Source organism: Ptychodera flava, chromosome 2, assembly GCF_041260155.1.
Source record: "Ptychodera flava strain L36383 chromosome 2, AS_Pfla_20210202, whole genome shotgun sequence".
NCBI classification, from domain to species: domain Eukaryota; kingdom Metazoa; phylum Hemichordata; class Enteropneusta; family Ptychoderidae; genus Ptychodera; species Ptychodera flava.
Genome location: NC_091929.1, coordinates 31,982,336 through 32,036,578, shown reverse-complemented (window position 1 = coordinate 32,036,578; position 54,243 = coordinate 31,982,336). Strand labels below are relative to the sequence as shown.

General features: G+C 37.7%; 2 protein-coding genes across 5 annotated transcripts; both read left to right on the top strand.

The window, feature by feature from the left end:
- Window positions 1–8,681: 8,681 nt before the first annotated feature.
- LOC139119243 (zinc finger protein 84-like) lies at window positions 8,682–44,018 on the top strand. 4 transcript variants are annotated; one of them, XM_070682950.1, is made up of 3 exons: window positions 8,682–8,973; window positions 41,156–41,278; window positions 41,690–44,018. In XM_070682950.1, exon 3 carries the CDS (start codon window positions 42,089–42,091, stop codon window positions 43,724–43,726), a length of 1,638 nt encoding a protein of 545 aa, XP_070539051.1. In that variant the 5' UTR covers window positions 8,682–8,973; window positions 41,156–41,278; window positions 41,690–42,088; the 3' UTR covers window positions 43,727–44,018. The 4 variants fall into 4 exon arrangements, with proteins under 4 accessions (XP_070539051.1, XP_070539068.1, XP_070539042.1 ...); XM_070682967.1 differs by lacking the exons at window positions 41,156–41,278; window positions 41,690–44,018 and adding exons at window positions 9,912–10,034; window positions 10,456–10,960; XM_070682941.1 differs by lacking the exon at window positions 8,682–8,973 and adding an exon at window positions 39,493–39,747.
- On the top strand, window positions 10,957–11,829 carry LOC139149828 (gastrula zinc finger protein XlCGF57.1-like). Its single transcript, XM_070721826.1, has one exon. The coding sequence runs from the start codon at window positions 10,957–10,959 to the stop codon at window positions 11,827–11,829; it is 873 nt and encodes a 290-aa protein (XP_070577927.1).
- Window positions 44,019–54,243: the final 10,225 nt, after the last annotated feature.

The following is a 54,243-nucleotide window of genomic DNA, read 5'->3' as shown; positions in this document are numbered from 1 at the left end:
CTCAAATATGGCTACTATACTCAAATCACATAATAAGAGAGTAATCACTGAAGACCAACGTCAAGATCGACAAGCTGATTGTAATTGCCGGGACAAGTGTACATGCCCCTTGAAGGGTAACTGTCAAGTCAAAGGTGTGGTTAACAAGGCCAAGGTATCAATGGGGGACAACACAGAGAAGGTCTACATCGGACTCACTAATAACACCTTCAAGACACGCTTCGCTAATCGCATGCAATAGTTCCGTAACAAAAGATATCAACTCTCGACTGAGCTGTCCAAGTACATCTGGACCTTGAAACAAAAGAATCAGGTCTTTGACATTTGTGGTCAATTATTGACAAAGCATCAAGTTACTCTAACATAAGGAGCGTTCAGTTTTTACGGCTGGGGGGGGGGCGGCAAAATCTTGTCGCCGGTGTTCAAAAAAATATAGACCCCCCTGCATTTTTTGTGAAAAAAAGATGACCCCCCCCCTTTGTCAGACGAAAAAAATTGATGAACCCCCCCCCCCTGAAAAATAACCAAAACCCATATGTCAAATTTACCCGCATGGTTTGGATTTGAACTCCGGTACGCGGCGCACTTTATTCGTGTAGCAGAGATGCCAGTGCACAAACTTCTCAGCCACATCCATTGAAACATCTGTTAATTAGGATGACTGTAAGGCAATTTTTAACTTCATTTCCATAGACAACTCATGTCCATGGACATTGTATAAAGTAAACTTTTATTGGAGTGGTTCGCCAAAGGCAGCCCTCCGGTTAAGAGGGTCATGGGCCAAGTCACGGGCCAAGTCAACTTTATTCTAGTGGGCCACCAAAGGTGGCACGCCGGTAAAGAGGGTCGATCATGGCTATTGCATAAAGTAGACTTTACTGGACAGGGCCGCTGAAGGCGCGCAGCCATTACCATTATTCAGTGCGTGATCCCAGGGGTCCCTCAAAAATGTTTCTAATAGAAGCCGCGGCTTCAATTGGGAATTTTATGGTAAGATTGCCGTGGGGTATTATTGTAGTGGGCCGCCACAGGCGGCCCGCCGGTAAAGAGGGTCAATCATGGCCATTGCATGAAGTAAACCTAATTTGAGTGGGCCGCCAAAGGCGTCTGCCCGTTAACAGGGTCATGGGTAATACATAATGTATATTTATTGTAGTGGGCCGCCGAAGGCGGCCCGCTGGTAAAGAGGGTCGATCATGGCCATGGTATAAAGTAAACTTTATTGTTGGTCTTATGTTTTTGAAAATGTGGTGACCCCCCCCCCTTTCCTACCAGTGAAAAAGCGATGACGCCCCCCCTTTGCGGATTCCAAAATTACGATGACCCCCCCCCTGGATTTTGCCGCCCCCCCCCCCCCGGCCGTAAAAACTGAACGGTCCCTAAGCAAGCAATGTAATCTTTGTATATCAGAAAAACTGCACATTATCAATGCTGACAAATCTACGCTGTTAAACAAATGCTCGGAGTTGGTTTCAAAATGTTGCCCACAAAAAAAATATTATCTATCAAATTTAAACACCACCTATAAATAGAATGGTACGTCCCGACCATATAGATATAAGAGTGTTGAGCTGCTATTACTTTCACTTCACCTATCTGATGATTACAGGATGCATGAAACTTAAGTAAGCTTAACCGATACCATTACTTTGTAGCCTACTTGAAGTAATTTTGTTATTATATTTTATCATATACCCTAGCTGCAGTACAGTAAGTAGCTCGAGGTTTTGCCTGGGTACTTGGGTCGGACGGCAAAACCAGGTTTTGCCGTCCGACCCAAATACCCAGGCAAACCTCGAGCTACTGTACTGCAGCTACATATACCCATACCCATATTGCTACACCCTAGTAACGTTCACCGTAAAATATCAGCCGCGATATTTCACGGTAAACGTCGAAATATGCACGATGAACGTCATCAGTTTTAGAGTTTTCCCGAACTACATTAGCAGTTTGTTGGTAAACAACGTAAACAACAAAATGGCTGCCACTCCCCGCCTGCGAAGCGATATCGCCGACGTAAAAAATTGAAGGGCTTCGAGGAACACGGGTATTTCTGGTTGCAAAATACGGAAATATCATGTTGACTCTTGAAATGTTTTCCCATGGTATTTTTTTTGGTCAAGTTCTAGCAAAAATTCTGCCGTTCGCACGGCGCCGGCACTGTGCACGGTCTCCCCCGAACAGGTAGTGAGCGCGTGGCGTGACAGCGATGTCGCGCGCGCGACAACTGTTGATATGGCAACTCTAAGGGTAAACTAACAAAATGGCGTCCTCTCCGCGCGAGCTCCGTGCCGTACGACGATCGAAATCTGGATAGATTTTTAGCTGAGCACGTTTTGATCAGTTACAGTTGTAATGGCATATTGCACCTTAAAATGTCCCTTTTGTATGACGATTTCATTCATTCATTCATTCATTCATTCATTCATTCTTTATTTGTCACGTAATAGTTACACGAAATTTTGTATCCCGGTGTCTTTCTTCTTGGGTTTCATTGAGATATGGACGACTTGCAGCTATGTCGCGCGTGATGTTGACATCTTCGTCGTATACTTTATGAATGAAGCCTGTTCACACAAACATTTTGATATTTATGCACGAGGCGTAATAAAGTAAAGCCTCAAAATTTAAGGTTTTTTGTTCTATTGGTAAAAATTCCCTAAAATTGTGGGCATGGGTATATGAAGTGTCATGTCTGACGCAGCACAAATGACACTCATGCTGATACGACACAGGAACAGGCGATATTGGGTAATAACCTCTAATTATATATATACAGGGATTATATATATATATATATATATATATATATATATATATATATATATATATATATATATATATATATATATATATATATATATATCAGGGCTCGAAATTAGCAGTAGTCCCGCGTCCACAGACTACCAACTTTTTCCTGGGGCTACCAAAATCCATGAAATGGTAGCCCAGACGGACTACAAAAGCTCGGGACATGAAATTCAGTCAAGTACTTGGCGTGACTTGTCCGGTCCGTCATTTTGGGATGAGCTAAATGCAGTCAATGCAGTTGGACACAGAAATGCTAGACTATGACTTTGTTATACAAATTACAAAGACGGTCGTGCGGTGGAACTTTTATGAAACAAAGTTTCAAAATCTCAACTGATGTACTTGGATGACTAGCACGGGAAATGATGGCCAATGAGAACGCATTTTCATTGCATTTTGATCATGTATCAATCAAGGACATTATGCCTCCTCCGTATAGAAAGCTCATGGTCTATTTTAGCCCTGCTACAGTATGTCTCACCATGGATATACAAAAAAACCTGGTCTCTCACATGCTGGTCTCACATGCTGAGAATGTTGTGGTCGTTGTCATGACGACTATCAAAATTTGCAAACTGGTTGTCAATAGGTCACGAAACTTTTGAGTATCACTGTTGTCTTTTATACCTGTTTCCTTTGGGTATTGGGTGTACAAGTATACACATCAAATAACTAGAAAATTCACTTCATGCGCAGAATCTTGAAAAATAGCTTTTTCCTGTCAACTTAATGAAAAATATCCCTAAACTAAAATATGCATGGGCTACCAGCCATTGTCACTGGGCTACCAACTTCAGAAAATGGTAGCCCAAGTGGACTACCAGGGAAAAAAGTTAATTTCGAGCCCTGTGTGTGTATATATATATATATATATATATATATATATATATATATTGATATATATATTGATATATGTGTATATATGCATAGATACATATATACACATACACACATATATGTTTATATATATATATATATATTGTGTGTGTGTGTGTGTGTGTGTATCTCGATATGTGTGCAAATCAGTGCTTTGATTTAAATAGGGACATCCAGGGAGTTAGCAGGCCTGTGAACAATGTACTGATTGGTTTCTATGGTTACTTGGTCCAGTGAAGCCCTTCGACCTTTTCAACTTCAAAGTAGACGCTTAATGCTAGATGTAAAATATCCATGCTCGCTGCTATTTTGACTTTCGTTGAAATCTGTTTCGTGCTGGTCTATAGTGGCAAAATTGTTTAAAAATGCCCTGCATGTAACTTAATTATTTCTGAAGAAGCATGTAATAAAAATATTATTGCCTGAATACATTGGTTTATGTGCCCTTGCAGCAGGACGAAAAATTTGCCATCCTGGTGTCAGGCAAATTGTCACCTGTTCTAGGGCATATACAACCATGTATTCAGGAATATATATATATATATATATATATATATATATATATATATATATATATATATATATATATATATATATATATATATATATATATATATATTGTGTGTGTGTGTGTGTGTTGGATTATAATTGTATTAGAGTCCAGCCTGAAAGTGATTGTTAATGATACGAATGCACAGTACACAGACAGGCTGTGCTGGCAAGCTAAACACTGGACAGTTCAACATGCTGTATAGGGAGTAGAACAAGCAATAATATAAACTGAACAAATATTTCCCTTTATATCTTTGTTTCTTGTTCTATCCCCCAAGCAGCAAAGCATGTTAGAATAAAAAATATTCTGTTTGGAAAAGTACTCTGTATATGTATATTGATCGTAATTATTGTGGTTGAAGACAAATTTATTGTAGTCCGGATTTGAATTCAATTTTGAACAATAATTATGCTGACTGTACACATATGGCTGTGCTACACTTCTCACAGGGCTTCAGGGAGTAGAACAAGAAACTGCAGTAGATACACCAAACAAAACCACAACAAAATCAACCCAAAGTTACAGCTCCTCTTGGGGTAAAGTCACACTCAGGTCATATTGCCAATCCTCACCCATAAATATGAGTTATTATTCAAAAGCTAGATTGTGTATGCTGTTCCACTTGTGTCCTATTAAAGGTGACCCTGTGTGACTTCTACTGTGCAGTACGGTTTGACAGCTGCCTATTTAGTCTTGCAAATTTGAGCTGTGACGTTTTGGTTTCAAGTCCCTGCTATAGAATGCTGTAATGATTGTGGGTGAGATGTTTCACAAATCCTAAATATTGTAAATAAATGTAAGCGACCCACTGTAATCTTTGTACTCCTATATAAACACAAAATTAATGTTTCCTTGACACATGGAACTAATAGGCATGAACAGTTCCTGGGCCATGTGATCTGGTTGATGCACATGGATGTGAGAAAGTGCCTGTGTGTTTGTTTAGGCATTCTCAGCAATTAATACCAAACAGAGAATGTGTTGACTATGGAAGACCGGTCACGACATGCAACATGCGAGTTTTTAAAACTGCGATCTGTGGTTAGGATTACGGGTGGACCATTTGATATCCCGGGGGGGGGGGAGCTTGGAAGATTGGTGGAGAGCCATTATTTTTTTCCCACCTGCTTCACCATGAATTTTTTTTTCTACAGGGCATATGCTGGCAACCTTTTTTTTTCACTTTCCTTTTTCGAGATATATTTTTTTGTTTACCAAATTTCGGTGCAATGTTTGTTTGCTTGGTTTTTCACACCCAGTAACAAGATGCTGTTCTATCGCACAGACTATATTCAAGAAACTAAATAAAGATATGTAAATACTTGTACATTTTTGATTCACTTTACAAAAATATCAGTTTATAGATCTTATTTATACCATGGGTAACACACTGAAGATACAAATCAAACAACCTGATTACCGAGTTCTACATTAAGCATTAACAAACTTACAGTGAAAACTTCCATAGTTGCCCGTATATACACTCACTGTTTTCAAAATATCAACGGCTTTATTTATTAAAGGGAAGAAGGAACCAATTTTGCATTTTGATTACAAAAACGGTATTCATAGAGACACCAGATGGTTAGTTGAGCGAGATTTGGCAAATGATTGTAAGTATGAAATTTTATAATCCGCATGTCACGTCTCCCGTCCCGTTTCCAGGTTGCCTATGAATACAGCCTGTAAGTTTTGATGATTTTTTCACAAATGTTGTCTTAATGGCGACTACAGTAACTTTTTCTACTCTCTAAAGGGTAATGAGATGTCATCTCAGCCTATGCATGTGAAGACTATTAACGAGTGAATTCTGTTCAAACGTTATCAATAACAATGCATTCTACATGTACAAAGTCACTTTGTAAAGAAACTATGTATGCTTTCAACCTATTTTGGGGAATAGAACAAGAGATTACGGTTGATATATAATAAATGACTCTTAGTACAGGGTGTAGGAGACGATATCGTCAAACCACAGTCGCTCGAGAGCTATTCAGCTCTGGGACTATTCGCCCCATAGACGAGTATACAGAAGCGAGAAATACCCCAAGTCAGGAAACAGAATGGCTATAAAAACCGCGCCATGTAACATTCCGTGTCCGATTTCACTGTGGAAATTAGCAAGTTCATCTATCATGCAACCGTCGATCGTTCCCTATCATTCTAAAAATTCATACCTGATACTTTATCTGATTCAAAAACGCTTGTTTCGTGTAATTTTCGGCCGAATTCGACGGAAACCTCGCCAAAACCTGGGGGTGAGCAACATTCCGGTCACCTCTTGGGTACCTCCACTTTACTGACGTTGGCGCCGCCTACCCATGAGGGATGACTGGAATGTTGCTCACGCTTATGGTTTGGCCAGGTGTCTCTCGAACTCAGCCGAAAATCACAGGAATGAGCATTTTGTAAGCAGATGAAGTATCAGGTATGAATTTTCGTGTGATTTTCGGCCCAGTTCAGAAGACACGTCGCCAAAACATAAGGCATGAACAACCTTCCAGTCACCCCTCATGGGTACGCGGCGCTAACGTCAGTAAAGTGGAGGTGCCCAATGTCCACTGTAAGGTGACCGGAATGTGCTCACGCTTATGTTTAGCGACGTGTCCGTCGAATTCGGCCGAAAATCACACGAAACGAGCGTTTGTGAAGCAAATCAAGTACCAGGTCTGAATTTTGAGAATGATAGGGAACGGTCGACGGTTACATGATAGATGAACTTGTACTTTTCACGGTAAAATCGAACGTCGAAGATGACATGGTGGCACAATCCCTGTACGAAATAGCCATTTCATTTCCTGACTTGGGGTATTTCTCGCTTCTGTATACTCGTCTATGGGGCGAATAGTCCCAGAGCTGAATAGCTCTCGAGCGACTGTGGTCAAACTCTTCTCCCACATCGCAGTAGTTCAAAGTGGCGCACACAAGACTGGAAACTTAGTTAGGGAGCTTTCATCTACTTATGGACGGACCGGAATTTGGACAGGCTCACATTCAGAAAACCTGCCAGGGAATCAAATTTGTAAATGTATTTTTAAAGGGAACACAAATGCTCAATATCCACGTTCACCGGGACAGGAACACGTTGAATGAAATAAGAGCTGCCAATAAAATGTAAACATTTAATACGGCTTGGAAATTTATTACAAAAATATTACTTGAAGTTGTTAGTATTCTTTGTCTCAAAATTATGTGCATCAATGGAATACTTATATATGATAAAGTTTAGAGGGAAATGGGATTAAAGATTAAAAATATTCTGTGAAAGGTCATACAAATGAGATATTATTGATATTGACTGTGACCCGCCTGTGAAAGGTCACTGTCTTTTGTGCATGACCGTTTTCAGAGAATCGCTTATTTTATTGCAAACACTTTTGAAAGTCCCTACATAAAATCAGGCCAACAGTGAGGATGTCAGAGAAGCAGTGTCTCTGGTAAAGCGCCCCCAACGGATGGTGTGTACGTCGTGTTTGAAGCTACAGGATAACAATAATGGACAATGTGATATCAACACAGTATATCAATGCTTTAAGATAAGCAATAACTTTTCAAGTCAATTAGGGTCTAACCTGGTGTTCATAGGACAGCTTATATCAACCTTTACTTTTCACCGCACCTAAATTATCTCCCAACATAATAAATCATAATCTAATATCTCATGGTAGAGAGCTGGGCAACATGTCGCACTCTTGCGTTTGATTATTAAGGGGGCTTTATTAAAATATGCGTAGTTTCTTGCAAGCACGCACACTGGCTATAACACTGCTAATGCTATACAGAAAGTAATTCTACGTATTTGTTGACAAATTAATTATTAAGACATATCTTCTACACAAGAGATTTTTTCTACCCGTTAAAGGCAATACTGTACAAAGTATTCACTTCCACCATTTATAACACAAACAGTAACTATAATATATGAACACATAAACGACTGAATTGCATGCAGTAGGCCTACAGACTAGTAATGACTGTACAGATTTTTTACAGGCCGAAAAATACTTGATTTTACAGCGTATAGGCCTAATGCAAATATGAAAATCTTTTAGATGTATGATGATGTTTTTTTCTAAAATCATGTTGAAATTCAACAAGCCTGAGTAAGATTATGCGGAGTTCTCGTACAAATTTGATTAAATTCTCGACCGCGGAGTGACGTCAGTAGGTGAAACGCATAAGCTTACGAGCGCGGTGAATGAGAGATCAGACGCCGGGATCAGACGATACAGAAGAGCGAATGACACAGTTGTGTAGAAAAAAGCAGCACTGAAAGTTGTGTCATTTAGGTATATTGAAACTTTGAATATTGTTTTGATGGTTGAAAAATCCGAACCCCTTCACGATGCTGTGACGCAAAAATGACGTAAAAAACCGCAAGTACCCGGATGACCCGCGGTCGCCGGGATGTTTCAATGTTCAGTTGAGGGGTCAAAGGTCATATTATATCACCCAAAGCTTGGCGAGTGCCAACACTGGCTGGAGCCGCCGTTTTTCTCGAATGACAGGGCCTTTTACGGAATCAGAGTTTTGAATTTTACATCCTTCTAAAATATTTGTCCAGCAACATAATATTCGTACTCTAAAGATGAAATCGGCGGAAATAATGAACAACAAGGACTGTCCTCTTTCGGATTTGGAGCCCAGTTTTGACAGAACGAACTGCAATGGCGGCAGTGGCACTGGAAGTGCATTCAATAACAACTGTGGCGTTCCACAAGCCTGTCAAGGTAGGCCTATGATCCATGTGAAGAGGAGGTGAAACACTCGTATATACGGTGTAGTGCACAGGTTGTGGTCTGTACACGGTGGGCGGCCCCTGTGACCCAGTGAAAGGTATTTTTTTCAGGGTCATAAGGTTTCGTTCGCTGTGTACCTCAGAACACGACCGGACAAGTAAGATGGACGGGTTTACCGATGGACCTGCCCCGTGTAGACACATGCGGATCTGTAATATTACAGCGCGGCAGCCAGTGTAAACTATTACCCCCGACTGTAGTCACCTCGAACGATACGGGGCAAATGGGGGGTTGTGCGGGTAGACCGCGTCTGCCATGAAACTATGCCCGAGCGTCAATTTCCTCATATCGACCCCCCTTGTCACTGTATGGACAAGCGCAGCTTTTTAATGTCTGGGCCATTGGGGCGGGGAAATAATGGGGATTTACTTGCTTTAGGTGGGGATTTTCCAGAGGTGGAAATTTCCTAAGACTAATTTCCACACATCCCCACTATGCCCCGAGTTGGGGGTGGGGGTCTACATTGATTAACCCTGCCACTCCCTGATTGTTTATATGGATTAAAAAACAAACAAACAAACAGTCAGGGAGTGGCACTGGCTCTGCTGAAGAAAATCATGAGCAAATGTGATCTCAATCCAGCGTGCAATTATTGTTCAATATTCAGCAGATATTTAACTTAGATTAATTGACCTTTTATCGCGTGTTACATTTGGTTAGTTGGTATACTTGTGACAGATCAGACGCCATTTTAACAAGCGGCAATATCGCAAACATTACAATCAACCCGTAACATGTGCGGCGTTCTTGGATTTGTTTACAACAGAGGGGGACCCCCTCAGGAGGATGCGCAGCGCGACGACCACTGCGCTTTAATGTTACTCCATGGCTTCTAACTCTAACATAGAAACATTTTGTATTTCTTTCAGAGTGTTGTGCAATGTTCAAGTCTCTAAAACGTTTCGACAATGTGCATGAGCTAGTGAAACCATTAGAGACACTGACTGAAAAGCTGTGTCAACGTTATCAAGACAATACATTATCAATGGAAGGTACAGTTTTGCTTTACAGTGATGATGTTGAGTTTTGTTTGGTATGGTATGTATGTCATTGTGTGTGTGTGTGTGTGTGTGTGTGTGTGTGTGTGTCTGTATGACTTATGTGTGTACTTTGTTCATAGTCTGTGCCTTGCTGTGCTGTGCTGCCTTTACGTTGTGTTCAGTAACTTTATATGTGACCATTAACATGAATTTTTTGGATAAAGATTGGCAGATTGCTATGATGGCCAATCAGCTGTGCTCTTAACTAGTCCAATAAAATCCATGAAAATGTCTCCGTTTTGTAAAATAGTACATGAAGTCATTAGTAACACCAAAAGCCTACGTCTCTCTCTGTCCCAAGACTTCTTTATGGAGCCTTGTCCTCACTACCATACTCTACTGAACTGTTCTACATTAATCTTTCTACTTACAGATGCATCAATAATTGTACAGAGCATTATGCAATATTACTGTATAACATGGGAATATGGTATGTCCAACCAAGAGAACAGCATCAAAGACCTGAATCCATGGTATGAGGGCAATCATATTGAACACCAATCTACATTACACAAAGATCCCTTCCGTTTGGTGGAGTGCCATTCTCATAATGGGGACAGCTATGATAGTGAAATCAGCACTGACTGTGGTAAAAATTATGTGAAAAACAGCAATGATGGAGCACATAACTTGAACTCAAGGGCACACGAAATGAATGTGGAGAAAGTGTTGAGACCTTCAGAGACAACATGTATCTCAAGAGGCTTGCAGTAATCAATTCTGATCTCCCGCCATTCAAACACAGTGAGTGCAGTGAAAGATTAATTCAGAATGACAATCGTGAGACACATGTGTTGACCAACTCAAATATCAGACATATAAATGCAAGGAGTGTGATAAAACGTTTACAAAGAAGGGCAATCTTAAAAGTCATATGCAGAGCCATTCAGAGATCATATCCAATAAATGCAGAGAGTGTGGAAAATCATTCCAAAGGAAGGCCAATGTACTCAACCATATGTTGATCCATTCTGGTGTCAGACCACATGAATGTGCAGAGTGTGGTAAAACATTCACACAGAAGGGCAGTCTGAACAGCCATATGTTGACCCATACCGGTACCAGACCATATAAATGTTCAGAGTGTGGTAAGACATTTGCACGGAAGAGCAATCTTAACAGCCATATGTTGACCCATACCGGTACCAGACCATATACATGTTCAGAGTGTGGTCAAAAGTTCGCACATAAGGGCAGTCTTAAAAGTCATATGTTAATCCATTCTGGTGTCAGACCACATGAATGTTCAGAGTGTGGTAAGACATTTGCACGGAAGAGCAATCTTAACAGCCATATGTTGACCCATACCGGTACCAGACCATATAAATGTTCAGAGTGTGGTAAGACATTTGCACGGAAGAGCAATCTTAAAATTCATATGTTGACCCATACCGGTACCAGACAGTATGCATGTACAAAGTGTGGTCAAAAGTTCGCACATAAGGGCAGTCTTAAAAGTCATATGTTAATCCATTCTGGTGTCAGACCACATGAATGTTCAGAGTGTGGTAAGTCATTCACAGAGAGGGGCACCCTTAAAAGGCACTTGCTGACTCATTCAGAGATCAGACCTCATAAATGCGGAGAGTGTGGTAAAACATATAAAAGGAAGGACCAGGTACTCAACCATATGTTAATCCACTCTGGTGTCAGACCACACGAATGTAAAGAATGTGGTAAAACATTCACACACAAGAGCAGTCTTAAAAACCATTATGTTGATCCATTCTTGTGTCTGACAGCATGAATGTGATGAGTGTGGTCAAACATTCATAAAGAAGGGCAGTCTTAGAAGGCGCATGCGGACCAATTAAAAGATCAGAACCCGGAAATGCAGAGACGAGAGGTAAAACATTTAAAAGGAAGGAAAAAGGTATTCAACCATACATTAATCCATTCTTGTGTCACTGACTGTCAGACCATATGAATGTACAGAGTTTGGTAAAACTTTCACACAGAATCACTGACCTATAATGCGTGTGTTGACCCGTACTGGTACCAGCCAGCGTAAATGTATAGAGTGTGGTCACAAACATTAATATGCTGATCCATTCAGAGATCAGACCACATCAATGCAGAGAGTGTGGTAAACATTTAAAAGGAAGGACCATGTACTCAAGCATATGCAGGGCTCCCGCTACCTATTCGCCAATTCGCCAAATGCGAAAGAAAGTTAAAAATGGCTACAAAAATTCCTGTTTGGCTAATGTAGTGGCTATTGAATATCGAATTCTTAGACGACCTCAACAGAAAACCACGCGTAACAATAACTTGTAAGATGTTGAAACAGTTTACCCTCCTTCCTACAAAGTTGCAATGTATTGAAACAGTTTAATCTCCTTTCTACAAAGTTACAAATTCCCTGGTACGTAAAACAAACACTGTTGCCGTTCGATACTACAATACATCATGAACGTAACGTCCATGAATACACTGAGGCCTGCTTTGCCTCTGAGAGTCCTGGGTCGTCCTTGAGTCTATCAAAAGTTTTACCTACTTTGCTGTATCAAAATTTGGCCTGCAACTACTCAGTTTGATAGTAAAAACCATATTCAAAGGAAACTTTCACAAACTGAGTCATAATACAAAGGAAAAGGAGAAAAACTGAGGTTATCTGAAAGGTCAAATCTAGGTCATCTCATCATGTGATTTCATGCATGAAGACCCCCTAATTACACAATTATGGTTCACAAGAAACCACCTAGGGTGGTCCAATAGGTGAAAGGTAATTTTGCTGCCTTCCAATTTAAATGGCATTCAGCTTGACTGACTCCCATTCGGCCTACTTTCAAACTGCTATAACTTATACAAGAAATTATGTGATTCTGAATGATTTTAATATTTTTGTAGATTCCACCAGTTTAGTGATCTAGAAGTGAACATCACCAGACATTTCTTGATGATATCAAAATATCAAATGAAAAATTATCTAGGCAAAAATGTTATCATAATCATTAAAACAATGAATGCCCTCAAACAGTGAGTAATTTAAATGAATATATATCGTTGTGTCTTGTTTTACAAGAGTTTTGTTTGGCCTAGCCCTTTTTGTCTCAAGAAAAGTACTTATATTCAAGATGCTATTTCAGCCTGCTTGATCACAACTATGACATACAAGTAAAACCAGGGCCTTAAATACCACAATAATTGTATCTACACTGCCATTGTGCTGTACCATAAATGCTGTCTTCTGCATGGAAAATTGTTTTACTTGTTGGCTCAAACATTTAGGTTATGGAAGACTGCATAAATTTGCCACATGAGAAGCCTGTAACTTATGACAAGCTATTATACTGTGAATACTAACTGAATGTGGCAGAAATATTCAATCTGTACCTCTTGTAATATACACTTAACATTGCTACCAGATATTTAGAATTCAATTGCTACCTAATTTTATTTCTGGAGTTTAAAGTTTACCACCAAAAATGAAAAAGGATTTCTATCCCTGAAATGTCATAAAAACACAGATTATAAATGCAAAAACTAAACACATATTTCTTTAATGTAAAAACCATCATGAACATCATACAAAACAACTTGATTTGTAAAATTAGGGACTCCTGAATGACGAGAAAGCTGTTGCCACACTTGAGATCATAAACTGGCTAAAAGTTACTCAAAATGGCTAAAAGATTTTTGATTTGGCTAATGAGTTGGCTAATCATTTTGGTGACTTAGGGGTAGCCCTGCATATGTTTATCCATTCTGTTGTCAAACCACATGAATGTAGAGAATGTGGTCAAACATTCAAATACAAGGGCAATTTTAAAAGTCATATCAATGCAGAGTGTGCGGTAAAACATTTAAAAGGAAGGACTAGGTACTCAACCATATGTTGATCCTCTCTGTTGTCAGACATGTACAGAGTGTGGTAAAACATTCAAACACAAGGGCCATCTTAAAAGCCATATGCTGACCCATTCAGATGTCAGACAACATGAGGGTAAAAGAGTGTGGTCACAGACTTTTATTTTTATAAGGCATGTGCAAACCCACTCAAAGATTACATGAACACAGCGGCTCAAATATCGGACTGTATAAACACAAACGGCATGGTGAAAGTTTACCTAAAAAGATTCTTTAAAAAGATTCAGATCATACCATTGCAAAAGTGTCATACAACATTCAAACATGAGGGCGGTCTTAAGATACATATGTTGACCATTCAAATGTAAGACCTCATGAATGCAAAAGAATGGTGTACGTGTAAGGCACGCATACAAAAGTTTCACATCTAAAAATGTCGATGTATTAAAGCAGGTAAAAACAAAAATTATCAGAGAACAATCTTAGGGCAAGTTAATCAATAGCATAACATATCAGGCCTTACGAATGCAAAGGGTGTGTGACTGAAGAGAGATAAGTTACATTAAAGGGGAAGTTCACCAAGGATGATTTTTTACATATGTGCTAGCTTTGTGGTCACTTACCCTGGAAAAACTATTTTCGCCATTTTAACTCGCGCAAATTTTTACACAAGCCAATAAAAATTGTACAGGAAGTTACCAATGTAATTTGCATCATGGGGAAAAGCTCCAGGCTTGGAGCTGGCATCATGTATAAACACAAACATTTTATGAGGGATGTGTCATCATGGTGGTTACACTCATAAAAATAATGTGAGACTTCTTTTTGATGTATAAATACTTTCATAAGTTTTTAGCTCCCATAGCCATATGTATATATGGCAATGGAAGCTATTCTTATAGGCTAGGGAAATGTCTGTATGTCTGTATGTCTGTCCGTCAACATCAAAAACTCCAAAACCGCTGTACATTTCATCTTGATATTTGGTGTGTACATGGATGATGGGCTGTAGATGAGATTTTGTTCAAATGAAGTTGTCATTGCCAAAAATATGCAAATTAAGTGAAAAAATGTAAAAACAGTCAAAATTGAAAAAACTCAATAACCACTGAGCAGATTACATTTAAAATTGGCATGTATGTACTTTGGGCTGACATGAAATGATTGTGCACATCTTGGGTCAGTATCTTGGACTTGCTATTTTTCATGAATTTTTTTGTAATTTTCTCCCCTTTTTGGTCAAAAAATCTTCTTCTCTGAAACCACAAGTCCAATTGATTTGAAACTTGGTATGGAAGTGCATAGGATGACCTTTGCCAAATTTGGGCAAATCGTGGTGAAATTTGCATATTTTTAGTTTACACGTCCATAGACTCCCATGTATTAGGCAGATCTCCATAGACTCCCATGTATAAGGCCACGAAAATAAAAATTTAGTTTCTCATCGTATTCATATTGCAAAGAGGATGCAGTGACACAATTTTTAGTCCCCATGGATGAAGTCCAGTGGGCAGCTTATAGATGGGCTTATAGATTGGGTCATGTCCGTCTGTTCGTCCATCCGTGAGTCCATCCGTTCATGCAGAATCTCGGATATTTGACAAAATGTCATGTGACCTTGATGACCTTTGATCTCAAATATACATATTTGTCCATAACTCAGTAACCACAAGTGCTACCACCCTTCATATATGGTATGATGGGACACCTTTATGACGCCACATATTGTACCTCATTAATTATGCACATATCTAATTTTGAGCGAGCCAATAGAGCTAGAGGTCTGATTTTTGGTATATAGGGATAACTTAGCAATACAATTTTTTTGACAAAATGTCACGTGACCTCGGTGACCTTTGACCTCAAATATACATATTTGTCCATAACTCAGTAACCACAAGTGCTACAGCCTTCATGTATGGTATGATGGGACACCTTATGACGCCACATATTGTACCTCATTAATTATGCACATATCTAATTTTGAGCGAGCCAATAGAGCTAGAGGTCTGATTTTTGGTATATAGGGATAACTTAGCAATACAATTTTTTTGACAAAATGTCACATGACATCGGTGACCTTTGACCTCAGATATACATATTTGTCCATAACTCAGTAACCACAAGTGCTACACCCTTCATGTATTGTATGATTGGACACCTTATGACGCCACATATTGTACCTCATTAATTATGTGCATATCTAATTTTGAGCGAGCCAATAGAGCTAGAGGTCTGATTTTTGGTATATAGGGATAACTTAGCAATACAATTTTTTTGACAAAATGTCACGTGACCTCGGTGACCATTGACCTCAAATATACATATTTGTCCATAACTCAGTAACCACAAGTGCTACACCCTTCATATTTGGTATGATTGGACACCGTATGACACCACATACTGTACCTCAACAATTATGCACATATCTCATTCTGAGCAAGCCAATAGAGCTGGATGTCTGATTTTTGGTATATAGGGATAACTATAGGAGAGAAATATTTTGACAAAATGTCATGTGACCTCGATGACCTTTTACCTAAAATATATGTTTATGTCAATAAATAAGTAACCACAAGTGCTATGTCCTTTGTATTCAGTAGGATGGGAGACCTTATGACAACACACGCTTTACCTCATTAATTATGTACACATCTAATTCTGGGCAAGCCAATAGAGCTAGAGATCTTATTTTTGGCATATAGGGATAAATTAGCAATATAATTTTTTTTTTCAAAATGTCATGTGACCTCGATGACCTTTGACCTTGATTATACATATATATGCATATCTCAGTAACCACAAGTTCTATACCCTCCAATTTTGATAGGATATTAGACCTTAAGATGTCACATCTTGTACCTCATTTATAATGCGCATATGTATTTCTTGGCTGGCCAATACTGCTAGAGGTCTAATCTTTTTTCCCGATTTAGAACCATAACTTAGACATGCCTCATGTGTTTCAAATTGGGAACAACGACATAGACCTATGTGCCCATAGATCTCAACATATACACTCCAGTGATACTTCTTAATGACCACATTTTCCTGCCCCATCAAGACTAATACTCCTATTACAAGTGGGGACTATGTCATTGTAAATGACTTGTTGAGTTAATTGTTGTATCACAGTATTCGATATATCTAATTCTGTATTTTTTCCATTTTATATTCTGAATAAATACATTAAACATATTTCACTGTCTCCAGTACATTACATTTAAGTATTTTCACTTCATGCACTTTATCCCTTTCACACATGTTCAAATATCTGACCAGAGAACAAACACTAAATAGTCCAGGATGGGAGCTACAGTGTCATTGACGCTATTTTTTTATAGAATATGGCTGACAATACCTAGCTTCATCTCAATGAAATAACACCAACGTTTTATAATAATCTGGCTCCCCGGTATTCTTTTATAACACTGCAATGAATGATAATTTTGTATGCTGGTGTCAATATTGCCAATAAAATCAGAGTCGCCCTGATGGGGCGCTGTTAGAATAAATTGCTTGAAAAATATTTTGTCTAGTATTTCCATGTGAGCAGTAATCATCGTATGGTTGATGTTTCATCACTGTTACGAGTAATTTTGCTGATTGTAAGCAGTCCATGAACATGATATATGTATATTCAAACCATTAAAATATACTTTCAGATTATTTTTCTAGTGTTATGTGAAATCGAGGTCAAAGGTCATCCATGTCACATGACATTTTAAAGGAAAAGCTTTGCTCCCATAACATTTAAATAACGTTTTAATGTAATCCAATTGTTCTAATGTAAGTAATAATTTAACAAAATCTAGTACCATTTTGTCACATTTCATGACATACCTCAAAAAAATCTCAACATGGATGATTTTTCGTAAAAATGCAAACAAGTAGGTATTAAAGGGGCAGAATATGCAGCTGTTGATACATTTTTCAATATTTTTGTGCAATATATCAAATACAATTTCTATATATATATATATATATATATATATATATATATATATATATAATATATATATATATACACGTGTGTGTGTGTGTGTGTGTGTGTGTGTGTGTGTGTGTTGGCAAGCTGAACATTGACATTGGACAGTTCAACATGCTGCAGGGAGTAGAACAAGAGTGCAGTTTTATAATTTTAACAAAAATATTGTCAGAATATTCAGAGTTCATACAGCTACTGCCTTGCTACAGTGTGCTCTTCAGTTGGATTAACTCAAGTCGCCTTAGACTGATAAAAATAAAAAAATCCACTGATGCATTTAAAAATTAATCACTTTATGAACTTATAGAAATATGGCCCTACAAACTGCTAATAACAGGTAGTGTCGCACATCTGCAAGTAGAACTGCCAAATACATGTTTGTTTTTCTTTACGTGCATCCCTAGACCTAAAAAAAATATTTTAATCACAATTCGTACAGCCCCCACCCCACCCACCCCAACCATTATTAATTTTGTGGATGCAGGCTAAGATTTAGTTAACACATTTCTATTAGTCAATAGCCCTACGGGTACGTCGTGAGTGTTGGGTACCTGGAGGCTATCTTTGGAGCTGGTAAAGCATATAGCTATTCACTCCTGACTTACATGGGGCTATTACTTAATGATTCTTATGTCGCTTGTATTTTAGCATTTTATCACTACCCAAATTCACACAGACGTGATCTTTGGCCGCCAAGGAGTGCTTAGGGTTTAAATTTGATTGAAAGTGGGCACTGATGGATTCTAAGGGGAGAACCATTGCTTTCCGGGCGGGGGCTCCTCCTTCATAGAATACTACTTGTTATTTTCAGATGTGCAATTGTTAACCACTGACATGTAATTAAGTCAAAACCGCATATTAAAGAGGCACTCCCACTTTGCAACATTTTTAAAACACATTTTCGTAATGCCAACGGTCGATATTTGACGTAGCGACTGCGCACAGATCGCGAGATATCGATAAAAAATGTCTTTCCTGAGCGTATTTTTCACATCCCGAAGTTTTACGATTGTTTCTGATTATGACCCGATATCCCTGAAGGTTTTGTTGTGCTGATTGACGATATTCTAGGGAGTCCATAATAAGTTCGAACCACGCAATTTTACCTCCAACTGCCAAGACTTTTTAGCTACTATAGACTATAGTCTATAGAAGCTATTGGGATGGGTATCCGTCCGGCGTCCGTCGTCAGTCTGTATGTATGTATGTATGTATGTATGTATGTATGTATGTATGTATGTATGTATGTATGTATGTATGTATGTATGTATGTATGTATGTATGTATGTATGTATGTATGTATGTATGTATGTCCGTTTGTGAGGCGTCCGTCCACTCAAATATCTTGAGAACCGCAGTACTTACTGATTTGATATTGGTGTGTAGATGAAAAATATGATTTTGAGAAACCATTTTTTTTAGTTTTTTGATATTGTTGAAAATAGGCAAATTAATGCCAAAAAAGGGTGTTTTGGTAAAAAATCTTCTTCATAACCGCTGGTCAGACAGCTTTGTTATTTGGTATACAGGTCCCTAGGGATAACCCACTTAGATTTGTTCAAATTGTGATGAAATATGCAAATGTGTATTTTTAAGGAATTTTTTTGTCATTTTTGGTCAAAGTTTGACTTACATTGTATGTAATTCTTGTACTGTATAAACCCTATCAATTCACCCAGAAAAAAATAATTAATATGATTTTAAATAATTGAATTAATTAGGAAATCATCAAAGCCAAAATAATTTTAGTGTGGAATTATCAGAAAGTACAACTTTTTTTTGACAGTTCATAGTGAATTGAGGATTAAAACATGTAAAGGCAACTTTCCTGAATCCCAACTTTGATATATTCTGAACCACCATTTATGTTATCTAAAAGCAATTGCTCATAATAGTTTGTCATGATAGTGTGGTCAAATAAACAGAGATAGAGAAAGTTCTAATTCCATTTATGGTTGACTTGGTAAGGATAAAATAAGATTACCTTTTGAGGAAAAAAATAGAGTGGTCAATTAAAAGAGTGGTCAAAGTGATAGGGTTTTTATGGTAAAGCTGGGCTGTAAGATTCCTCATGTGCTATTTATAGCATTATGCAATCTGTGCAAACAGTTCATTGAAAGTGTAACATGATTCCTTATAATGCTTTTGATGACCTTGAACTTCTTAAGTTTCAAACATTTGTCTCTTCAGTGTGCTTTCTCTGAGTACGTACAGTCTCAACTTATTCAACAGAACTTACTTACAATGTTAATTTGAAAGTTATAGTGTGCTTGGTTAATAGGATGAAAATACTGATACTAAAAGATAATCAGCTCTTCTCTGAGTACGTACATTCTCAACTTATTCAACAGAACTTACTTACAATGTTAATTTGAAAGTTATAGTGTGCTTGTTAATAGGATGAAAATACTGATATTAAAAGATAATCAGCTCAAGATTCTTTATAACCTGACAGATATGCTGTTTTTTATGACGTAAATCTTGATTGAAGCAAGTCTTGTTTACTTTAATGAGAATGTAATTAACTCTCGTTTATTTGCTATTATAGACTAATATAGTCTGATGAAATATGCAAATCTGTATTTTTACAGATATTTTTTCCATTTTTGGTCAGGCCATCCTGAAATGAGCTATCAAAGATATCCACCTTCTTCATCAATACATGTGTCACAAAAGGTTATTCTCTACATAACACAGCAGAGCTCTGTCAACTGTTGAGTCGCTTGTTAGCTACTATAGACTATAGTCTATAGAAGCTATTGGGATGGGTATCCGTCCGGCGTCCGTCGTCAGTCTGTATGTATGTATGTATGTATGTATGTATGTCCGTTTGTGAGGCGTCCGTCCACTCAAATATCTTGAGAACCGCAGTACTTACTGATTTGATATTTGGTGTGTAGATGAAAAATATCAAATATGACATACCTCAAAAAAATCTCAACATGGATGATTTTCGTAAAAATGCAAACAAGTAGGTATTAAAGGGGCAGAATATGCAGCTGTTGATACATTTTTCAATATTTTTGTGCAATATATCAAATACAATATATATATATATATATATATATATATATATATATTATATATATATATACGAAGTATGCGGTTCGACTTGTCCGATACAAAGTGCTCAATACAAAAGTAGAGCGAGATATATAAGGGATGCTGGAGAATTGATTTTACAATGTCATCTCTACAACGTTGTTTCGTGAGTCGCGAAACTCACTCATCAGGAGACTAGACTGGAGTCTAGTCTCCTGATGAGTGAGTTTCGCGACTCACGAAACAACGTTGTAGAGATGACATTGTAAAATCAATTCTCCAGCATCCCTTATATATATATATATATATATATATATATATAATATATATATATACACGTGTGTGTGTGTTGGCAAGCTGAACATTGACATTGGACAGTTCAACATGCTGCAGGGAGTAGAACAAGAGTGCAGTTTTATAATTTTAACAAAAATATTGTCAGAATATTCAGAGTTCATACAGCTACTGCCTTGCTACAGTGTGCTCTTCAGTTGGATTAACTCAAGTCGCCTTAGACTTATAAAAATAAAAAATCCACTGATGCATTTAAAAATTAATCACTTTATGAACTTATAGAAATATGGCCCTACAAACTGCTAATAACAGGTAGTGTCGCACATCTGCAAGTAGAACTGCCAAATACATGTTTGTTTTTTCTTTACGTGCATCCCTAGACCTAAAAAAAATATTTTAATCACATTTCGTACAGCCCCCACCCCCACCCACCCCAACCATTATTAATTTTGTGGATGCAGGCTAAGATTTAGTTAACACATTTCTATTAGTCAATAGCCCTACGGGTACGTCGTGAGTGTTGGGTACCTGGAGGCTATCTTTGGAGCTGGTAAAGCATATAGCTATTCACTCCTGACTTACATGGGGCTATTACTTAACGATTCTTATGTCGCTTGTATTTTAGCATTTTATCACTACCCAAATTCACACAGACGTGATCTTTGGCCGCCAAGGAGTGCTTAGGGTTTAAATTTGATTGAAAGTGGGCACTGATGGATTCTAAGGGGAGAACCATTTGCTTTCCGGGCGGGGGCTCCTCCTTCATACAATACTACTCGTTATTTTCAGATGTGCAATTGTTAACCACTGACATGTAATTAAGTCAAAACCGCATATTAAAGAGGCACTCCCCCTTTGCAACATTTGTAAAACACATTTTCGTAATGCCAACGGTCGATATTTGACGTAGCGACTGCGCACAGATCGCGAGATATCGATAAAAAAATGTCATTTCCTGAGCGTATTTTTCACATCCCGAAGTTTTACGATTGTTTTGATTATGACCCGATATCCCTGAAGGTTTGTTGTTGTGCTGATTGACGATATTCTAGGGAGTCCATAATAAGTTCGAACCACGCAATTTTACCTCCAACTGCCAAGACTTTTTAGCTACTATAGACTATAGTCTATAGAAGCTATTGGGATGGGTATCCGTCCGGCGTCCGTCGTCAGTCTGTATGTATGTATGTATGTATGTATGTATGTATGTATGTATGTATGTATGTATGTATGTCCGTTTGTGAGGCGTCCGTCCACTCAAATATCTTGAGAACCGCAGTACTTACTGATTTGATATTTGGTGTGTAGATTAAAAATATGATTTGAGAAACTATTTTTTTTAGTTTTTTGATATTGTTGAAAATAGGCAAATTAATGCCAAAAAAGGTGTTTTTGGTAAAAAATCTTCTTCATAACCGCTGGTCAGACAGCTTTGTTATTTGGTATACAGGTCCCTAGGGATAACACAACTTAGATTTGTTCAAATTGTGATGAAATATGCAAATGTGTATTTTTAAGGAATTTTTTGTCATTTTTGGTCAAAGTTTGACTTACATTGTATGTAATTCTTGTACTGTATAAACCTATCAATTCACCCAGAAAAAAATTATTAATATGATTTTAAATAATTGAATTAATTAGGAAATCATCAAAGCCAAAATAATTTTAGTGTGGAATTATCAGAAAGTACAACTTTTTTTTGACAGTTCATAGTGAATTGAGGATTAAAACATGTAAAGGCAACTTTCCTGAATCCCAACTTTGATATATTCTGAACCACCATTTATGTTATCTAAAAGAAATTGCTCATAATAGTTTGTCATGATAGGGTGGTCAAATAAATAGAGATAGAGAAAGTTCTAATTCCATTTATGGTTGACTTGGTAAGGATAAAATAAGATTACCTTTTGAGGAAAAAAATAGAGTGGTCAATTAAAAGAGTGGTCAAAGTGATAGGGTTTTTATGGTAAAGCTGGGCTGTAAGATTCCTCATGTGCTATTTATAGCAATTATGCAATCTGTGCAAACAGTTCATTGAAAGTGTAACATGATTCCTTATAATGCTTTTGATGACCTTGAACTTCTTAAGTTTCAAACATTTGTCTCTTCAGTGTGCTTTCTCTGAGTACGTACAGTCTCAACTTATTCAACAGAACTTACTTACAATGTTAATTTGAAAGTTATAGTGTGCTTGGTTAATAGGATGAAAATACTGATACTAAAAGATAATCAGCTCTTCTCTGAGTACGTACATTCTCAACTTATTCAACAGAACTTACTTACAATGTTAATTTGAAAGTTATAGTGTGCTTGGTTAATAGGATGAAAATACTGATATTAAAAGATAATCAGCTCAAGATTCTTTATAACCTGACAGATATGCTGTTTTTTTATGACGTAAATCTTGATTGAAGCAAGTCTTGTTTACTTTAATGAGAATGTAATTAACTCTCGTTTATTTGCTATTATAGACTAATATAGTCTGATGAAATATGCAAATCTGTATTTTTACAGAATTTTTTTCCATTTTTGGTCAGGCCATCCTGAAATGAGCTATCAAAGATATCCACCTTCTTCATCAATACATGTGTCACAAAAGGTATTCTCTACATAATACAGCAGAGCTCAGTCAACTGTTGAGTCGCTTGTTAGCTACTATAGACTGTAGTCTATAGAAGCTATTGGGATGGGTATCCGTCCGGCGTCCGCGTCAGTCTGTATGTATGTATGTATGTATGTATGTCCGTTTGTGAGGCGTCCGTCCACTCAAATATCTTGAGAACCGCAGTACTTACTGATTTGATATTTGGTGTGTAGATGAAAAATATCAAATATGACATACCTCAAAAAAATCTCAACATGGATGATTTTTCGTAAAAATGCAAACAAGTAGGTATTAAAGGGGCAGAATATGCAGCTGTTGATACATTTTTCAATATTTTGTGCAATATATCAAATACAATATATATATATATATATATACGAAGTATGCGGTTCGACTTGTCCGATACAAAGTGCTCAATACAAAAGTAGAGCGAGATATATAAGGGATGCTGGAGAATTGATTTTACAATGTCATCTCTACAACGTTGTTTCGTGAGTCGCGAAACTCACTCATCAGGAGACTAGACTGGAGTCTAGTCTCCTGATGAGTGAGTTTCGCGACTCACGAAACAACGTTGTAGAGATGACATTGTAAAATCAATTCTCCAGCATCCCTTATATATATATATATATATATATATATATATATATATATATATATATATATATATATATATATATATATATATATATATATATACACGTGTGTGTGTGTGTTGGCAAGCTGAACATTGACATTGGACAGTTCAACATGCTGCAGGGAGTAGAACAAGAGTGCAGTTTTATAATTTTAACAAAAATATTGTCAGAATATTCAGAGTTCATACAGCTACTGCCTTGCTACAGTGTGCTCTTCAGTTGGATTAACTCAAGTCGCCTTAGACTTATAAAAATAAAAAAATCCACTGATGCATTTAAAAATTAATCACTTTATGAACTTATAGAAATATGGCCCTACAAACTGCTAATAACAGGTAGTGTCGCACATCTGCAAGTAGAACTGCCAAATACATGTTTGTTTTTTCTTTACGTGCATCCCTAGACCTAAAAAAATATTTTAATCACAATTCGTACAGCCCCCACCCCCACCCACCCCAACCATTATTAATTTTGTGGATGCAGGCTAAGATTTAGTTAACACATTTCTATTAGTCAATAGCCCTACGGGTACGTCGTGAGTGTTGGGTACCTGGAGGCTATCTTTGGAGCTGGTAAGCATATAGCTATTCACTCCTGACTTACATGGGGCTATTACTTAATGATTCTTATGTCGCTTGTATTTTAGCATTTTATCACTACCCAAATTCACACAGACGTGATCTTTGGCCGCCAAGGAGTGCTTAGGGTTTAAATTTGATTGAAAGTGGGCACTGATGGATTCTAAGGGGAGAACCATTTGCTTTCCGGGCGGGGACTCCTCCTTCATAGAATACTACTCGTTATTTCAGATGTGCAATTGTTAACCACTGACATGTAATTAAGTCAAAACCGCATATTAAAGAGGCACTCCCCCTTTGCAACATTTTTAAAACACATTTTCGTAATGCCAACGGTCGATATTTGACATAGCGACTGCGCACAGATCGCGAGATATCGATAAAAACATGTCATTTCCTGAGCGTATTTTTCACATCCCGAAGTTTTACGATTGTTTCTGATTATGACCCGATATCCCCTGAAGGTTTGTTGTTGTGCTGATTGACGATATTCTAGAGAGTCCATAATAAGTTCGAACCACGCAATTTTACCTCCAACTGCCAAGACTTTTTAGCTACTATAGACTATAGTCTATAGAAGCTATTGGGATGGGTATCCGTCCGGCGTCCGTCGTCAGTCTGTATGTATGTATGTATGTATGTATGTATGTATGTATGTATGTATGTATGTCCGTTTGTGAGGCGTCCGTCCACTCAAATATCTTGAGAACCGCAGTACTTACTGATTTGATATTTGTTGTGTAGATGAAAAATATGATTTTGAGAAACTATTTTTTTTAGTTTTTTGATATTGTTGAAAATAGGCAAATTAATGCCAAAAAAGGTGTTTTTGATAAAAAATCTTCTTCATAACCGCTGGTCAGACAGCTTTGTTATTTGGTATACAGGTCCCTAGGGATAACCCAACTTAGATTTGTTCAATTGTGATGAAATATGCAAATGTGTATTTTTAAGGAATTTTTTTGTCATTTTGGTCAAAGTTTGACTTACATTGTATGTAATTCTTGTACTGTATAAACCCTATCAATTCACCCAGAAAAAAATAATTAATATGATTTTAAATAATTGAATTAATTAGGAAATCATCAAAGCCAAAATAATTTTAGTGTGGAATTATCAGAAAGTACAACTTTTTTTTGACAGTTCATAGTGAATTGAGGATTAAAACATGTAAAGGCAACTTTCCTGAATCCCAACTTTGATATATTCTGAACCACCATTTATGTTATCTAAAAGAAATTGCTCATAATAGTTTGTCATGATAGGGTGGTCAAATAAATAGAGATAGAGAAAGTTCTAATTCCATTTATGGTTGACTTGGTAAGGATAAAATAAGATTACCTTTTGAGGAAAAAAATAGAGTGGTCAATTAAAAGAGTGGTCAAAGTGATAGGGTTTTTATGGTAAAGCTGGGCTGTAAGATTCCTCATGTGCTATTTATAGCAATTATGCAATCTGTGCAAACAGTTCATTGAAAGTGTAACATGATTCCTTATAATGCTTTTGATGACCTTGAACTTCTTAAGTTTTCAAACATTTGTCTCTTCAGTGTGCTTTCTCTGAGTACGTACAGTCTTAACTTATTCAACAGAACTTACTTACAATGTTAATTTGAAAGTTATAGTGTGCTTGGTTAATAGGATGAAAATACTGATATTAAAAGATAATCAGCTCAAGATTCTTTATAACCTGACAGATATGCTGTTTTTTTATGACGTAAATCTTGATTGAAGCAAGTCTTGTTTACTTTAATGAGAATGTAATTAACTCTCGTTTATTTGCTATTATAGACTAATATAGTCTGATGAAATATGCAAATGTGTATTTTTACAGAATTTTTTCCATTTTTGGTCAGGCCATCCTGAAATGAGCTATCTAAGATATCCATCTTCTTCATCAATACATGTGTCACAAAAGGTTATTCTCTACATAACACAGCAGAGCTCTGTCAACTGTTGAGTCGCTTGTTAGCTACTATAGACTTTAGTCTATAGAAGCTATTGGGATGGGTATCCGTCCGGCGTCCGTCGTCAGTCTGTATGTATGTATGTATGTATGTCCGTTTGTGAGGCGTCCGTCCACTCAAATATCTTGAGAACCGCAGTACTTACTGATTTGATATTTGTTGTGTAGATGAAAAATATGATTTTGAGAAACTATTTTTTTTAATTTTTTGATATTGTTGAAAATAGGCAAATTAATGCCAAAAAAGGTGTTTTTGGTAAAACATCTTCTTCTTCATAACCGCTGGTCAGACAGCTTTGTTATTTGGTATACAGGTCCCTAGGGACAACCCAACTTAGATTTGTTCAAATTTTGATGAAATATGCAAATCTGTATTTTTAAGGAATTTTTTTGGTCATTTTTGTCCCCACGGACACCGTCGGGGAGGACTTATAGGTTTGGTCATGTCCGTGCGTGCGTCCGTGCATCCGTGCGTCCGTCTGTTCACGCAGATATCTCAGAGACGCCTGGATAGTACCCTACCTCATACAGATGCACATCGATTTGTTTCACAATACGATCAAATTTGGCCGTGTTAGAGGACTTTTTAGTTTTCACCTCCATAGACTCCCATGTATAAGGCAGTCCATAGACTTCCATGTATAAGGCAGTCCATAGACTCCCATGTATAAGGCAGTCCATAGACTCCCATGTATAAGGCAGTCCATAGACTCCCATGTATAAGGAAGTCCATAGACTCCCATGTATAAGGCAGTCCATAGACTCCCATGTATAAGGCAGTCCATAGACTCCCATGTATAAGGCCAAGAAAAATAAACATTTAGTTTCTCATCGTATTCATATTGCAAAAAGGATGCAGTTACACAGTTTTTAGTCCCCAAAGATAAAGTCAAGGGGGCTTTTAGATTGGGTCATGTCCGTCCATGAGTCCATCCATGAGTCCATCCGTTCACGCAGATATCTCAGACACTTTGACAAAATGTCACGTGACCTTGGTGACCTTTGACCTCGAATATACATATTTGTCCATAACTCAGTAACCACAAGTCCTAAACCTTTCATATATGGTATGATGGGACACCCTATGACACCACATATTGTACCTCATTAATTATGTGCATATCTAATTTTGAGTGAGCCAATAGAGCTAGAGGTCTGATTTTTTGTATATATGGATAACTTAGCTTTAAAATTTTTTTGACAAAATGTCACGTGACCTCGGTGACCTTTGACCTCAAATATACATATTGTGCATAACTCAGTAACCACAAGTGCTACACCCTTCATATTTGGTATGATGGGACACCTTATGACGCCACATATTGTACCTCATTAATTATGTGCATATCTAATTTTGAGCAAGCAAATAGAGCTAGAGGTCTGATTTTGGTATATAGGGATAACTTAGCACTACAATTTTTTTGACAAAATGTCACGTGACCTCGGTGACCTTTGACTTAAAATATACATATTGTCCATAACTCAGGAACCACAAGTGGTACACCCTTCATATATGGTATGACGGGACACCTTATGACGCCACATATTGTACCTCATCAATTATGCGCATGTCTAATTTTGAGCGAGCCAATAGAGCTAGAGGTCTGATTTTTGGTATATAGGGATAACTTAGCAATACAATTTTTTTTGACAAAATGTCATGTGACCTCGGTGACCTTTGACCTCAAATATACATATTTGTCCATAACTCAGTAACCACAAGTGCTACACCCTTCATATATGGTATGACGGGACACCTTATGACGCCACATATTGTACCTCATTAGTTATGTGCATATCTAATTTTGAGCAAGCAAATAGAGCTAGAGGTCTGATTTTTGGTATATAGGGATAACTTAGCACTACAATTTTTTTGACAAAATGTCACATGACGTCGATGACCTTTGACCTTAAATATACATATTTGTCCATAACTCAGGAACCACAAGTGGTACACCCTTCATATATGGTATGATTGGAGACCTTATGATGCTTCATACTGTACCTCATTAATTATGCATATATCTAATTCTGAGCAAACCCATAGAGCTGGATGACTGTCATACATATGCACATAGATTTGTTCTGTGATACGATCCAATAAGGCCGCCATGTGGCCATTTTATTACGTTTCTTTCATGTCCTGAACTACAGCTCAGACATGTATCAAGCAAATTTATTCAAAAGTATTTTTATCACAGACCTAATGAAGAGGACTCTATCCTCTCTGAGGACCTGTAATCAAAGTACCCATTAACAAGTGGGGACTGTGTCATCAACGATGACTTGTTTATCAAAATTTGACTTACATCGTATGTAATTCTTGTACTGTATAAACCCTATCAATTCACCCAGAAAAAAATAATTAATATGATTTTAAATAATTGAATTAATTAGGAAATCATCAAAGCCAAAATAATTTTAGTGTAGAATTATCAGAAAGTTCAACTTTTTTTGACAGTTCATAGTGAAATGCCTACCATCTTGGAGGATTAAAACATGCAAAGGCAACTTTCCTGAATCCCAACTTGACATATTCTGAACCGTCATTTATTGTGCCCTGTATGTTATCTTAAAGAAATTGCTCAAAATAGTTTGTCATGATAGGGTGGTAAAATAAATAGAGATAGAGAAAGTTCTAATTTCCATTTATGGTTGACTTGGTAAGGATAAAATAAAATTACTTTTTGAGGAAAAAAATAGAGTGGTCAATTAAAAGAGTGGTCAAAGTGATAGGGTTTTTATGGTAAAGCTGGGCTGTAAGATTCGTCATGTGCTATTTATAGCAATTATGCAATCTGTGTAAACAGTGCAATGAAAGTGTTACATGATGCTTTTGATGACCTTGAACTTCTTAAGTTTCAAACATTTGTCTCTTCAGTGTGCTTTCTCTGAGTACGTACAGTCTCAACTTATTCAACAGAACTTACTTACAATGTTAATTTGAAAGTTAAAATGTGCTTGGTTAATAGGATGAAAATACTGATAAAGATTAAACCAGCTTAAGATTCTTTATAACCTGACAGATATGCTGTTTTTTTATGATGAAAATCTTGATTTAAGCAAGTCTTGTTTACTTTAATTAGAATGTAATTAACTCTCGTTTATTAGCTACTATAGACTAATATAGTCTATAGAAGCTATTGGGATGGGTATCTGTCCGGCATGCACTGTCAGTATGTATGTATGTATGTATGTATGTATGTATGTATGTATGTCCGTTTGTGAGGCGTCCGTCCACTCAAATATCTTGAGAACTGCAGTACTTACTGATTTGATATTTGTTGTGTGGATAAAATATATGATTTTGAGAAACTCTTTTTATTAATTTTGATATTGTTGAAAATATGCAAATTAGCACCAAAAAAGGCGTTTTTGGTAAAAAATCTTCTTCTTCATAACCACTGGTCAGACAGCTTTGTTATTTGGTATACAGGTCCCTAGGGATAACCCAACTTAGATTTGTTAAAATTGTGATGAAATATGCAAATCTGTATTTTTACGGAATTTTTTTTCCATTTTTGGTCAGGCCATCCTGAAATGAGCTATCACAGATATCCACCTTCTTCATCAATACATGTGTCACAAAAGGTTATTCTCTACATAACACAGCAGAGCTCTGTCAACTGTTGAGTCGCTTGTTTTTTCAAAACCGCTGGTCAGACAGCTTTAATCACGGTCCCTCCACAAAAGTGCTTTAATATTTGGTTTACATGTCCCTAGGATGACCTTAGTGAGATAATTTCATACAGTCAGGAAATACTTAATTTTGTATCCATGTCTATAGTAGCTTCAGGGACTTTGGCCCTATGCCAAGACTTTTTATACACAGGATTATGCCTTCACTTCAGGTAATTTTGTTTTTAAACTTCTCCTTAGTTTTTGTCGTTTTCATTATTCTCAGTCAGTTCTATTATATTTTTAACCAATACCACATAGATATCAGTTTTTACGTGTAAAATATTAGCCGCCTCCGATGACTACATTTTGTCGTCTGCCACACAGTTACGCGTGGTTCGATGCATAGCGGCGCCCACCGCGCGTGGTATGCGTACATACAACGCGGCCGCTATGTATCAACCGCACGTATCTGTGCTAGTCACCTATGCGAATTCTGGTGGAATTAGCAGACTTTCTTTTCCGCTTTTTTCTCCGAGTCAGCAAGACTCAGCTTTCCCCCACGGGGCATGACTGATTACCGACGCGAGCCTGGTACTGTAGTGTACAGCAGCGTTAGCATAGACTCGGAGTCGTACTCCATAGCTTAGTTGACAATTGCCCCAGTGCCGAACGTTCGATGTTTAGAAGCTGACTTTAGGTGGGGCACCGGAATTCAAACTTTTACTTTTTTGAGGACATGTTTTTATCGATATCTCGCAATCCAAGCGCAGTCGCCACGTCAAATATCGACCGTTGGCATTTAAAAAATGTGTTTTAAAAATGTTACCAAGTGGGAGTGCCTCTTTAAATAGTGGTAATCACGAAAAAAAAATTGCACAAGTGGAAAAATTGATGCCTGAATGGAGGGGGAAATGCTTCCGTATCCATTTCCTCTATCACTCACTCACTGTTTTCAAAATATCAACGGCTTTATTTATTAAAGGGAAGAAGGAACCAATTTTGCATTTTGATTACAAAAACGGTATTCATAGAGACACCAGATGGTTAGTTGAGCGAGATTTGGCAAATGATTGTAAGTATGAAATTTTATAATCCGCATGCCACATCTCCCGTCCCGTTTCCAGGTTGCATATGAATACAGCCTGTAAGTTTTGATGATTTTTTTCACAAATGTTGTCTAAATGGCGACTACAGTAACTTTTCTACTCTCGGTCTGGTTCAGTTGGGAAGTTAGTATCGTCGGCGTATTGTGAAATCTTATTTTCGAAGGGACCTGTTTTAAGACCTTTAGTTCTTTACAACTTCTTACTCGAATCGCTAGAATCTCTACAGCAATTACAAATAAGTAAGGTGACAGCGGACAACCTTGTCGAACGCCCCGAAAGAGACTAAAATTATCAGAAATATGACCATAATTAATAATACGACTAGAAATGTTGTTATACATAACTTTCACCCATGACATAAATGATGGACCAAAATTGAAAAAATCCAAGCACTTAAAAATAAAATCCCATCTCACTTTATCGAAGGCCTTTTCAAAATCGGCAATAAAGACTAATCCAGGCTCATTATTCTTCTCGTACAATTCTATAATTTCAAGAATCCTCCTAATATTATCTGCTATAAATCTACCATGAATAAAACCTGTTTGGTCCTCATTTATAATATTTGTGATAACCCGTTTTACTCGCAATGAAAGACACTTGGCCAAAATGCGAGTATCACAACAAAGCAAAGTTAAGGTCGCCAATTTTTAAGAAAAACTGGATCCTTATCATTACCTTGTGCATCCTGTTTCAAAAAAGTGCTAATAGCCCTTCTCTTTGTGAGGATGATAAAAACCCAAGATTATATGAATGACTAAAACATTGAAGCATGGGTGTATATAATTCTTTGAAAAATGTTTTTTAAACTTCAACCGGAATACCGTCCGAGCCAGGAGATTTTTCAGCTGGGAAGGATCTGATAGCTTGCCACAACTCATTGATCGTAATTAAACCTTCACATGTTTCCCGTTCAGATCTACCTAGACGACAAGAATAATTATCAGGAAAGAAAGTTCGGCAATTTCCATTGCTAAGTAAAATAGGGGGATGATCGAATGAATAAAGTTTCCTGTAAAACAAAACTTCTTCACTCAAAATCTGTAATGGGTCTGACAGAATGGTACCATCGGATTGTACTAAAGTCATGACATTTTTCCTCGAATAATTCCTGTGAACAAGATTAAGAAAATATTTCGTCGGACGTTCGCCATCAGCCATCCACCTAGCTTTAGCACGAATAATGAGACCACCTGTTCTCTCTGCATACAGAGACTCAAGTTCTTCCTGTTTCAATGACAAACGGAGAGAAAGGTCACCTTGACAATGACTAGACCCAGAATCAATGATGGCATGTAATTCATTAATTTCTCTAATAAGACAATTCTCCTTTTCTGTTCTTTTGCGTTGCTTAAATGAGCTAAACTTAATACAGTGGCCTCTAAAAGCACATTTAAAGGCATCCCAGACACTGTGAGGGTTTGCAGAGCCATTATTAGCAACAAAGAAGTTGGAAATAAAACGTTGTGAATGGATAATGAAATTTTGGTCTTTGAGGAGAGAATTATTGAAGTGCCAATACCCCTTTCCACGTGTGAACACATTAGTTTCCAAACCAATACCAATGAGGTGATGATCTGAGCGATATCTTTCGCCGATGGTAACACCTGTTATTTTTGAGACAAAAGAAAATGGCACTAAAAAATAATCAATCCTACTGGCCGAATTGCCTCTCCTCCACGTGTATCGCCTTACAGAAGGGTTACGTAATCGCCAGATGTCATGCAAGTCCCACGAATGCATTAAATGTTTAATGCTCTCGAATGCATTCCGATGATAAACATTCTTTCCAGTACCTACTCTGTCAACCAAATCATCTTGAACGTGTGTTAAAATCCCCGCAAATGAGGATATCAGACACATCACCACAGAAATCGACAATTTGTGAATGGATATCTCAAAGAAAAGGGGATTATCATCATTTGGGGCATATAAACAAACAAGAATGAACCGATGAGTATCAACAGTAATATCCATCATAATCCACCTACCCTCAGAATCTACACTTGTCTTGGACTCTTGGTTACTGTATACGAAAAATTATTTTTCAAAAGAATTGCAATCCCTCTCCGATTACTAGTACCATGACTGAAAAAAATATCCGCACCCCATTCAGCTTTCCAGTAACTTTCATTACATACAGTGGAGTGAGTTTCTTGCAAACAATAGATGTTGTAAGATTTATCTCGCAACCAAGTAAAGATCTCTCTTCTTTTAACTGAATTTGCTAATCCATTGCAATTATATGAAGCAATTTCAACTTTGGAAGTAACAGCCATATATGTAAGTAGTGGGAAATAATAACTGAAATAAATAACTTACAAAATACACCAAATGTATACAATAGCTGAAAATGGGGATTGTCATGACATAAAAAAGAAAGGAAGAAAGCAAACAAAGGGGAAACATCAACACACAAGGAAACAAAAACAAAAAAACAAGAAGAAACGAAAACAAAGACACAAGAAAAAACAAACAAACAAAAAAATGAGCAAACAAAAACCGAAACACGACCAAACTTCAGACGAGGTGCCAACAGATGGAGCACAACGGGGAAAAGCAGGCGTCTCCAACGTCGCGACTAACAATATGAGAGAGACAGGGAAACCCCCCCCCCCCCAAAAAAAAAAAAAAAAAAAAAAAACTGTGACAAATTTTAAATTCAGTGTATATCTGGACAAGTTGTTCACATATAAAAAAAATTAAACCACTGCATCTAAGCGTTTGCTCTCTTTACCGTCAATAATTAACAAAGCACAACAGTCTCGTGGTGGTACTCGTAACTTGAGACGGTGGCCATCTTTCTTGGCCGTGTAATACGCAGGCAACAGTTTATTGCGTGCATTCTGTAGGACAGGTGGTAAATGTTCATGAACGACAAAGTTGGTGTCTTCAATAAATGTCCACGACTAAGCACATCATTCCTACCGCTGAGACTGACAACTTGAACCTTGTAATAACTGGAGGAGACGGGCGATTTTCAGAAGGCGTACCAAGACGATGAACGGAACTCAATTGTACGGTTTCAGCCGTCGGGAGTTTTAACGAGTTCTTCAAAAAGGTCCGAGTTTTGCGTTCTAAATCTTCATCTTTCTCATAGTGGATACCACGTATAAGTATATCATATTTCGACTATATCTATCTAATAACAGCTGAGCAGTTATCCGCTCACGACGCTCATTAGCTAGCATCTTACGCAGGGAATCAATCTCCGATGACTGGCACTCTTGGCAGCGTTCCACGTCAGCGACCTTTTCCACAGGTCCAGTAGGCATGTGATGATTTTTCGTATTCTTATATAAAAAATAATTATGAATATTAATAAATTATTAATATGAATGTTACAGAATATTAAAACGTTTTTACACACAATGTCGTCTACTTTGTGTAAATGCTGTCTGGAAACTCCATTGTAGTGATAATTATGATTATTAATAAATTATGATTAATAAAGTCATATTTTACACATTGTAATGTGCTTATATGAACAACCCTCTGGAAACCTTATATAGTTTCACAATCCATGCCAAAATATACAAGTGACACCATTGCCAAGGTTCAGTCTACGGCGAGAGTTACCATTGCCCAGGTTCAGTCTACGGCGAGAGTTACTACACAGTGTATATGTGTAGTAACTCTCACCGTAGACTGAACCTGGGCAATGGTGTCACTTGTATAATTTTGGCATAGATTGTGAAACTATATAAGGGTTTCCAGAGGGTTGTTCACATAAGCAGATTACAATGTGTAAAATATGATTTTGATAATCATAATTGTAATTTATTAATAATCATAATTATCACAACAATGGGGTTTCCAGACGGCATTTACACAAAGTAGACGACATTGTGTGTAAAAAAGTTTTAATATTCTGTAACATTCATATTAATAATTTATTAATATTCATAATTATTTTTTATGATAAGAATACGAAAAATCATCACATGCCTACTGGACCTGTGCCTTTTCCTTCAAGTCTGTAACATTTTCCACCGTTGAGTTCAATTTAGCGACGACCGAGGAGATTTCTAGAGTTAATTCTTCTTTCACTTGGTCTATTTGAGTGACAAAGTTTCATTTTGCTTAGTAAGTATCGTTGCCAAAGCCTTCAGTTCTGGTGTCGACAGTTGCGGGAAAATATCTTGATCATCATGTTGCGTAACACTCTCATTGCCAATACCCACGGTAGCAGCATAAGACGCCATGTTGAGACCACACGTGGAACTTGTCGAAGACTTCTGCCGTTGTCTTTTTTTACTCTTACGTACCATATGGCTAAAAAAAGTAGTTCACATGAACCACAATGATGTAATGTCAATAATTATTGCAGCCAAGGTAAATAAACTCTCAATTTTTGAAGAAATAGAAAAAAGCTTGCAGAGGTTGGAGAGCACACGTCTGTTCAGGCCGCCATGATATGCAAAAATCTCTAACGGTTAAATCTTCCTATACTGTGAAAAAAGTTTACACACTCAGTCAATCTGTGGCTCTGTGCTTGTCTGTCCGACTATCGATGTCTCTCTGGCGGCCTCATTGTGTCTATCTGTCTGTGTTTCAATCCCGACTCCTTCTGGTTCTTTTTATGCAATACTTGATATCTTGAATGTGTTTTCCATAATATCAGGGTTGCAACCTAATTATGATAAATGCAAGGTGCTACGTATTGGGGTCACTTAAAAACACAGATTTCATATCAATACCAAATGTCCCCTAATTTGGACGGATGGCGATGTTAATGTTCTTGGTATCCAGATTCCAAGAGATTTATCATATCTTGTTGATGCTAATTTTATCCACGTTTTGAAAAGGCGAGGAAGTTACTGCAGCCATGGCAGGGTAGGGGGCTCACTCTTTACGGGAAAGTAACAGTTATTAAATCTTTGGTTAATTCACAGTTTACCTATTTGTTTATGTCTCTCCCTTCACCCAATAGCGACTTCTTCAAGAAGTACAATACTTTAATGCCTGGTTTATTAGACTCTTGTGTAATAATAGTTTATTTTACAGTAAGTGGTATAAATATTTGCTTTTCGGTTTTGGTGGTCCTCCTTTTTATTATGTTAATTTAGATAAGACTGATTTTGATCGCTTAAAGCCCATTAGTTCTGTTTTCTTACGAGAATTTTTTCAGCGTGGCTGCAGTATAACTTCACCACTGTTGTTGACAAGGTAGATGTTTGCCAACAACTGATCTGTTATAATTCTAAAATACGTATTACAGACAAGCCAATAATGAGGAAACGCTTTTTTGAGAATGGTATAATTTTTATTAACGATCTTCTCGACGATAATTGTAAGTTTTTTAGTTATGAAAATGTCATCACAATGTATGGTAATATCTGTACTCGCTTTCAGTACAATCAATTATTGTCTGCAATACCAACAGATTGGAAGAAATATTTACAGGATTCACATTCATCAAAATTACAGGTCTGTAGGCCTAATTTTCGCAATCCTAAATGTTTGTCTGGTTTAAAAATTAACAGAGAGATTTACACTTTCTTTGTAAATATAGAAAACACTGAGGACCTCCCTCCACACATAGTTTGGTACTGGTACGATTTATTTGATGAGATAATATTTCTGAAAAAGTTGTTAGTGCTTCCATTCCAATTAACTAGTGATATTAAGCTATGGAATTTTCAATATAAGTTGATAATGAAGATTCTTCCCTCAAATCGATTACTTTTAATTCACCGATATGTAATTTTTGCAAAGAGGTTGAAGAGGATTATTATCATTTATTTTGGGATTGTATTTATGTAAATCGTTTTTGGATTTCAGTAAAGGAGTGGTTTCAAATGGTTACACTAAATACCATAACGCTTAATGCAATCTACTGTATACTTGGTGACTCGTGTTCGAGTTCTAGTTTACTTATAAATCTCATCTTCCTTATGGGACGCTTTTATTTTTAGATGTAAAAATGCTAATTCACTGCCAAATGTTCTTCAGTTTAAATTGTACGTGAATTCTGTTTACAAAACAGAAAAGTATGTAGCAATGTCAAAAGATAGGCAAAGGATACATGTTGAAAAGGGGGGAGATTTTGTGAACTTTTTTGATGGTTAGCTTTTCTTCTTTCTGTGTTATCTTTCTTTTTCCTCAGGTCTTTTCTGTTGTCTGTTGTCTTTATGTTTGTTTTTTCAATAAAAAAAACTACAGTAACTTTTTCTACTCTCTAAAGGGTAATGAGATGTCATCTCAGCCTATGCATGTGAAGACTATTAACGAGTGAATTCTGTTCAAACGTTATCAATAACAATGCATTCTACATGTACAAAGTCACTTTGTAAAGAAACTATGTATGCTTTCAACCTATTTTGGGGAATAGAACAAGAGATTACGGTTGATATATAATAAATGACTCGTAGTACAGGGTGTAGGAGACGATATCGTCAAACTCTTCTCCCACATCGCAGTAGTTCAAAGTGGCGCACACAAGACTGGAAACTTAGTTAGGGAGCTTTCATCTACTTTAGGACGGACCGGAATTTGGACAGGCTCACATTCAGAAAACCTGCCAGGGAGTCAAATTTGTAAATGTATTTTTAAAGGGAACACAAATGCTCAATATCCACGTTCACCGGGACAGGAACACGTTGAATGAAATAAGAGCTGCCAATAAAATGTAAACATTTAATACGGCTTGGAAATTTATTACAAAAATATTACTTGAAGTTGTTAGTATTCTTTGTCTCAAAAATATGTGCATCAATGGAATACTTATATATGATAAAGTTTAGTGGGAAATGGGATTAAAGATTAAAAATATTCTGTGAAAGGTCATACAAATGAGATATTATTGATATTGACTGTGACCCGCCTGTGAAAGGTCACTGTCTTTTGTGCATGACCGTTTTCAGAGAATCGCTTATTTTATTGCAAACACTTTTGAAAGTCCCTACATAAAATCAGGCCAACAGTGAGGATGTCAGAGAAGCAGTGTCTCTGGTAAAGCGCCCCCAACGGATGGTGTGTACGTCGTGTTTGAAGCTACAGGATAACAATAATGGACAATGTGATATCAACACAGTATATCAATGCTTTACAATGTAAGATAAGCAATAACTTTTCAAGTCAATTAGGGTCTAACCTGGTGTTCACAGGACAGCTTATATCAACCTTTACTTTTCACCGCACCTAAATTATCTCCCAACATAATAAATCATAATCTAATATCTCATGGTAGAGAGCTGGGCAACATGTCGCACTCTTGCGTTTGATTTAGGGGGGCTTTGTTAAAATATGCGTGGTTTCTTGCAATCACGCACACTGGCTATAACACTGCTAATGCTATACAGAAAGTAATTCTACGTATTTGTTGACAATTTAATTATTAAGACATATCTTCTACACAAGAGATTTTTTTTACCCGTTAAAGGCAATACTGTACAAAGTATTCACTTCCACCATTCATAACACAACAACTGAATTGCATGCAGTAGGCCTACAGACTAGTAGCCTACTGACTCAGTGACTGTACAGATGTTTTAACAGCCCGAAAAATACTTGATTTTACAGCGTATAATGCAAATATGAAAATCTTTTAGATGTATGATGATGTTTTTTCTAAATTATGTTGAAATTCAACAAGCCTGAGTAAGATTATGCGGAGTTCTCGTACAATTTGATTAAATAGACCCGAGCGGTATAATTCAGTAATTGTCTCTGTGCAAAGCGGCCGCAACGGATGTTTCAATGTTCAGTTGAGGGGTCAAAGGTCATATTATATAAACAAAGCTTGGTGAATTCGCACCCAACACGGTGCAGCTGGAGCCGCTGTTTTTCTCGAATGACAGTGCCTTTTACGGAATCAGAGTTTTGAATTTTACATCCTTCTAAAATATTTGTTCAGCGACATAATATTCGTACTCTAAAGATGAAATCGGCGGAAATAATGAACAAGGACTGTCCTCTTTCGGATTTGGAGCCCTGTGAGAGAACGAACTGCAATGGCGGCGGTGGAACTGGAAGTGCATTCAATAACAACTGTGGCGTACCACAAGCCTGTCAAGGTAGGCCTATGATCCATGTGAAGAGGAGGTGAAACACCCGTATATACGGTGTACTGCATAGGTTGTGGTCTGTACACGGTGGACGGCCCCTGTAACCCAGTAAACGGTATTTTGTTCAGGGTCAAAAGGTTTTGTTCGCTGTGTACCTCCGAACACGACAAGTAAGATGGACGGGTTTACCGATGGACGTGCCGTATATACAGGTGCGGATCTGTAATATTACAGCACGGCAGCCAGTGTAAACTAACCCCCGACTGTAGTCACCTCGGGCGATACGGGGCAAATGGGGGGAGGGGAGCCGGGTAGACCGTGTCTGCCATGAAAATATGCCCTGCGTACAGGTCTGTGTGTTCCCGGCGTTATACGGCCTCCACGCCGGGAACACACAGACCTGTACGCAGGGTCTGCCATGAAAATATGCCCGAGGGTTGGGCAATGTCCTCATATTGATCCCCCTTGTCACTGTCATGGACAAGCGCAGCATTTTAATGTCTGGGCCATTTGGGCAGGGAAATGATGGGGATTTACTTGGTTTAGGTGGGAATTTTCCAGATTGTCTTGCCCCAGGAGGTGGTGCATTTTACAAATTTCTTAAGACTAATTTCCACATCCCCACTATGCCCCGAGTTGGGGGTGGGGGTCTACATTGATTAACCCTGCCCAAGGTCACTCTGGAGGGACTGTGCCCTGCCACTCCCTGATTGTTTATATGGATTCAAAAAACAAACAAACAAACAGTCAGGGAGTGGCACTGGCTCTGCATGCTGAAGGCCAAAAGATGACAGAGAGACCCTAGACTAGGCTGTGTAATTCTGTTTGGGACTCTAACCACGAGAGGCCATACTTTAGCCATAGGTTTTGCCTGGGTATTTTGGGCGGATGGTGATACATCACTTCAGCTATTGAGGCCACAGCTCCTGCACACAGAGCTATACATTGTCACAGATATCTGCACAAGTAAAGAATGGTAGACACACCACCTAAAATGGATCGGCTGAGTGGACTTCATAAGTTCCTAGCAATATTCAAACATAACTGTTTTGTGTCCGCTAATCTCCAGTCTTGCACTTTCGTGATACAGTGAAAGCAAGAAGACGTCACTGTGACTTTCGGAGTTTTATTAAATGTATAGTGCAGTATTTTCGCATCGGCTAGTAGAACTATGTTAAAAAGTTTTAATGTTTACAGGGAAGTGATGAAAGAGGGTTTGCCCAAGGTGCGTTGATATTGTGAACATTGACTTTACTGAAAATTCCAACAGTTTTTTTTTAAACTAAGTTGTGCTGGAGATGAGACTTTATTTATTATTTATTTGTTTTGTTTCAGTTGAGGAATATCATAGATTGGATGTTAATGTTACTCCATGGCTTCTTAACTCTAACATAGAAACATTTTGTATTTCTTTCAGAGTGTTGTGCAATTTTCAAGTCTCTAAAACATTTCGACAATGTGCATGAGCTAGTGAAACCATTAGAGACACTGACTGAAAAGCTGTGTCAACGTTATCAAGACAATACATTATCAATGGAAGGTAAAGTTTTGCTTTACAGTGATGATGTTGAGTTTTGTTTGGTATGGTATGTATGTCATTGTGTGTGTGTGTGTGTGTGTGTGTGTGTGTGTGTCTGTATGACTTATGTGTGTACTTTGTTCATAGTCTGTGCCTTGCTGTGCTGTGCTGCCTTTACGTTGTGTTCAGTAACTTTGTATGTGACCATTAACATGTAATTTTTGGATAAAGATTGCTATGATGGCTAACCAGCTGTGCTCTTAACTAGTCCAATAAAATCCATGAAAATGTCTCCGTTTTGTAAAATATTACATGAAGTCATTAGTAACACCAAAAGCCTACGTCTCTCTCTGTCCCAAGACTTCTTTATGGAGCCTTGTCCTCACTACCATACTCTACTGAACTGTTCTACATTAATCTTTCTACTTACAGATGCATCAATAATTGTACAGAGCATTATGCAAAACTGCTGTATAACATGGGAATATGGTATGTCCAACCAAGAGAACAGCATCAAAGACCTGAATCCATGGTATGAGGGCAATCATATTGAACACCAATCTACATTACACAAAGATCCCTTCCGTTTGATGGAGTGCCATTCTCATAATGGGGACAGCTATGATGGTGAAGTCAGCACTGACTGTGGTAAAAATTATGTGAAAAACAGCAATGATGGAGCACATAACTTGAACTCAAGGGCACAAGAAATTGAATGTGGAGAAAGTGTTGAGACCTTCAGAGACAACATGTATCTCAAGAGGCTTGCAGTAATCAATTCTGATCTCCAGCCATTCAAACACAGTGAGTGCAGTGAAACATTAATTCAGAATGACAATCGTCAGACACATGTGGACCAACTCAAATATCAGACGATATAAATGCAAGGAGTGTGATAAAACGTTTACAAAGAAGGGCAATCTTAAAAGTCATATGCAGAGCCATTCAGAGATCATATCCAATAAATGCAGAGAGTGTGGAAAATCATTCCAAAGGAAGGCCCATGTACTCAACCATATGTTGATCCATTCTGGTGTCAGACCACACGAATGTGCAGAATGTGGTAAAACATTCACACAGAAGGGCAGTCTGAACAGCCATATGTTGACCCATACCGGTACCAGACCGCATGAATGTACAAAGTGTGGTCAAAAATTCATACGAAAGGACACTCTTCAAAGTCATATGTTAATCCATTCTGGTGTCAGACCACATGAATGTTCAGAGTGTGGTAAGACATTTGCACGGAAGAGCAATCTTAACAGCCATATGTTGACCCATACCGGTACCAGACCATATAAATGTTCAGAGTGTGGTAAGACATTTGCACGGAAGAGCAATCTTAACAGCCATATGTTGACCCATACCGGTACCAGACAGTATGCATGTACAAAGTGTGGTCAAAAATTCACACAAAAGGGCAGTCTTACAAGTCATATGTTAATCCATTCTGGCGTCAGACCACATGAATGTGCAGAGTGTGGTAAGTCATTCACAGAGAGGGGCACCCTTAAAAGCCATATGTTGACTCATACTGGTATCAGACAACATGAATGTACAAAGTGTGGTCAAAAGTTCGCACATAAGGGAAGTCTAAAAAGTCATATGTTAATCCATTCTGGTGTCAGACCACATGAATGTACAGAGTGTGGTAAGACATTTACAAAGAAGCAGAGTCTTAAAAACCATATGTTAATCCATTCTGGTGTCAGACCACATGAATGTGCAGAGTGTGGTAAGTCATTCACAGAGAGGGGCACCCTTAAAAGCCATATGTTGACTCATACTGGTATCAGACAGCATGAATGTACAAAGTGTGGTCAAATGTTCAAACTAAGGTGCACTCTTAAAAAACATATGTTAATCCATTCTGGTGCCAGACCACATGAATGTATAGAGTGTGGCAAAATGTTCATTCTGAAGGAACATCTTAAAATCCATATGTTGACTCATACTGGTATCAGACAGCATGAATGTACAAAGTGTGGTCAAACATTCAAACAAAGGAGCACTCTTACAACACATATGTTGATCCACTCTGGTGTCAGACCACATGAATGTACACAGTGTGGTAAAACATTCACACTGAAGTACGGACTTAGAAAGCATATGTTGATCCATTCAGGTGTCAGACAACATGAATGTGCAGAGTGTGGTAAAACATTCACATGGAAGGGCAGTCTTAAAAGGCACTTGCTGACTCATTCAGAGATCAAACCTCATAAATGCGGAGAGTGTGGTAAAACATTTAAAAGGAAGGACCAGGTACTCAACCATATGTTAATCCACTCTGGTGTCAGACCACACGAATGTAAAGAGTGTGGTAAAACATTTACACACAAGAGCAGTCTTAAAAAGCATATGTTGATCCATTCTGGTGTCAGACCACATGAATGTAAAGAGTGTGGTAAAACATTCACACAGAAGGGCCATCTTAAAAACCATATGTTGATCCATTCTTGTGTCTGACAGCATGAATGTGAAGAGTGTGGTCAAACATTCATAAAGAAGGGCAGTCTTAGAAGGCGCATGCGGACCAATTAAAAGATCAGAACCCGGAAATGCAGAGACTTGAGGTAAAACATTTAAAAGGAAGGAAAAAGGTATTCAACCATACATTAATCCATTCTTGTGTCACTGACTGTCAGACCATATGAATGTACAGAGTTTGGTAAAACTTTCACACAGAATCACTGACCTATAATGCGTATGTTGACCCGTACTGGTACCAGCCAGCGTAAATGTATAGAGTGTGGTCACAAACATTAATATGCTGATCCATTCAGAGATCAGACCACATCAATGCAGAGAGTGTGGTAAAACATTTAAAAGGAAGGACCATGTACTCAACCATATGTTTATCCATTCTGTTGTCAAACCACATGAATGTAGAGAATGTGGTCAAACATTCAAAGACAAGGGCAATCTTAAAAGTCATATCAATGCAGAGTGTGTGGTAAAACATTTAAAAGGAAGGACGAGGTACTCAACCATATGTTGACATTGGGCCTTAGTTAATGACCAATACCTATCTGACTTACAGTTTGATATATGGCGGGTGCCACATGTGGGGCAGGATGCGCTTACTATTTTCGAAACACCTGACATCCCTTCTTGGTCTTTTGGCCAGAGGTCCATATATCTTTCTTTCATGAATTTGACTTTGTTTGTACGTCTATTTACTGTCTGTTCTGTGCTGTTTTGTGTCTATGTTTACAACTATTGTCTTACAAATTTTGACCTAGTGTTATTGGATTATGGATTGGTATGATTGCGATTATTTTGATCCTCTCTGTTGTCAGACATGTACAGAGTGTGGTAAAACATTCAAACACAAGGGCCATCTTAAAAGCCATATGCTAACCCATTCAGATGTCAGACAACATGAGTGTAAAAGAGTGTGGTCACATACTTTTATTTTTATAAGGCATGTGTTAACCCACTCAAAGATCAAATGAACACAGCGGTTCAAATATCTTACTGTATAAACACAAACAGCATGGTGAATATTTACCTAAAAAGATTCTTTAAAAAGATTCAGATCATACCATTGCAAAAGTGTCATACAACATTCAAACATGAGGGCGGTCTTAAGATACATATGTTGACCATTCAAATGTAAGACCTCATGAATGCAAAAGAATGGTGTACGTGTAAGACATGCATACTGACACTTCTAAAAATGTCAATGTATTAAAGCAGGTAAAAACAAAAATTATCAGAGAACAATCTTAGGGCAAGTTAATCAATAGCATAACATATCAGGCCTTACGAATGCAAAGGGTGTGTGACTGAGGAGAGATAAGTTGCCTTAAAGGGGAAGTTCACCAAGGATGATTTTTATCACAACTGGAAGTTGTGATATAGAGGTGGTTTCAACCGGTGTTGATGTCGTCCATTTCCGTAAACGACAAAAAGTCAAAAACTGCTGAACAGACTGCACTGATATTTGATACCGATACATAGACTGGTTCCAAGGTTCCAATTCGGAAAAATGGAGCCAAACGGAGCGCCGGTTAGATAGTTTTGGGAAATTTCTAACCCCCCTTTTTATCTAATTGATTTTAGGGGTCTTTCATATATGTAGTTTTGGAATGTACACCAATCCTGCATTGTGGACTGTTTTATGATTTGTTGAACAGAAATGAGGTTTTGATGAATGTTAGAAATATGCAGGATGGCTGATTCGAAGTATAAGAGATTTCTATGGTCTTTTGGGCATCAAAAGCATTAAAAAAAACATATTTCATAGTTTAGATTCTCACTTTTGAGATGACCCTAGGCATTTGTTAAGTAAACATCCTTGAGTCAATATACAGACTTTGACATTCCAGAGATTAAGTATCCACAACCTCACATGTTACAGTCTTTCACTACAATGGTATGGCCCAAACCAATTGTTATCAATGGAGAGTGTGGACCTGTCTACAGGAAATTGGGGTGAACAGGTTAGACAATGACGTTACAAGTTGTAGGTTAGTTATCAAGGTAGCACCAGCATAGAGTCCTGGGCATCTGTCCATGTGTTCTCACAGCAAATTACAGGGAAAAAAATTATTTGAGAAGTTTCTCTCCTTTTAAATAGAAGTATATTACAATTTAAACCTGTCATGGATAGATTGCTCTCAAATGATCTGAAACACAGTTATTGCCCATTAGCAACAAATCCATAGCAAGATTTATGTAAAGTTCATGAACTTACACGAGGTATTTGACAAAAGATGACCATGACTTTGCTACTTTTCAACATTTATTTCAATCAGATTTCCCAGCCTAGTGTATAATTTTTGTAATCTTAATTACTGTCAACTTAGCTTTACTAACTTATTCATACCTCATTATTCTTACACTACTGTTATACCTTATAACCACAAAATTTCAAGAGATGCATATATGATTGTCACTTAACAAACAAATACAAATATGTCTTCTGCTTTTTCTCCATATACATATACATGTCTCTTTTCTCATAAAAATGAGCTTAAAATCGCAATGTGAAAAATAGTCTTTCAGCTATATGTTGCTCATTGACTTCGTGGTCTGTCTAATTCACAGTGAGTGTGGTTGTTGATAAATGCCGATAATACTAGGCGGTCATTATGTCCAAGCGCCATTGGCGGTATTTTTTAACATAATGACCATAGGTCATTATCACATCTGAAAGTTGTGATATAGGGTTAGCTTCAACCGGTGGTGGACAGTGTCCATTTCCGTAAACGACAAAAAGTCAAAAACCGCTGAACATACTGCATTGATATTTGGTAGAGATATTCAGACTAATTCCAAGGTTATGATTCAGAAAAATGGAGCCAAACAGAGCAGCAGTTAGATAGTTTTGGGAAATTTCTAACCCCCCTTTAACTAATTGATTTTAGGGGTCTTTCATAAATGTAGTTTTGGAATGTACACCAATCCTGCATTGTGGACTATTTAATGAATTGTGGAACAGAAATGAGATTTTGATGAATGTTACAAATATGCAGGATGGCTGATTCAAAGTATCAGAGATTTTCATGCGCTTTTGGTAATAAAATTGATAAAAAACAACATATTTAATGTTTTAGATTTCTCACATTTGTTATGACCCTTAACATTACAGATTTGATGACATAACTAGCTGCTAGACCTGTTTACTGGCACATTGATTTAAAGACAAAGATCGTTTTATTTTGTAATAAGGACGTGTGATTTCGTAAAACATAGTTCTATTAGCCTGGAAATGTGATTTTTGCGAATATTGTTTACCCCACTGACAAACAGTGTGGTTTGAAAATGGCTGGAATTCGCTACTTCGGGACTTTGTTTTCTGTGTGCATTTACTGACAAACTCCAAACCCGAAGCACCTACCCATTCAGTATTTCATGTACAGGTGTACCCAGAGATAGAGTAGTTTCACAATGTGCCAGTTGTGATCAAGTGCCATTGGCGCTATTTTTACATATGTGCTAGCTTTGTGGTAACTTACCCTGAAATAGCTATTTTCGCCATTTATAACTCGCGCGATTTTTTACAAAAACCGATAAAAATAGTACAGGAAGTTGCCCATGTAATTTGCATCATGGGAAAAAAGCTCCAGGCTTGGAGCTTGCATCATGTGATATGGAAGGGACCATCTTCAGACGGGTATGGCCCGCATTGTCCACTCACAGCAACTCAGTAGTAAACAGCAACACAAAATCTGACAGTGTACAGTTTATTATAAGTGATTCATCGTTTATGCAAGGATACTCAGTATTAACAAAAGTTATGTAAATACGCACAGCCTGGTTTGAGTGTGGGTGAGTGGACAATGCCATACCCATGGGAAGATGGTCCCTTCCATATCACATGATGCCAGCTCCAAGCCTGGAGCTTTTTTCCCATGATTCAAATTTCATTGGCAACTTCCTGTACTATTCTTATTGGTTTTTGTAAAAAATTCGCGCGCGATTTATAAATGGTGAAAATAGCTTTCTGGGGTAAGTGACTACAAAGCTAGCACATATGTAAACATTATCCTTGGTGAACTTCCCCTTTAAGATACTCATGTTCATCTTGTTAAATATTAGGCTTTGCTTAAAAGAGTGTGGTGAAATAATCCCAACAATAAAACATTTTGATATTCGTAGATGTACGCATTTGAATATCTGACCTCATAAAAAACAAATAGTACACATGAACTTAGGCATTCAATGTCTAGATTATTCCCAATGTGTTCCTTACTGTATCTTAAGAATATTGTTATCTTTATGAGGGATGTGTCAACATGGTGGTTACACTCATAAAAACAATGTAAGACTTCTTTTTGATATATAAATACTTTCATAAGTTTTTTATAGAATATGGCTGACAATTAATACCTAGCTTCATCTTGGTGAAATAAAACCAAAGTTTTATAATAAACTGGCTTCGCGGTATTCTTTTACAACACTGCAATGAAGGATATTTTTGTATGCTGGTGTCAATATTGCCAATGAAATCAGAGTAGCCAAGCAAAAAGATGATAATTTGGGGGAAACGACGAACATTGAAGAATGGATATTGTTATGTCAAAAGTATGGAAGACCGGTCACGACATGCGACATGCGAGTTTTTTAAACTGCGATCTGCGGTTAGGGTTAGTGTTAGTGTTAGTGTTAGGGGTAGGGGTAGGGTTGGGGGTTAGGGTTAGGGTAGGGTTAGGGTTACGGTTACGGTTAGGTCGCAGATCACAGTTTAAAGACGCAGGTAACCCTACCCTAACCCTAACACTAACCCTAACAGCAAATCGCATGTCGCATGTCGTGACCGGTCTTCCATACAAAAGATATTTAGGGGTTATTACACAAAGTTTGGGCGATACCGCGTCGTATTCGAGTGATGTGTCCGTATTTTGACGAGTTGCGCAGCATTTGTTTTACATCCACCGTCATTTTACACTAAAAATAAATCTTCTCCTGCGAAAAAAAATTGCACAAGTGGAAAAAATTGATGCCTGAATGAAGGGGAAAATGCTTCCATATCCATTTCCTCTACTACCCCCTGCAGAAATTAAATGGTTCTCCCCTAATTTGGTCAACAACTGTTACAATAAGGCTTCACAAACAAGCACCTCGAGGGGACAACCCAAAAATAAATTTTCCACTTAACCTTCGAACTGTAGGGTTCATATACGGAAAATTCTGTTGACTGACCTGCTAAAACCCCGCAACTTGAAAGTAGTTTTCCTTGAAAAATCTTGGCACAACTTTGCGAAATATCTCATTTTACTTGATATCACACAAATGTGTGGGTTTTGTTTGGTATACCAACGGGTTCCTTGGGGGAATATCCCCTCTCGAAATCTATTTAGGCAGCCATATTAATTTAATCAATACGCATTTTCCCGCAATATTTGAATGATTTTGGTGGTCCAATCCGCTGTTTTGTACCACCCTGGTTGTAGCCTTCTCTTATGAAACAGATAACCAATACCTGTTCTCAACTGCCATCAATTTGACGCCTGGTGATAGTAGAACAGATTGCTCTCTCTCTCTCCCTCTCTCTCTTTCTCTCCCTCTATCTCTCTCTAAGACAGACAAACAGGCACACACACACACACATACACATACTAAGACATTGCATCGCCGTTAGCTGTGGAAGCGCAGCTATCTGTTGGCGGGGATCGCTATGCGGGTCAAAGGTCAACCCGGCCACGCCACAAGGGAATGTCTCACAATAATGGTTTCCCAGTCAAAGTTGCATTAGACCTTTTTGATTGTTTGATCGTACCCATTATGACTTATGGATGTGAAATTTGGGGAAACGAAATCAATGATAAGAAGAATTTATGAATGATGTAAGTATTTCCTTTTACAGGTATTTACTTGGTGTTTCTAAACAAGCTCCACGAGCTGGTATTGTTGGTGAATTGGGTAGATACCCCATTCAGTTCACTGTTATACTACATATGATAAAATATTGGCATAGATTGGTTTATCAGATGATATTCTACTACGTGCTGCATATACAACTGCTAAGCACCACTCCCATTGGTTTGAGTATATTCAGTATATTCTGGATAATTATAGTGGAAGATCTATCTGGTCAAATATCTGTAACATTAATTTCACTGTTAAACAGTTCACAGAAAAATGAAAGAAAGATATCGTGTCTCATGGATTAATGATTTACATAATGATGTAAGGACTCAGAGTTTGGACAAAAATAAACTAAGAACGTACAGAAAATTTAAAACTTTATTTACTTTTGAGGAATACTTGATGGATATTACAAATATTAACTGCAGGAAATTGATTACCAAGTTTCGTATTTCTGATCATAATTTACAAATTGAGATTGGCAGAAGGTCAGTCCCAAGAATCCCGTTAAATGAGAGATTTTGTACTTTTTGTAAGTCTTCTGTAGAAGATGAGTTTCATTATATTATTAAGTGTGACAAATATGTTCATAATAGGAATACTCTTTTCACTAGTATGAAATCACATTTTGAGAACTTTGAATATTTAAGTGACAGAGAGAAATTCCTGAACATCATGAATTTTGAGGACAAGAAGCCTCTTTTAAGGTATATTTCTTACACTACAGATTCATCCCCAGCAGCAGGCTTACCTGAACATGTGTGTAATGTATGATTGTTTGCTCTACCGCACTTACCGAAGTGTGTTGTTGTGCAATAAAGTATTATTATTATTATTATAAGTAGTATCTCACATCAAACAAAATCCATGAAAAATGGCCGACTTTGTCCCAATGAATTTGACCGTCAAGGCTTACTTGTCAACACAAAGACTAAGAAAATGCTGGACTGTTTGTAGAGTTAAAAGACATATTTTGGACGTTTTTGGCTATATGTTATCCTAAAATGGTTGCACGAAAAAAGTGGCCCTCCCCAAATGTTTGCACAAATTGTAAAAGCCCTCATCCCATCCGGACACATGCATGAAAAATAGTGACCCTGCCCCTCATTGCACAGCCACCTCGCACTCTATTAATTCTGTCCAGACCCTTACGTATTTGCAGAGGTGTCTGAACGCGATGGCAACAGTGTAACATATCAATAGTTGTTGGGGTATTTTTGGATGTAGTTGTCATAAAATAAAACGGAATGTTTGCTAAATGACAGAAGCTAATTCACCGTGTTAATGAAGCGAACGAAATTAATCATTGAATTGACGGATATCTCATGGGGTTTTATAAACTATTGATATGCTGACGTGACGAATTTCTGGAGAGTAATTCTACAGTTCGGATGATATAAATACACGGAAGTGAAGCTATACTTGCGCAGAACCTAACAATTCATCGAAATACTGTCACGAACGAAGCTCTACAGATACCACAGTCCACAACTTTGCTTAGAAAGATGGCGTTTTGCATGGTTGCAAGATACCAAATTCTGGCTTTTCTATTCGGTCTGTTTTTTCTCACAACGCACTGCTTCGCTGAGGAAGACACGGAGCTAGGTAAGCGTGTATGCATGCAATGACTGGTTAAACACAAACATTTCATATCCAGGACTCTTTATTTCATGCTATACTGTATCCTATTTGTCGTTGAGTATTTTTTCTGGGATGTGTTATTTAATTATGTAGAAGAAGGGCTGACATTCCACGACAGATGCTATTTGACTAAAGTTTCTGAGAAATCATTCTTTTTTTTTGAGTAGTTTGTAAACTTTTTGGATATGGCTTTACCACGTGTGGATGGTGAATATCCAGACAAACTGGTGTTTGATCTGTATCTGCAGTAGTCAGATATACGATGGTTTTTAGTGAATACTATACGACCACATAGTCATACTCATATGTGAACAAGTAGTTTGGTCGAGTTAACGGGTGCATAGTATTAGCGTCACGCTGAACAATTTCATCAGAAGGAAAGGTCCTGTCAGTTTTAACCAGTCGTCACCAACGATCGGAGTGGTTGAACATGTTTTCACCTAGAATTAGTCATTTCCATCATGTGAATTTGTTATAAAATATTTGTAAGTAACCTGTAATGCTATCGCAAGGAGTTTTTGTTTGATTTGTGTATTACCCACACATATGCCGTTCTGCCAACATGTCATGTAGTATACGCCTCGAAAGTGAAAGACTTAAACTTTTGCTCAAACTTTCCTCAATGAAACTTTCCACCATTCTCCAACATTAAAAATCGGGGATCACCGTGCAAAGTTTGGAACTAGCGAAACAAATTATCCAAAATTTGCGATATTGGAAATTCAAAATGGCCGCCATTCCTGTGTTAACTCTATAGGGAAAAATTAAATTTCAGATTTTCCAGAAACTAAGATGGTGAAAGTTTTTCTTTCTCCAAGAGCTTCAAAATGAGCCCCCTTAAGTAGTAGATCAGAACAGAATTGTAGAAATTTTGAGACTCCGACTATCTGGCCTATTACGTGAATTTGACTATCGACAATGGGGCTATGATCACATAAATTGTTATTTACTTTTCTCGTTCTTGTATCTTCATTAATTTTGACAAATTCAAACTGTACTTCTTAGTTTAATGTTTTTTCTTTCGACTCTCAAGATTATGGCCTTAATTCCCAAGCAAGAATAATAAATTGTTACATGCATGGTAGCTTACTGCATCATTTGTGAGCAATCCAAATGTAACGCAATAACACGTTCCGTGTGTTGCGTTCATTTAATCGTGTGTTATGGTATGTTATGGTCATAGCTACAAAGACAGTGTGTGTGTGTGTGGTGTGTGGAGAGAGAGAGAGAGAGAGAGAGAGAGAGAGAGAGAGAGAGAGAGAGAGAGAGAGAGAGAGATTTTTGATATGGGACAGGGTGAAACAGTTTATATCCTTTGCAATGATCTTCAGATTGAAATTCTATCTCTTCAGTGGATTAAATACATCCTGTGTTTATCGGCTTAGGATATTGTCCATCGGGGAAACACACATTTTTGGGTGAATGGATTGGTTTTATTTCGCCGGTCGAATTGACTTTAAAGGGTTATGCTGTCACGGAATATGTGTGTGTGTCATTTATTTAGGAACAGGTTAATTTGCGCCAGCCAAAAGATCTCTGCTGCTGCACAATACGTCGGCTCAACGATCACAAAAGTCGTCTACCTGATCTAATCAGCAACTCATGGCGATTGGAAGACTGTTTCTATGCTATTATGAAATGTGCTCTGCATGATTTCGGAGCGTGTCTGCTTCACAAGACCAGGCTCTGAACTCCTGCAGCCTTATTTTTTTAGCATAAGTGTATAAATCATGAACCGAGGCTGGCAGGTTTACCGAGTAGACTGGCCGCAACGTTGCAATAATTTGCCCTGAAGTATGAGTCAATATATCAAGGCGTGATCACCACCTTTTAATGTAGATAGAGCCTCATCAAAATGCGTGTGTCTTTACAAAGGGAAGTCAACCGGCCGATTCCGAATTTTTTTGTTTTTAAACGTTTAATGATAAATAATATGCCATTCTAAGATTAAGTTGAACACTATTAAATTTGGAGGGGAAGGGAAATCTGTTCGAGATTGCCCTGACTATGCGATGTGATACTCCAACCTTCCTCTCTCCCCATTCCCAGCAGGAAAACCTCCCCGCTTTCACTCCCTCACTGCTTTATCATCGTACAAACTCTTCCCTCCCCTAATATTGGCCAGCCCCTCAAACAAGTGACTTGTAATCCCACTCCCCTGCCTTCCTGGCTGTACTAATATATATGGCAATATATACCGCCCCCATCCATCCATCCCACCCCAAGCTTTGTTGGCTAAGGGGTGGACCATTTGATATCGTGGGTGTAAGGAAGATTTTCGGGAAAAAGATTCCAAGCAAATGTCAATGAAAGAAAAATCAGCCACAGAAGGCTGGACAAAAAATAAGGTGGGGGAGTGGGAAAACAATGGATCAGGTAAAAAAATAATGCTACCTCATCAATCTTCCAGGACTCCTCCACGATATTAAATGGTCCACCCTTACCCCGTATAATGCGACGGTGACGTTCTGTCGACAATCGAGGAATGGATTTTACTAACAAGTAATTAGTTGATGGGAGAGCCTATCGCAAAATCAATGTGAAATCTCAACAAAGCGATGTGAATATGTCTCCGGTATTTGTGGGCTTCTCGAGTCAGACTAACTTTCAATTGTCACAAAAACAAGATGGGGAAATTTTCGTTGAGAGTTTGAAAATGACAGCATCAAGCTCCGTTTCAACAGAGCATAGATGTCAAATTTAAAAAGATTTGATTTCCTTAACACAGAAAATTATGTGTTCTGTGTCATGTGCTGTTGGGGGTTTGTAGTTTGGGAGAGTATAGGAGATTAAAAACTTTTTACGGGCTTTGAGACAGCTACCTCTAGCGTCAGTGATGTGCCCGGCCTTGGATTTCCACCCACTATATATTGAACAGCGGTCTCCAACTTAGCCATCTTCATATATGGAAAACTGGAATGTTGACTGATCTGTTGAAATATTTTAGGTAGTTACTCTTTGATGATATTTAGGGTGTCCTTAAAGGTGAACATTGCCCTGCTCCCTATCGACATGGACTACACCTC

Excerpts from the sequence above, each read along its gene's own strand:
- LOC139149828 (XM_070721826.1), top strand. The coding sequence starts at position 10,957 with ATGCAGAGCCATTCAGAGATCATATCCAATAAATGCAGAGAGTGTGGA.
- LOC139119243 (XM_070682950.1), top strand. The coding sequence starts at position 42,089 with ATGACAATCGTCAGACACATGTGGACCAACTCAAATATCAGACGATAT.